This window comes from Oncorhynchus mykiss, chromosome 11 (assembly GCF_013265735.2).
Source record: "Oncorhynchus mykiss isolate Arlee chromosome 11, USDA_OmykA_1.1, whole genome shotgun sequence".
Lineage (NCBI taxonomy): Eukaryota > Metazoa > Chordata > Actinopteri > Salmoniformes > Salmonidae > Oncorhynchus > Oncorhynchus mykiss.
Genome location: NC_048575.1, coordinates 54,380,125 through 54,452,213, shown reverse-complemented (window position 1 = coordinate 54,452,213; position 72,089 = coordinate 54,380,125). Strand labels below are relative to the sequence as shown.

The 72,089-nt window shown below is 40.5% G+C and overlaps 1 protein-coding gene across 1 annotated transcript; it reads left to right on the top strand.

Annotated features, from left to right (window-relative positions):
- Positions 1-46,236: 46,236 nt before the first annotated feature.
- On the top strand, positions 46,237-68,156 carry LOC110535966 (zinc finger and BTB domain-containing protein 34). The gene is made up of 2 exons (XM_021621385.2): positions 46,237-46,379; positions 58,644-68,156. Exon 2 carries the CDS (start codon positions 58,677-58,679, stop codon positions 60,207-60,209), a length of 1,533 nt encoding a protein of 510 aa, XP_021477060.1. The 5' UTR covers positions 46,237-46,379; positions 58,644-58,676; the 3' UTR covers positions 60,210-68,156.
- The last annotated feature ends 3,933 nt before the right edge of the window (positions 68,157-72,089 follow it).

Sequence of the window (72,089 nt, the reverse complement as noted above, 5' to 3'; positions counted from 1 at the left end):
TGACGGCATACAGCGTTTATGGCAGACAGCGTCATTCAGAAACCGGGATTAATCTGTGAAGAGCACACTTCTCCAGCGTGCCAGTGGCCATCGAAGGTGAGCCTTTGCCCACTGAAGTTGGTTACAACGCCGAACTGGTGAGGACGACGAACACGCAGATGAGCTTCCCTGAGACGGTTCTGACAGTTTGTGCAGACATTCATCAGGTGTGAAAACCCACAGTTTAATCAGCTGTCGGGGTCGCTGTTCTCAGACGATCCCACAAGTGAATAAGCCAGATGTGGAGTTCCTGGGCTGGCGTAATTACACGTGGTCTGCTGTTGTGAGGCTGGTTGGACATACTGCCAAATTTTCTAAAATTATGTTAGAGGCGGATTGTGTTAGAGAAATTAACATAAAATTATCTGGCATCAGCTCCGTGGACATTCCTTCAGTTAGCATGCCAATTGCACACTCCTGTGGCATTGAGACAAAAACGGCACATTTTACAGCGGCCTTTTATTGTCGCCAGCGCAAAGTGCACCCGTGTAATGATCATGCTCTTTAAGCAGTTCCTTGATATGCCACATCCGCCAGGTAGAGAAATGCTCATTAACAGGGATGTAAACAAATGTGTGCACAATATTTCAGAGAAGTATGTTTTTTGTGGGTATGGACATTTTCTGGGATCTTTTACTTCAGCCCATGAAACATGAGACCAACAACTTTACGTGTTTATATTTTTGTTCGGTGTAGAAACAACTCATGATACTGGTGCTTTAGGACCCAGTAGGCTACAAATTGCTTAACGATGTCTAAATAGCTATTGGTTTTTCTTTTTCCTCCACGTTGACTGGATGATGAGGAACCACTGATCTAGTATACACATTATGATCACTTCCAATAACCAATAACTGAAGTTAACAGTCGCAGTTGTACTCTTTGCTGATTAATTTGACATAATGGGAAAATAATGCTGTTACCTCTATACATTTTTTACTTGTCTAAACATGTTTTTTCACTGGAAGGCAAGCAAAACAAAAAGCAAGCAGACTCAAGACAAATATAAAGATTAAAGCAGAAATAATCATCAGAAGGTTCTGGCACATTCATAGTTTATTAGTAGGTAGAAGGACCATGAAATGAGGTGTCAGTCATCAGTGTCTCAGTGATGTGCCTTTACTGCCTCTGCCCAAGGACCTGTAACTCTGTCGACAATTATTACAAAACCATTAGCAGTGCTACCCATGTCTGGACATGTGGAGGGAGACTAATGTGTTGCTGTGATGAAAGAGGGATCCTTTTTAAGGGGCATACTAGTAAGGAGTGTCGGCGAGAGGTGATGAAAAATACTAGATGTGAGACAGTGAGTAAAGGTTGTGTGTGTGTGCGTATTTGTGTTATGTGTTGCATGTGTATGTGTGTGTGTGTGTGTGGGGGGGGGGGGGGCAGTATACACTGCCTTCAGAAAGTATTCATACGTCTTGACTTATTCAACATGTTGTGTTGCAGCCTGATTTTTTTTTTATCTCACTCAATCTCCCATAAAGACAAAGTGAAAAGATGTTTTTAGAAATGTATGCACATTTATTGAAAATGAAATACAGAAATATGTCCTTTACATACTGAAATATTAACATCCCTGAGTTAGTGGGCTTTTAGCATGAATGTTTGATTCTAATCATGAACAACTTTAGCATTAACCCTTTAACCTAACTCCTAAATTTAACCCTAATCCCTAGCTTTGCTAACGTTAGCCAGCTAGCTAACATTAGGCACCTAGCTAGAATCCGCTAGAATACATTTTGACATTCGTAACATATAATAAGAATTGTAATTCGTAAGATATCATACGAAATGGGTGATGGACCTCCACAAATTAATACTTACCATGCGAAACATAACATATCATACCAAATGAAATGTCTCGGATTTCCGTACAGAATAACTTGAAATGCTCTGAGACCAGGTTTGTGATACAAGTCAGTATTCAATGTCTGGGGGCATTGGGAGACGATGTGGAAACAAGCCACTAGGGGCAACAGTGAGTGTTGTTACCTTAAAGTAGGTCTCGGTTTTGCTAGGGCATAAACATCTACCTCTGATTCCAAAGAGCTCAAATCCAGCAATAGAAAGTTGTTTTAATATTTTTTTTTTAAGCCTATCCAAAACCTTAACCCTTACCTTAACCATTCAGAGTTAATGCCTAACCTTAAGAATGTGGAGTTGGAGTTAATGCCTGAACTTAACCCTAAGCTTAAAAATGTGATGTTTGAGAAACATAGATGATGTTGGGGTACAGAGATGAGGCAGTCATTCAAAAATCATGTTACACACTAATTTTGCACACAGACTTATCACATGACTTGTTAAAAGCTGATTTTTACTCCTGAACTCATTTAGGCTTGCCATAACAAAGGAGTTGAATACTTATTGACTCAAAACGTTTCAGTTTTATATTTTTATTAATTTGTAAACATTTCTAAAACATAATTCCACTTTTGACATTTTGGGGAATTGTGTGTAGGCCAATGACTATTAATCTCAATTTAATCATTTTAAATTCAGTCTGTAACACAATATACTTTCTGTTCTATGTTATTCTGGTACTAACTCGTTTGAGTAAATGTGAAGCTCCAGTTCATTTGCTTGTATTCAGAGTCTTTCTTATTACATAAATAAGTAGTAAGTGTTAAGACACCACACTTTCTGAAGGCACTGTATGTCTAGGTGTCTTTTGGCTTATCTCTGGGTGCATATAAATGCATAACATCCATGTGATGCTGCTTGGGATGGTGGGTTGTGTTAGCAGTACAGTTGGGGTCCTCTATCATCACAGAACATAGGGAGGAGCTCTTCAATTGATATCCACATAGTGATCCCATGGAGGGTTTGACATGAGTTGTGAATTTAGGTGGACCACACTGCTGAATCAGCCAGCCCTGTGACGGCATGACGGGTGGATGCCCTCTTAGACCATGGTGGACAATGGATTCAGGAAACGCTATTCTAGTTGGATAAGAAGCACTTCATCTTGATTGGGTGGTGGTCATAATAGTTATATTGGCTGACGTCACCAAGAGGGACTAACATAATAAAGTCATTGTTATCATTGAGTTAAATTGCACACATTGTTTGACATTGTTAAGTAGGCTTGTTTGAAAGATTTAAATAGCATTGTAAGAAAATGTTCTGTTGGGATTGTGAACGCCATTTTACTGTATTTAAAAGTTCAAACATCGTAAAGTATACATTCACAGAAATGTTGTATTGGGTTTGACTTATTGAACAAATCTGCCCAAAGGCTGACTTTATTAAGAGAATGCATTAATAGAGCCAACTTTTCATCTAATAAAAACTAGCCGTCTAGACAACTTCATTGTTGCAACTGTTTCTGTCAAGCTAAATGTTGGACTTTCACATCTGTCTTTATTTTCACATGGTTTTTCACTGTCTATCACTGTGTGGTTTCCACATTTGCTGGGTGTTTCTCAATATCCTCACATGAGTCTTTCCAAGACTCTATAATACATTTATTATCATATTTTCTCCATGGTTAACCATATATACTTTATTAATTCCTTCAGATATTGTTCAATAAACAGTCAAAGACATAAACATGTATCAATTTCTTATGGTCAGAATCTTTGCAAAAACCATGAAATGCTCTCAACAGCTAAGCCTTGGCAAAACCATGAAATGCTCTCAACAGCTAAGCCTTGGCAAAACCATGAAATGCTCTCAACAGCTAAGCCTTGGCAAAACCATGAAATGCTCTCAACAGCTAAGCCTTGGCAAAACCATGAAATGCTCTCAACAGCTAAGCCTTGGCAAAACCATGAAATGCTCTCAAAAGCTAAGCCTTGGCAAAACCATGAAATGCTCTCAACAGCTAAGCCTTGGCAAAACCATGAAATGCTCTCAACAGCTAAGCCTTGGCAAAACCATGAAATGCTCTCAACAGCTAAGCCTTGGCAAAACCATGAAATGCTCTCAACAGCTAAGCCTTGGCAAAACCATGAAATGCTCTCAACAGCTAAGCCTTGGCAAAACCATGAAATGCTCTCAACAGCTAAGCCTTGGCAAAACCATGAAATGCTCTCAACAGCTAAGCCTTGGCAAAACCATGAAATGCTCTCAACAGCTAAGCCTCGGCAAAACCATGAAATGCTCTCAACAGCTAAGCCTTGGCAAAACCATGAAATGCTCTCAACAGCTAAGCCTTGGCAAAACCATGAAATGCTCTCAACAGCTAAGCCTTGGCAAAACCATGAAATGTTCTCAACAGCTAAGCCTCGGCAAAACCATGAAATGTTCTCAACAGCTAAGCCTTGGCAAAACCATGAAATGCTCTCAACAGCTAAGCCTTGGCAAAACCATGAAATGCTCTCAACAGCTAAGCCTTGGCAAAACCATGAAATGCTCTCAACAGCTAAGCCTTGGCAAAACCATGAAATGCTCTCAACAGCTAAGCCTTGGCAAAACCATGAAATGCTCTCAACAGCTAAGCCTTGGCAAAACCATGAAATGCTCTCAACAGCTAAGCCTTGGCAAAACCATGAAATGCTCTCAACAGCTAAGCCTTGGCAAAACCATGAAATGTTCTCAACAGCTAAGCCTTGGCAAAACCATGAAATGCTCTCAACAGCTAAGCCTTGGCAAAACCATGAAATGCTCTCAACAGCTAAGCCTTGGCAAAACCATGAAATGCTCTCAACAGCTAAGCCTTGGCAAAACCATGAAATGCTCTCAACAGCTAAGCCTTGGCAAAACCATGAAATGCTCTCAACAGCTAAGCCTTGGCAAAACCATGAAATGCTCTCAACAGCTAAGCCTCGGCAAAACCATGAAATGTTCTCAACAGCTAAGCCTTGGCAAAACCATGAAATGCTCTCAACAGCTAAGCCTTGGCAAAACCATGAAATGCTCTCAACAGCTAAGCCTTGGCAAAACCATGAAATGTTCTCAACAGCTAAGCCTTGGCAAAACCATGAAATGTTCTCAACAGCTAAGCCTTGGCAAAACCATGAAATGCTCTCAACAGCTAAGCCTTGGCAAAACCATGAAATGCTCTCAACAGCTAAGCCTTGGCAAAACCATGAAATGCTCTCAACAGCTAAGCCTTGGCAAAACCATGAAATGTTCTCAACAGCTAAGCCTTGGCAAAACCATGAAATGCTCTCAACAGCTAAGCCTTGGCAAAACCATGAAATGCTCTCAACAGCTAAGCCTTGGCAAAACCATGAAATGCTCTCAACAGCTAAGCCTTGGCAAAACCATGAAATGCTCTCAACAGCTAAGCCTTGGCAAAACCATGAAATGCTCTCAACAGCTAAGCCTTGGCAAAACCATGAAATGCTCTCAACAGCTAACCCTTGGCAAAACCATGAAATGCTCTCAACAGCTAAGCCTTGGCAAAACCATGAAATGCTCTCAACAGCTAAGCCTTGGCAAAACCATGAAATGCTCTCAACAGCTAAGCCTTGGCAAAACCATGAAATGCTCTCAACAGCTAAGCCTTGGCAAAACCATGAAATGCTCTCAACAGCTAAGCCTTGGCAAAACCATGAAATGCTCTCAACAGCTAAGCCTTGGCAAAACCATGAAATGTTCTCAACAGCTAAGCCTTGGCAAAACACACATGGAGTAATACAGCTCTTCTATGAACAAATATATATTTGTTCAAATTGAAATAAAACAAACTACAATACTTACACGGAGAAAGGATAAAAGCCTTTTTTATACAACCATCAAACACAGCTATTGTGCCAAATGTCAAACCATCCACCAGAATACTTAACATAAGATGGCTGAATGATAACTTTTTAGTCTCAACAGACTAAAAATGTTTTCAGCCAAAGTGTGGCAGTGTCCAGTCTTGTAGGCTGTGACCAGTAAGGGTGATGTTTTCTTCTGGGCCTTTTCCACAGGGATAGGTTTGCCCTCATCTTTGATAGTTAACCCAGGGTGATCCCATCCCCAGGGCCCATCCAGTTCCCACCTCCCAGGCCCTGCTTCTCATTACGGCCTGTCCACTGATGTGACCACAGTACATGAACCTCAGTCATGCCTCCACAACCAACACCAAACCAACATGGATTTAACATACAGTATGAAGAGTTTATTTCCAAAATGCTACAGTATATCCACCAATTTTTCACATTTGTGTGAAATGAATGCTTATGGGTTCCTTCATGTGTGTGTGTGTACATTTTTGCTGTTCTCAGATGTGTTATTCATAGATGTTATATGTGTATAATAAAATTTAAAAGAAATTGCAATAGGATGTTTCAAATGTCAAATGCAAATGTTTTACAGACAAATGTCATATTACTGTATTGATACAAATGTATAATTTGTACATATCTATATGAAAAATATAGTCATTTGTCACATTTGATGTGTGTAAAACTTAGCAGTACTACCTACTTATTGTTTGGAGAGTGAGACAGATGGATATATATATAGCATTTTGCAAAAAAACATTATTATTTGTCTCTCTTAAATGAAATTTCTAACAAATACATGTCTATCATTGAATAACCACACCAATCTCTTTCATAAGTTCTTTAAACAATTAAAGCTCCTTTACCAACATTTCTGTAAATGGATATATAGCATTTTGGAATGAAACGTTTCAATATACTGTAAAGTCTATTTTGTAGCTTCACAGCCACAAAAGGAAAAACAAATAGTAGTGGGTTGTTCTGATTCCCTGTTTTGTTTTGAAACTGATATCTGCAGAGGAAAACAAGCAGCGAGAGCCAGTCCCAAGACGTTATATTCTCATGACATCTCTAACTACATTATTACTTGACACTTGAAGCTTTGTATGGGTATATTGCTTCCCAATTGAATTTAAGGCTTCGTGTAAATGAGAAGAATATATTACTGCAATGACAATATCTAGCCTTTGTCTGTTTAATTGTTTACTTGTCAGTTTTGTGTGTGTGTGGGTTTTGAATGGGAGTGAATTGTCCCCACAAGGTCAACTGTACAAGACTGTGTGTGTGTGTGTGTGTGTGTGTGTGTGTGTGTGTGTGTGTGTGTGTGTGTGTGTGTGTGTGTGTGTGTGTGTGCTCTCGCGCTTGTGCATGTGCATGCACGTGCGCGTGTGTGTGTCTGTATGGATGTGTTTAACTATTCCAGAAGTCCACACAAGAATTGTGACCAAACAAACATTTGACCAACTGGGGAAATGTTGTTTGATCCCACAAGGTCAAATGCTATTTCTAGACGGTTTAAGGCTAAGGTTTGAATTAGTTTTAGGGTTAGCATTAGGTTTAAGGTTAAGGTTAGGGTTAGGAGCTATGGTTAGTTTTAGGGTTTAGGATTAGGAGCTAGGGTTAGGATGAGGTTAGGGTTGATGTTGTGTTCTGGGGTAAGGGTTAGGTTTAAGGTTAGGGAAAATAGGATTTTGAATGGGACTGAATTTTGTGTCCCCACAAGGTTAGTTGATAAGACATCAAATCAAAGTTTATTTGTCATGTGCGCCAAATACAACCTTACAGTGAAATGCTTACTTACAGGCTCTAACCAACAGTGCAATTTTTAAGTAAAAAAAAGGTATTAGGTGAACAATAGATAAGTAAATAAATAAAAACAGTAAAAAAGACAGTGAAAAATAACAGTAGCGAGGCTATATACAGTAGCGAGGCTATACACAGGCACCGGTTAGTCAGGCTGATTGAGGTAATATGTGCATGTAGGTATGGTTAAAGTGACTATGTAGATATTATAAACAGAGAGTAGTAGTAGCGTAAAAGAGGGGTTGGCGGATGGTGGGTGGCGGGTGGCGGGATACAATGCAGATAGTCCGGGTAGCCAATGTGCCGGGGCACCGGTTAGTCGGGCTATTTGAAGTAGTATGTACATGAATGTATAGTTAAAGTGACTATGCATATATGATGAACAGAGCGTAGCATCAGCGTAAAAGAGGGGTTGGGGGGTGGCACACAATGCAAATAGTCCAGGTAGCCATTTGATTACCTGTTAAGGAGTCTTATGGCTTGGGGGTAAAAACTGTTGAGAAGCCATTTGGTCCTAGACTAGTAGAGAGAACAGTCTATGACTGGGGTGGCTGGGGTCTTTGACAATTTTTAGGGCCTTCCTCTGACACCGCCTGGTGTAAAGGTCCTGGATGGCAGGCAGCTTAGCCCCGTACTGGCCCGTACGCACTACCCTCTGTAGTGCCTTGCAGTCGGAGGCCGAGCAGTTGCCATACCAGGCAGTGATGCAACCATGCTCTCGATGGTGCAGCTGTAGAACCTTTTAAGGATCGGAGGACCCATGCCAAAACTTTTAGTTTCATGAGGGGGAATGGGCTTTGTTGTGCCCTCTTCATGACTGTCTTGGTGTGTTTGGACCATTCTTGTTTGTTGCTGATGTGGACACCAAGGAACTTCAAGCTCTCAACCTGCTCCACTACATCCCCATCAATGATTTCCTTTTCCTGTAGTCCACAATCATCTCCTTAGTCTTGCTTCCGTTGAGGTCTCGTCGTTGACGGTGATTAGGCCTACCACTGCTGTGTCGTCTGCAAACTTAATGATGGTGTTGGAGTCGTGCCTGGCCACGCAGTCGTGGGTGAGTACAGGAAGGGACTGAGCACGCACCCCTGAGGGGCTCCAGTGTTGAGGATCAGCGTGGCAGATGTGTTGCTACCTACCCGTCAGGAAGTCCAGGATCCAGTTGCAGAGGGAGGTGTTTAGTACCAGGATCCTTAGCTTAGTGATGAGCTTTGAGGGCACTATGGTGTTGAACGCTGAGCTGTAGTCAATGAATAGCATTCTCACGTAGGTGTTCCTTTTGTACAGGTGGGAAAGGGCAGTGTGGAGTGCAATAGAGATTGCATCATCTGTGGATCTGTTTGGGTGGTATGCAACTTGGAGTGGGTCTGGGGTTTCTGGGATAATGGTGTTGATGTGAGCCAATACCAGCCTTTCAAAGCACTTCATGGCTACGGACGTGAGTGCTACGGGTCTGTAGTCATTTAGGACGGTTGACTTAGTGTTCTTAGGCACAGGGACTATGGTGGTCTGCTTGAAACATGTTGGTATTACAGACTCAATCAGGGACATGTTGAAAATGTCAGTGCAGACACCTGCCAGTTGGTCAGCACATGCCCGGAGCACACGTCCTGGTAATCCGTCTGGCCCCGCAGCCTTATGAAGGTTGACCTGTTTAAAGATCTTACTCACATCGTCTATGGAGAGCATGATCACACAGTCGTCCGGAACAGCTGATGCTCTAATGCATGCCTCAGTGTTGCTTGCCTCGAAGCGAGCATAGAAGTGATTTAGCTCGTCTGGTAGGCTCGTGTCACTGGGCAGCTCATGGCTGTGCTTCCCTTTGTAGTCTGTAATAGTTCGCAAGCCCTGCCGCATAAGACGAGCATTGGAGCCGGTGTAGTACAATTCAATCTTAGCCCTGTATTGACTCTTTGCTTGTTTGATGGTTCGTCGGAAGGTACAGCAGGATTTCTTATAAAACTTCCAGCTTAGAGTCCTGCACCTTGAAAGCGGCAGCTCTACCCTTTAGCTCAGTGCGAATTTTGCCTGTAATCCATGGCTTCTGGTTGGGGTATGTATGTACAGTCTCTCTGGGGACGACATCATCGATGCACTTATTGATGAAGCCAGTGACTGATGTGGTGTACTCCCCAATGCCATCAGAATAATCCCGGAACATGTTCCAATCTGTGATAGCAAAACAGTCCTGTAGTTTAGCATCTGCTTCATCTAACCACCTTTTTATAGACCGAGTCACTGGTGCTTCCTGCTTTAGTTTTTGCTTGTAAGTAGGAATCAGGAGGATAGGATTGTGGTCAGATTTACCAAATGGAGGCTGAGGGAGAGCTTTGTACGCATCTCTGTGTGGAGTACAGGTGATCTACATTTTTTCCCCTCTGGTTGCACATTTAACATGTTGATAGAAATGAGGTAGAACTGATTTAAGTTTCCCTGCAATAAAGTCTCCGGCCACTAGGAGTGCCGCCTCTGGGTGAGCGGTTTCCTGTTTGCTTATTTCCTTATACAGCTTACTGAGTGCTTTGTCGGGTGTTAGCATATATCCTGTGCGTTCTGCTTGTTGAAGAAATAATCTTTGTCTAATCCGAGGTGAGTGATCGCCGTCCTGATATCCAGAAGTTATTTTTTTGCAGTAAGATACGGTGGCAGAAACATTACGTACAAAATAAGTTACAAATGACGCAAAAAAACCACATAATAACACAATTGGTTGGGCGCCCGTAAAACTGCTGCTATTTCTTCCTGCGCCATTTTAGCTAATGTGTATGCATTAGTGTGTGTGTATGTGTGTGTGTGTGTGTGTGTGTGTGGGGAAGGGGGGGGGGGGGGGGGGGGGATAGATAAATCCCAAATGGAAACATTTCAAAGAAACACATCCAGATCTGATGTTGATCATAATATATTTGAAATTATAAACTGGATGGTTCGAGCCCTGAAAGCCGTTGTATATCAGATCATATACCATGGGTATGACAAAACAGTTCTTTTTTACTGCTCTAATTATGTTGGAAACCAGTTTATAATAGCATTAAGGCACCTCGGGGGATTGTGATATACCACAGCTAAGGGCTGTGTCCTAGCATTCTGTGTTGCGTTGTGCCTAAGACCAGCACTTAGCCATGGTATCGTGGCAATATACCACACACCCTCGTGCCTTATGGCTTAAATACTGTATATATTGTAACCACTTTTCTCTCAATTACCTGGAGAGGGAAATCAGCAGTGTAGTTTGATCGTACCACTCACTGAAATGTGACCATATGATTTCAACATATTGTTTATGACTGTATATCAAATTCATACAATCAAATATAAAAGTAACCCTTATTTTTCACTACCTTGGCACAGCTAAGAAAGTTCCTCTGTTCCACCCACTGCTCACTGTATTATCAAAGTATAACATTCACATTGTAGTTGTCTAGTTCTGCATCAACCTTATAACATTTCATTGAAGACAATGGTAATCAACACAATACAAACCACTGCATTAACATAAACATGCTATAATATTGTGTCTCATGAAATGACATTTTATGGATATTAGATAGGCCTAGGATATTAGATAGATTTAGAGAACAAGATTTAGAGAACAAACAAACTATGGATGTACTAAAGACATCTGAGTAACAAGTTGCACAGTAAAAAAAAAAACAGCAAGCTCCAAACATACCCAGCTAACAATTGTCCTGGCTTGTCTCGTTGTTGACCACACCATATTGTGATCTCTGAAAAGCAGCTGAAAAGAAGCCAGCACAACAGTGGTTAAAAGCCGGATCACAGCTGAGGCCAAGGCACTCCAGTCACATACAGACTCAGCCGGTGAGATGGACAGATGAGATGCAACGGTTAGATATTAGAGTAGGAGAGAGCAGGATATGGCTGGGCTGCAGATGAGGCTTGGCAGATAGGGGCAGGCAGCTCCAGGGAGAATAGGCCAGCAGTACCATGCAGGTGGCTGGCTGGTGGCCCTCAGATGGGCCTGCCGCCAGCCTTGCCCTGGGCCCCATCCCGGGCTGCCTGCTCTCTATTCAGCCCTTGGTGTTACTGTGGGGCAAGCCAGACAAATCCATGTCTCATCATCATCACACACTGTGATAGCAGTGACTCAGCGTCAATATCCCCTGTCACCTGAATCAATAGTGACGACTGAATCACACAATGCACGTGTGCGCACACACACCCACAAAACACACACTCATCTCACCTATTAAACCCAACTAGGCCCACCTTCTGAAAAGTAAAATAGCTTAATCTGAAATGAGAATAATTCTTATTAGAATAAAGATGAAAATAATTCTTAGAACTACTTTGAAGATGTTTCTTTGAGATCTAGTCATGCTTGTCAAAATAGTAATCATCAAATTAAAGATGAAAGGTAAGTATTACTCAAATGTTTGTAGTTTTCAGTAATGACACTATGACTTATTCTTGTCATACTGTATATTCCAACAATAGTTGACTTAACCTGCCACAAGGAAAGTGAAATAACGACCAATCACATGTCAATGTCACATTTCTGAAGTTGGTAATGCAGTAAGGCAGGAGAATGTAATTCTCTAGCAGGATGCTGCTGATACAGTCTTCATGAAACAGTCAATTTGTGGTGAAGTATTTGTGGTGAAAGTGTCTAAGCTATAGATTAGGGTTTGATTATTTTCTGTCTTGTCTGTCTGTATGTTATTTCTGCGGTCAACCTGCAGTGGGCCAAGTTTATCTCTGCCAGGCCAATACTGCCCCCTGGAACCCACTCACTGTACTGCAATCATGGTCAAAATTGAATTGTAGGTTGACTTGGAAACACTAATAAAGAATGTCCAGAAAGTGTAAATATTTTGTAAGCCTTTTGTAGTAATCTCTCCGAAATCATTTTAGAAATAAGCACACATCTTAAAATGAAACCTGTTAACTTCTTACTGTAACAATTAATGTTGAGCCTCTGACTCATGACTTTGTCTAAGTGCTGGTGATGGTTTTCATGTCTTGATAATGTCATAATCTCCCATTATCTGAAACTATTACTACAGTGTTTCATTTGGCTTTGTTCATCACCATATTATATAATACCAATATGCATGGCTCAGTACGTTGATGTACTGCCATTTGTGTCTAATGTTGAGGCCAATATTGATTTTAAACTAAGAATGGTGATAAATCCCTGAAGGCTACCACATCCCTTCAGCTATCGAGGGTATTGATTCCAAGTAATACTTCAAAATAAAATTATGGTGAAACATATGTGTTTAGTAATAAAGAAATAAGTATTGTTGCATACTTACCTATACATTGCAAGAGACATTTATCCCCAAAAATCATCAGTACAGACTCATTGGCTGCTTCAACCTTACAAACCTGTGTTACATTTATCATTTTTAAATGTCGTAAAGCTGCATTATGTAACTTTTTGGGGCAACCACCAAATTCACGTAGAAATGTGTGTTATAGTTCTGTCATTCTCATTGAAAGCAAGTCTAAGACGCAGTAGATCTATTGTATGTATTTCTATGCTTCCCTTTCTTCAGGTTGGTTTTTGCGTCTTTTACTTTCGGTTTTGTACACCAGCCTCAAACAGATTAAAATACAATACTTTTGGTTATTGAAAATATATTTTAGGTTTAGATGGTACAATGATTCTCTACACGATGCTTGTTTTGTCACATAAACTAAAATTAGGCGATCCTATAGAATTTTAGCAACTAGGACAGGGATTTCTGCATATTTCACCATTCATCTAGTGGAATGATATAAATAACTAGATATTAATTCCATAAAGGGACACCCTGAGAGATGGCCACATCTGAAGTATTAGTTCTGTTTTATGCCCCTCAATTTTCCTGTAATGCTCGGGGCACCTTTATTGGCATTCTGGTGATATTCTAGTCAGACAACGATGTCTTATGACCCCTGAGACCCAACAAACAGTGCATCCAAAAGTGTGATTTAGAGAAAAATAAAGGCAGACCGAGCTCACCGGGATTCACATCCCAGACAATAAGAAGCTGAAACAGAGGAGGAGAGAAATCCCCCTTCAGCTGTAGGCCTGGTCGGATCCCCATGCTAAATTCCTGAGCCGTCTGGAGGAGCCCCCAGGGCTGGCAGGCTGGCAGGGTGCGTTGTGGGAGTCTGTCCTGTTTCTGTAAGCCCAGGCAGGGGGTACAGGGAAGCTTTTGGGGATCATTTGATAACTTGTGCATTTTTGACCCCCTCACGCTCCCACTGTCTCTACTACATGGGAGCTTGTCTGGGTGAGATGGAGCCACCAGCAGGCCTTCAGTCTATCTTAAACATTCATGCCAGTGCTAATTCACTAACCTGTCATGCCTGGGTCTCTAAATAAACACAGAGCCTATAATGTTAGCCATTCTGTGTCAACCTCCAATGTACAGTGAAGACAAAGTTCATGACAAGGTCATGATGGTGTACTTTAATACTGCTCAGGTCTTGATCATCCAAACTTATTTTGAGAGGGGAGGTACACCGAGACCATTAGCCTAGGGCAAAGACAAGGCTGGTACAGATACTTTCTGAGACTGTCCGAGTGCTGCTCGCACTTTCATGTACAGTATAAGACCTGTCTGAACAGGTTTTCAGATCTACGTTTGTACCAAATAAAAAAAGTATTACAAGCCTGAAGGAGAGGGTGTGTGTTTAAAACTAATCTAAAGTTCCATCAAGTTACACACTGAAATGTAGTATAATTTAAAACACAGACTAGAGGCAGATGTGTCTTTTTGTGAGGGGGAGAAATAGTTCTGGCCTGATGGAAACCAAATCCTGTGCATTGCTGTTTCAGCAGATATATCAAACAACTGCAGAGAACCGTTTATATGAGCGGAACTCACCAAACCTTTGGCAATTGTTCCATTTCTTTGATGTTCCAACAGTTTCTGCATTACAATAAATAAACAGTCACGGGAGAGAGATTACAGACCAAAATGGCTGCTACAGGGAGGAAGCTTGTATGAATCTAGTGAATGTTAATGATTCACTTTCACTTGCATGTAGATATAAGACTCAGCAATGTTTGTATTGTACATTGTCCTGTCTGTCATACTACATGTTATCATATGATGTTCCAGGGGGAGAGTTACTGCAGCCGTAGCTCTGACTGGCTCTCTGTGTGTGTGACCAGTTCTGAAAGGGGGCGGCTCTGGCGGCTATCCATTATCAGTAACAGGTCAGAGTTGCACAATGGGGGCACTTGTTAGATCTGTCGGGGATGCACTGCGGTAGGCACAGGGGTCACTTTGATCTCCATGTATATGTTCACCGGAGTGTGCCATGTCAGAAAACTGATCCACTCTAGACATTTCCCTCCCGTAACCATCTCAGAATCAATCTCTCTCAGACAACATTAAAAAAAGGAAAAAAGAAATCTGCTAATTACTAAATGTAGCCTTGAACTGACTATTTCTCCGAGAAGTAGCCTGCAATCAATGTCATGCCACCAACCTTGGGAGATCTAATGTTTTGTATTCTTCTTTGTACAGTATGTCTTAATTAAATCAAAGGAAAGTGAGTTAGATAAAAGGATGTGTGTGTGTGTGTGTGTGTGTGTTTCAGATGGGAGACTGCCCTGCCAATGTTTGTGGGCCTGAGTGCTCATGGTTGGTGTGTTCACTTTAAAGGGCTCAGTGAACTGTGAGGACCTGGGACATGAGAAAGTGCCGCCCAGCTGGTCCCGGGACACGGGTTCACCCAGAGAATGTGAGCCACCGGGGAACAGGGCTGAGCCTGGCTCCCACAACCCTCCAATCCACAAGTCAACAGGTCCTTTTGAACCTCCCTATGTTTTTGCTTGCTTGCCAGTGGGAAACAGAGTTCTGGTATGGTTGCTTTAAGTACACATTACACTCAACCATTCTCCTGCAGTGGTCAGTTTTTGTGCTATTTACAAAAAGTATTTTAGAGAAGATATTAGGAACAAGTAGTGTCATTAATGATCATTGATTGGTTGATTAATTCATTGGCTGATTGATTGGTCATAGTCCTGCCAGTTCATATTGAATCTGCTGTACAATAGTAATTGAATGTTGGAATAAGAGATTTGTTTAGCAAACCATTTCTCAACTTACAGTAAATGTAGTTATCATAATAAGCGTTTAAACTTTTAAAATATATTTTCAGACAAGGTGTTTAAAGTTTGAAGTAACACTATTCCTCCAGGATCATATCAATCCCAAGAGAAGCACTGTACAGACAGTGTTATGTCCCAGTCACTGTCTGACTCAAGCTGAGTATCTGTATCAGGTTATAATGTTTGCTGTTTTAACGTGAGGATCTGTCTTCTTTTCTCTCTTTGTGTCTTTTCTCTTTAGGACAGCAAGGCACACAGAGCCCGAGGGCCAACTTCCAAGCTGGGATCTTTGGAAGTTTCCAGACAACCATCCGCCCCCGAGGACCCTGCCGTTACTCTGGGTGAGGTTTGACGGATGTCAATTAAAGCAGTTTTTAAATATTTAAGCAACAAACTTTACAAGTCCTCCCTTGGGTGCAGTAATAGGGTAATGCATCCGCAGCACTACCCAGAGCAGCTGAATGGCAGGCAGCGTGGATAGTTGTGGGGCATCATGGCTAGGATTACAGTGTGAATTAAAGCTGACACTAAGAAGCGCTCCCCACAATGACCTGCAGAAACCAGTAGACAAAAGGTTTTATTATAGTGCAGGACAAAAGGGAGGTTACTGGAGATACCTGAGCCCACGCCTAGTCAGCGTGTCTGCTAGAGGAGGAATGCCTGGTGCTGCTGGACCACCACACACACACCATCCATTCTGCCAGAGGTTTAAATGATCTGATATCATAACATGTGATCACACAGAAAAGTCAACCATGATCTGTGCCAGTGTCATACTGTAATGACCTAGTGGCCAGTGCCCTGTCTTTTTTAAAACCTTTATTTAACTAGGCAAGTCAGTTAAGAACAAATTCTTATTTTCAATGACGGCCTAGGAACAGTGGGTTAACTGCCTTGTTCAGGGGCAGAACGGCAGAACGGCAGATTTTTATTTGTTGATCTAGCAACCTTTCAGTTACTAGTTCAACACTCTAACCACTAGGCTACCTGCCACCCCAGTGAAGAAGTATGGTGTGAAGAAGTGTGAAAAAGTATGATGCTAATATATGCCTATTTTGGTGTCAAGAGGTTAGAACAATATAAAATATATCTATTATCTCTATTAGAGGTCGACCGATTAATCGGAATGGCCGATTAATTAGGGCCGATCTCAAGTTGTCATAACAATCGGAGATATTATAGTATTTTTGGGCACCGATTTTGCCAATTATTTATTTTTTAAATATATTGTTTTGATACCTTTATTTAACTAGGCAAGTCAGTTAAGAACACATTCTTATTTTCAATGACGGCCCAGGAACGGTGGGTTAACTGCCTTGTTCAGGGGCAGAACGACAGATTTTCACCTTGTCAGCTCGGGGGATCGAATCTTGCAACCTTACAGTTAACTAGTCCAACACTCTAACCACCTGCCTCTCATTGCACTCCACGAGGAGCCTGCCTGTTACGCGAATGCAGTAGAAGCCAAGGTAAGTTGCTAGCTAGCATTAAACTTATCTTATAAAAAACAATCAATCATAATCACTAGTTAGAATTACACATGGTTGATGATATTACTCATTTATCTAGCGTGTCCTGCGTTGCATATAATCGATGCAACGCTGGGGGATGATTTAACAAAAGCGCATTTACGAAAAAAAGCACAATCGTTGGTTGACTGTACCTAACCATAAACACCAATGCCTTTCTTAAAATCAATACACAGAAGTATATGTTTTTAAACCTGCATATTTAGCTAAAAGAAATCCAGGTTGGCAGGCAATATTAACCACGTGAAATTGTGTCATTTCTCTTGCGTTCATTGCACGCAGAGTCAGGGTATATGCAACAGTTTGGGCAACCTGGCTCATTGCGAACTAATTTGCCAGAATTTTACATAATTATGACATAACATTGAAGGTTGTGCAATGTAACAAGAATATTTAGACTTAGGGATGCCACCCATTAGATAAAATACCGAACGGTTCCGTATTTCACTGAAATAATAAACGTTTTGTTTTCGAAATGATAGTTTCCGGATTCGACCATATTAATGACCAAAGGCTCGTATTTCTGTTATGTTATAATTAAGTCTATGATTTGATAGAGAAGTCTGACTGAGCGATGGTAGGCAGCAGCAGGCTCGTAAGCATTCATTCAAACAGCACTTTTGTCCGTTTTACCAGCAGCTCTTTGCAAGCACAGCGCTGTTTATGACTTCAAGCCTATCAGCCTAATGGCTGGTGTAACCGATGTGAAATGGCTAGCTAGTTAGCTGGGTGTGCGCTAATAGCGTTTCAAACGTCACTCGCTCAGAGACTTGGAGTAGTTATTCCCCTTGCTCTGCAAGGGCCGCAGCTTTTGTGGAGCGACAGGTAACGCTGCTTCGAGTGTGGCTGTTGTCGATGTGTTCCTGGTTTGAGCCCAGGTAGGGGCGAGGAGAGGGACGGAAGCTATACTGTTACACTGGCAATACTATAGTGCCTATCAGAACATCCAATAGTCAAAGGTATATGAAATACAAACGGTATAGAGAGAAATAGTCCTATGAATACTATATTAACTACAACCTAAAACCTCTTACCTTGGAATATTGAAGTCTCATGTTAAAAGGAACCAACAACTTTCATATGTTCTCATGTTCTGAGCAAGGAACTCAAACTTTAGCTTTTTTACATGGCATATATTGCACTTTTACTCCTCCAACACTTTGTTTTTGCATTATTTGAACCAAATTGAACATGATTCATTATTTATTTGAGGCAAAATTATTTTTTATTGATGTATTATATTAAGTTAAAATAAGTGTTCATTCAGTATTGTTGTAATTGTCATTATTACAAATAAACAAATAATCGTCCGATTAATCGGTATCGACTTTTTGGTCCTCCAATAATCGGTATCGGCATTGAAAAATCATAATTGGTCGACCTCTACTTTCATATATATATCTATCTATCTATCTATCTATCTATCTATCTCTGCATCTCTCTCCCTTCCTCATGTAGATACCATTTGCAAATTCCAGGAGAGTTTATCCAATCTCTCTCCATCTGCTGTCACCATGGTCCTCAGTAGGCTTTCACTTCCACCCTAATCCTCCACTTCATCTGAGAGTCAGGATGACACGCCTGGTCCTTCTCCTCTCCATTTCTCTGTCTGCCCTGCTGTCCCCACCCTCTCTCTCCCCGGCATCCAGCCAACCTCAGTCCAGGGACGAGGCAGGTGACAAATTGGTCACCTGAGATGCCCACATGACAGAAAATATTATATCATTAGTTTGAATCAAAAGATATCCAAAAGTATTTTTTGAGTTCTTAAAATTAACTCAATTTTACTTAAAGGATTTCCCAAAATGTGATAGGCTGTCACAAGCATAGAATTAGGGATTATAATAATTTAATAGGATCTCTATGGTCACAAGACTATCACAAACACAGAGATCCTACAAATCACAGAGTTCTACATGTAATTGTATGTTCACAAAGACACCATAAATTCAACATTTCACTGCTTGTACTTGATGCTGGCTGTGTCGTCATGCCAAAACCACATTATGAGGACAGCTGGGTGATTTTTAATAGAGCCCTATGGAGGGAGAGGATTACAGGAGTGTAGAGGCCACTGGAGGGATCAACAAACAATAAGTTTAATAATACATAAGGTCTTGCAGTGGTCAGAAAGTGTCAGGTGCCAATACCAATCTTGTCACTTATCCACCTTTACTTAGATTAGAGCTATATACAGCCATTATTTATAGCTATCCCTATTGATTTTGGACAATTGTTCTCATAGATTTTTCCCTTTGTCCCAGTTGAATGGTTATTAATAATTGATATGAACTATTGGCATCCCTGTTCACACATGCAGCTGCATACAGTATGTATTGCCATATTCGATGTAGCCCTATATACTGTAAGCTGGAAATAAAAGTCCAACAAGTCTAAGTCAAATTGTATTAACTTGGTATAGACTTTCTTGTGTCATTGATTCCAACGTAGCTCTGTCTATTTTTCCAATGCTGGCCACTTGCTTACCGAGATATTTTATTGCAAAGTACTGCAGGCGCCCCCAATTTAGGTTCAACCTGATGGTAATGGTACAGACTGAGGGGAACCGACTGTTATTGAAAAGATAAGGGGCTATGAAATCACATCCAGGAAGATACATGGTGCGGAGACAGTGGAATGTGCATCCTATCTTTAAGACATCAGGTCTTACTGACAGAGAGAGGTCTCATACAGTCAAGCAATGCACATCATTCCAGTTTAAGATACACTCCTGTGCAATATACATCACATCAAGACCCCACCTACTATTAAAGCTTGAAGTACATGCTGCCTTTGGGATGTTTCAAAGTCTTCAGTGGGAAGTTGTTACGTTGGGAATAGAAATAACAGGCCAGGGGAAATAACATGCCATCTGTCAAAACAGAAAGGGTTTAGTGTGAGGATGGCTTGCGGCAAAGCGCTAACTAGCATTTTTTTTGTCTCACTAAAGATACATCTAATGTGGAAGCCTTGAAATAAATACAGGCCCAAGAAGTTGTTCATTGGTTTAATATTTTCTGATTTCTTGTTTCATACTCATATATATACACACACACACACGCACATACATACATACAATAATACGTATATATTTATTTTAACCTTTATTTAACTAGGGAAGTAAGTTAAGAAAAAAATATTTTTACAAAGACAGCCTAAGAACATTGGATTAACGGCCTTGTTCAGGGGCAGAACGGCAGATGTTTACCTTGTCAGCTCGGGGATTCAATCTAGCAACCTTCTGGTTGCTGGCCCAATGCTCTAACCACTCTGATACCTGCTGTAACGGTTCTCCTCATCATCTGAGGAAGAGTAGTCAAGATCGGACCAATGCGCAGCGTGGTATGTGTCTATGTTAATATTTAATAAATCAACTGAACACTGAATAACAACAAGAGTGAAACGAAACAGTCCTGTAAGGTGCAAACACACAAAACAGAAAACAACTACCCACAAATCAAGTGGAAAAAACAGGCTACCTAGGTATGATTCTCAATCAGGGACAACGATTGACAGCTGGCTCTGATTGAGAACCATCCCATGCCGAACACAGAGAATCCCAAATTATAGAAAAAAGAACATAGACAACCCACCCAACTCACGCCCTGACCATACTAAAACAAAGACATAATAAAATAACTAAGGTCAGAACGTGACACCTGCTGCCCCATATATACTATATGAATATGTTTTATTTATTTATTTTTTGTGTACTTGTTTGATATTTTACTGCATTGTTAGGAGCTAGTAACATAAGCATTTAGCTGCACCCGCTATAACATCTGCTAAACTGTGTACTTGACCAATAAACTTTGATTTGATTTGATATCAATTAACAACAGGTGCATCAAGCCTCAGAAGCCCACAACACATTTTGGAGTATATTCAGTACTGTAGATGTGACTCAAATTGTATTGCTTGGTTTATCCGTGTTAGATCGGACTCAAGGTAAGACACAGTGTGTCTCTCTGGGTTGGATTGATAGCAGATGGTTATACTGTACATGTGCTTTCCAACAAGGTAAGAGCTACACTGAACAGGGGCCGTTACAATCTACTGATTTATTCATGTCGCTTGGTGCGCTGTCAGCCTCTTTATCCTATGCAATTAATGATATTTTGTGTATAACTTATTTTCGTTTTCTCCTGAACATTTGATCCTGCAGGGCAAAGCAGCTGTGGTTTGTGTCAGGTGAAAACGGCTCTGCTTGAAAATGTTTGTAACAACTGAACTCTAATCAATATTTTGTTCCCTCATCCTGTAGCTTTAAATCCTCATTGTGGTTTGTGTGTGTACACAGGTGATATAACTTCTTGATATTTCTAGCAGAGAGAGTCAATGTCTGTCATTGCCATTGTCAGTCCAGTCTGACCAACCCTGATAGGAAACCAGCGGAGCTCAAACGTCTCCAGTCTCCCACGATGAACATGGAGGTTAACTTTGACCCACAGACAGAGTGGGTAGGGGTCCTTGTCTAATTTAATTACTTTCTTAATCACACTCCCACATTGTAAATATTGTTCTGAACTTCTCCCCCTCAGTGTCTTTAGTTCATCGACTTTATTAAACACAGTACACATGATTTTACCTCAACTTTGACTTTGCAAAATAATAAGATTAATTAATTTAATTTCAGGATATAAAGTATAACTGTATTACACCAGATTAGGCTTTCAAATAACTTCTTAGTTAACTATAAATAACGATTGAATTGGTTCCTTCTTTTTTGGAATAATGGACAAATTATTAGATGTTTAGTTTCAGCTTTCTGGCATCGCCACCTGATGGTATAGAAAAATATAACATAGACTGAATAGAAGGGAGGGGCTGTGAGTCAGTATGTCTGAACATGGGGCAGAGTAAAGGCTTCGGTCTACAGTACAAAACACTTGCTGTTTTGGGGCCTGGGATATATTCTATGTTGAGAAGGCCTAAGGATATGTATCCAATTATGGAGACCCTGTGAGGGCATACAGTTAATCAGTACAGTGTAATCTATAGAAATGATCTAGGTTAGATATGAAATGTGGAGATGTATTCAAATTATGTAGACAACACTACGATCATTTACAAAGAAAAATCATAAACGTTTGTTGTCTGTCACGAATGGATACAATTGAATAAATGAATAAAATTATATTTAAACTTCCTCAATACTTTCCAGTGGATATTTTGTCTCAAATTTTAAGCAGCGAAGGATCAACACCACATGCAATCGGCAGAGTAAAGTCAATATCATTTTTTATTCAACATACTTAGATTAGATTATTTGATTGTTATGTTTGGGACTGATACTTCAACATCTCCTGGACCTCATTCGGATACTTAGATTATTATTATTATTAGCTATGTGATTGCCATGGTGCCTTGAGGTCACCTAGGCAGAGAGCTGCTGTGCATTTTGTAAATATTTGTAATAATTAATTGTTTTATAGCATTTTCCATTACATACTTTTTGTTTTAGGAATGAACTATTAGCTTATTATTAGAGTCTAAATAGTTTGAATCCAGCATTTTCAAGACTGAAGTTAGCAGTTGATTTTTGGCTAGCTAGCTAGCTAATGTTGGTTGGCTAGAAGGCAATGTTTTGATTGGATTACACCAACTACTATGTTGAGGATGGAAAGAAGCCAGAAGGCGGAGGTTGTAAATAGATTATAGATGACCATTAATTATTATTTATTTGTTTTACCCTTATTTTACCAGGTAAGTTGACAGAGATCACATTCTCATGTACAGCAACGACCTGGGGAATAGTTACAGGGGAGAGGAGGGGGGATGAATGAGCCAATTGTAAGCTGGGGATGATTAGGTGGCCATGATGGTATGAAGGCCAGATTGGGAATTTAGCCAGGACACCGGGTTAACACCCCTACTCTTACAATAAGTGCCATGGGATCTTTAATGACCACAGAGAGCCAGGACACCCATTTAATGTCCCATCCGAAAAACCCACTCTGCGCAGAGCAATGTCCCCAATCCCTGCCCTTAGGCATTGTGATATTTTTTTTAGACCAGAGGAAAGGGTGCTGTAGTGTGCTTTCTGGCCCTTGTGACTGCATTAGCATCACTCAGGTGGGTGCTGCATTTTGGTAGTAGTGAAGACTAACTAGCTAATTTAGTGGCTAGTGTGGAACTTTATCGTCATCTGAGTCTTACTACGAAGCCACAGACGGCGTGAATGGCAAGACACCATAATTACAAAGCGTGTTGACTGCTGCTCCCAGCTCTCCCCTTGACTACCTCCTTCCTCCACTAACCTAACTCAAGCTATGAACTTTCTCAACCATCAGTCTCTTGACCGTCAATCAACTCATGATGATTAATGACGTTGTTTTTAAATTGCTTGTTTTGTTGTTGTTGTTGCTTTAGAGCACTTTGAGATGTCTTTATGTAAGGAATAGCACTATATATGTTGAATAAATTACGATGATAATTATTATTATTACATTCAAAATATTTCAATCACCTTTCATGGCAGAGTATCTTAATTTACATTATCCTTGTAGAGGGTAGTATGAGCATAATACGATCAAGGCAAATGTTTTTGTATACCTTCAGAGCATACTGTATTCCTTCAGTCCACGGCTGATTCCAATCTGGAGTTTCAAAAAATTTATGGCCACCATTGACCCTCATTGCTTTGCTGGCTTCTTCGAGAGAACCTGCCTTAGGGTGTGTGCCAAACGCTTACACATTTAAAGAGGTGATGAGGAAACTACCCAGAGGAGTCAAGAAACACATCAGTTCTAGCACAATACGTCTTCTTTCTTTATTCCATTCAACCTCACCATTTGAACCAATCCTCTTCCCCTTGAGCACTCACTGCCAGACATTTTAACCTGTTCTTGTGTTGGGGGACTTATGTAGTCATGAGTCAGTGGCCACTTAAAGTGATGCTCCAGAACTTTTGTTTAATTTCAGCCAATAGTTTTGAAAGTGGTGCTTGCGAGCCAAAATGTGTCCCCATTTTTTGTGTACTACATCATCGAATTGTGTACTACGTCTTCCAGTTTGTACAATATGTTACACATTTGTTGTGCTTAAGATCCCGGACTGCATATTTAACTAATGGCGAGGATAATGTTTATGGAAGGACTGGGGGAAATGATTTCAGTGAGAACTGGGCATTCTGTCTAAAATTTCACTAAAGCCTCCACTTACGAATGGAAATCACAAATTTGTCAAAGCAAGCTGCATATAATGAGGTGAAACAGAACAAATCCTCCAGGGTGGCAGTCAACAGATTGTCCTGCGGTTCTATGAGGTGTGAACGACTAGCAGCCTGTTCTTGGCAGAAGAGTTGAATCACAGTATATGAGAATGATACCTTGTTGGAAACTGCATCATGGATATCATGTTTGCCATGTGAGCGTGAAGCATACTGTAGCTCTGCTTATGGCTGCTAGAGAGAGCCTGGGGTGGGGGTGGGGGGTGGGGGTGGGGGGTGAATTTTCTGGCAGGGATTTTGCTGCAAGCAGAACACCTGCATGCTTGGTGGGCTCTTTTGATGGCTCTGAACTTGGGGTGAGGGTAAGTACAACACTGTATCTCCTTCGTCAAATCTGTCTGAATGTCACATAACTCTATCGCACCTGACATGCACTTTCAGGGAGGGAGGAGAGAACAGACATGCCTCTGTGGGATCAATCACTAGCTCATTACAACCCATTACAAGCCTTTAAAAAGAAATGGACTGACAGAGGAAGCAAAAACCATAGATAGCGCTATAGTGTTGTGTAGCCTATATTGTAAAAGTTCAACAAGTGCTCTGTATGAGGACTTATGAACCAGGCGAAGAGAAGAACTGCAATGTTATAGATGGCCCAGGCCTCTAGATATAATGTCAAATAGGAACTACAACAAAAATAACTGTGCTGATAAACATTACATGTGTGACATTGTAATTATGAATGCCTTTCTCTACCATTCTGTTGAAAGTGTCCTTTTCATTTTCTGTCTGATAATGTTTAGCTTTTTGCTGTCTCAGAATCTGGCGAGTGAGAGATCACCCTCCCATGATCCATCACCCACTCCCTCTCTCATTCCGATAACATGACAACACCTCCACATTGAAGTCATAGGTCAGGGGTCAATGCAATAAAGTGGTCACCCTGGTTCACACACTATGGAGAGTGGATGGAATGCTACCCTGCAGAGGCTCCCTCTGTGTTAGCATTGACCAGCACAACATGACTCCTAGCATGGCTTTCTTTCTGAACGTCTGTAGGTTAACACAGCCTACTGGCTGGACCATCTACAGGAGGCCATGCTCCCCTGTAAGGGGGAGATGATTTTCTCTGCCTGCAGGTACTAGAGAGAGAGAGCACTGTCTGGTCCTCCCTCGGCTGACTTTCTACAGCTCCAATATTACTGCCCCGGACCTCTGCATGGCCCCTGGTCTGTAAATCCCTCCTCTGAGTCTGCAGGCCGGTGCCAGATTGGGTTCCAGGCCCCCTCTCTCTCCCTGTACTGACCCAGCCCATAAACAGGGGGCTTTCATGAGAGATCACAGGTGCTTATTTACAAAATGGCAATTTTCTTCTTCCATAATTCCATGTTACTGCATTACCAGATCTTATCACTAGGCAAGTATCATATTCCTGAGGTTTTAGACTTTAATGAAAGATGCTTTGCCTCCGGCTGTTGGAGGCTAAAGCAACAAGCCCAGGATTCCCGCTGGTCTTTGTCAGGGAATACCAGAGGCAGACAGAAGGCAGGTCTGGGGTCAGGGACAAGTATAGAGATTTAAGAGGGAATGCTGTGTAGCAAAACATTTAAGGTGATGTGTCCATAGCCAACCAATCATGTATCTCTATTTCAATTTCAGCCCATTAATGTTTAATTTACACTTGTTGTTTTACTTGTAAGATCGATGACATTGTTTGCCAGTTTCACTAAATTGTCCATACTATAGTGTCTATAATTTGTTAACTATCTGATGGATATTTGTATTTTATGTTACTTTTAGTGTTAATTGTAATACAATATTGTAACAGAAAATGTTGTTATGGAACATTATTTTAAACATTTATAATTTCCTTAAGACTTTGGTAACAAAGAGGAAGCCTGTCATTTCTGTAAATCTGGAACACTCCAATTAGTATGATATGTTCCGTTTCTTATATAATGTATAAGGAACATGAAGCCGATTGAGAGAATGCCAAGAGTGTGCAAAGCTGTCATTGAGGCAAAGGGTGGCTATTTGAAGAATCTCAAATATAAAATATATTTTGATTTATTTATCACTTTTTTGATTACTACATGAGTCCATATGTGGTATTTCATAGTTTTGACGTCGTCAGTATTATTCTACAATGTAGAAAACAGCATAAATAAAGAAAACCCTTGAATGAGTAGGCATTCTAAAACTTTTGACCAGTAGTGTATATAAAGTCGAAGTCGGACGTTTACATACACCTTAGCCAAATACATTTAAAGTCCGTTTTCACAATTCCTGACATTTAATCTTAGTAAAAAGTCCCTGTCTTAGGTCAGTTAGGATCACAACTTGATTTTAAGAATGTGAAATGTCAGAATAATAGTAGAGAGAATTATTTATTTCAGCTTTTATTTCTTTCATCACATTCCCAGTGGCTCAGAAGTTTGCAAAAACTCAATTAGTATTTGTAGCATTGCCTTAAAATTATTTAAATTGGGTCAAACGTTTCAGGTAGCCTTCCACAAGCTTCCCACAATAAGTTGGGTGAATTTTGGCCCATTCCTCCTGACAGAGCTGGTGTAACTGAGTCAGGTTTGTAGGCCTCCTTGCTCGCATACGCTTTTTCAGTCTGCCCACAAATTTTCTGTCGGATTGAGGTCAGGGCTTTGTGATGGCCACTCCAATACCTTGACTTTGTTGTCCTTAAGCCATTTTGCCATAACTTTGGAAGTATGCTTGGGGTCATGGTCCATTTGGAAGACCCATTTGCGACCAAGCTTTAACTTCCTGACTGATGCCTTGAGATGTTGCTTCAATATATTCACATAATTTTCCTGCCTCATTATGCCATCTATTTTGTGAAGTGCACATGATGCTGCCACCCCGTGCTTCACGGTTGGGATGGTGTTCTTCGGCTTGTAAGCCTAAACCTTTTTCCTCCAAAACATAACGATGGTCATTATGGTCAAAAAGTTATATTTTTGTTTCATCAGACAAGAGGACATTTTTCCAAAAAGTACGACCTTTGTCCCCATGTGCAGTTGCAAACCGGTTTTGGAGCAGTGGCTTCTTCCTTGCTGAGCGGCCTTTCAGGTTTTGTCGATATCGGACTCATTTTACTGTGGCTATAGATACTTTTGTACCTGTTCCTCCAGCATCTTCACAAGGTCCTTTGCTGTGGTTCTGGGATTGATTTGCACTTTTCACACCAAAGTACATTAATCTATAGGAGACAGAACGCATCTCATTCCTGAGTGGTATGACGGCTGCGTGGTCCCATAGTGTTTATACTGCGTGCTACTGTTTGTACAGATGAACGTGGTACCTTCAGGCATTTGGAAATTGCTCCCAAGGATGAACCAGCCTTGTGGAGGTTTACCATTTTCTTCTGAGGTCTTGGCTGATATCTTTTAATTTTCCCATGATGTCAAGCAAAGAGGCACTGAGTTTGAAGGTTGGCCTTGAAATACATCCACAGGAACACCTCCAATTGACTCAAATTATGTCAATTAGCCTATCAGAAGCTTCTAAAGCCATGACATAATTTTCTGGAATTTTCCAAGCTTTTTAAAGGCACAGTCAACTTATTGTATGTAAACCACTGGAATTTTGATACAGTGAATTATAAGTGAAATAATCTGTCTGTAAACAATTGATGGACAAATGACTTGTGTCATGCACAAAGTAGATGTCTTAACCGACTTTCCAAAACTATAGTTTGTTATCAAGAAATTTGTGGAGTGGTTGAAAAACGAGTTTTAATGACTCCAACCAAAGTGTATGTAAACTTCCCACTTCAACTGTATTTTCCTTTATTATTTTCCATTAACCCTACCAGCCCTAAGTCCTAATTGGAGAAAACTGATTGACAACAACACTTAGGCTTCTACTTCCAGCTTATTCATACTGTATACATATTACGGACACAAAGTATTTTACAATAGTTATTTTTAGTTTGTTTTAATCCCACCCTTGAGCTACACTCAACCCTCCCATCCGTTTTGGATTTCTATTTGCCAAATATTTTTGTATGAGCTGTGATTTTTCACAAATGTTCTGAACCTTTCTAATCTTTTTACAGATTGTAAATTAAAGACACAACTTTTAGCTAAAAGCAATATAATATTATTGATCCATTGACTATGACTTTTCAAATCACAGAACAGTGTTATTAGCAGAGTTAGCTCCAGGTAAATGTTGCAATTCTTCAGCAATTCCTGGACCTGCGACCAAAAACAAGCTACATATGGACAGTACCAAAACAATTGATCTGATGATTCCGTCTGTTCACAGCAAAATCTGCAGAGCTGGGATGGTTGTATCCCCTATATATATATATATATATATATATATAATATTATATTGGTTGCAAGACATTTGTATAATAATTACAACTTAAAAAGTCTAGAATCCAGTGTTGTTTTGCATATCAGTTCATAAAGCATGTGCCTTGGAATCGGTACATTGAAAATCTCTTCCAAACTATTTTGCAATCTATATGGCACAGCTGTCCATTTTATGGTCCTTAAATGAAATTGGTATCCTTTTTATTTATCACAATTTCCTTTAACCAATTTTTTCTTTAATGCAGGGCCGACAGACAAGTCCCCTACTTTCCCCCCTTTCCACTTTCCTCTTCCATTTTTGTGGTAATGCTGCAATTAGTTGGTTGTAATTTTGAGTAGAGCAGGCATTTCCATATGTTTTTGTTAGCTGCATGTGTGACAACTCCATCAGTCCTATTTATGATATAATTTACAGACTATACTTATTTTCATACTGTGTATATATATATAATGTTTTTTTAATCAATAATTATATTTCAATTTAAACATACTATTTGTTGTATAATTGTTTCAGTCTTTTCTGGTGGATTAAGCTAAAATCACAACCAATTTTCCATGGCTTGTTTTAAAAATAGAGATATTTGAGGGATTATTTCATTTTCAAATAACCGAAAGTGAGAGGTTGAAATCTGAATAAAAGGGAAAAAGGCTGTTCTTGAACACGGGGTGCGACATTCTTACTAATCTACTAGAGAACCCGTTCGGATTTAAGTATAACTTTTGTTTGACTGAAGCCTTTAGTGAGAGGTCAAATGCTTTAATATTTAATCATTTCTGCCCTACTAATTCATATTTATTATATAAATAGGCCTGTAAAAAAAATGTCTGGCTTGCCATTCCAAATAAAATGTAGTATTTTTTTATCTCGTAATAATAATAAAAAACAGATCGCTAGGTGTAGACAAGGCCATAAGCAAATAGGTGAACTGGGATATGTCTACAGAGTTAATCATGGTGATTTTCCTTTCCATGGTAGAAATGTGTATTTCGGGATATGAATACAGAATATGTACACATCACAGTCCGACCATTTCATTGGTAAACTACACGGTAGTGATAAAGTTGTATTTTTTTGTGATCCAGTATGTAATATACTGTAGTACACTTATCATCATTTGGTTGTAATCCAGAGAGGGTAGGAAAAGTATCTAGATCCTCATTGAGGATGTGGAGGGATCCAAATTGTGTATTTAAAAGAAAACATGACTCATCAGTGTACAATGACATATTTGTTTTTAAGCCCTGGATTTCTAGCACTTTGATATTATTGTTGGATCTGATTTTAATAGCTAACATTTCGATGGCCATAATAGATAGATATGCCGATAGTTGACAACCTTGTTTTACTCCTCTTGACAGTTGAATACTTTCTGAGAAGTAGCCATTATTTAGTATTTTACACCTAGGGTAACTATACGTAACTTTAACGCATTGTATAAGAGATTCTGCAAAATGTAATTTTTCCAGGCATTAATATACACATTTCAGTCATACTTTATCAAAAGCCTTTAAACTTTACACTTTATACGTAATGCTTTCTCAAAAGATTTTTCACAGTGTCCTATTTTCCAGTACTTGCCTTAAATTATCTCCAATGCATCATCCATGTAAAAAATATGGTATGATTAGGATGAATAATAGTCAACAATACCTTTTTAATTCTATGTGTGATGCATTTTGCTACAATCTTTTGCATCACAACACTGAAGTGTAAGGGGTTTCCATTTTTTTCAAAGAACAGGATCTTTATATTTACCACTTGGGTCCTGTTTCAGTAATAATGAAATCAGATCTTCTTGTTGAGTATCTGATAATTGACAATTTTTATAAGAGTGGTTAAAACATGCTAATAATGCTCCTCTGTGTACATCAAAAAAGGTTTGTTATACCTCAACTGTTATGCTATCCAGCCCTGGAGTTTCCCAAGGCTTAAAGGCTTTAATTGCATCAACAAGTTCCTCCTCTGTAATTTGGCCTTCACATGAGTCTTCATGTACAGCTGTTAATTTTAAATTATTAATATAAAAAAAATCCATACAATTAGTTTTGGTTAGTGGAGACGGAGGAGACTGAAATGAAAACATATGCTGAGAGTACTTTGCTTCCTCTTTCAAAATATATTTTGGTGAGTCATGGGTGGTCACCAACATTTGTAATAAGTTTCAGTAAATTATTTTTGTTAGTATTTCTATGTTGAAGATTAAAATTAATTTGTTGCATTTTACCCATATTGCATCCAGCTCGCTTTATTTTTTATAATATATTACACTTGATCTTGAATAAGTTCCTCCATTTATTTTTGTTTTTCCTCTAACTTATTCTGAGTCTCTATGGGACAGTTTTTTACTGCTATCTATCTGTACTGTTAGTCCTTTTCCTTTGTTAAAATTGACTCTTTTGACCCAAATTGCTTTTGTTTTAGAAGTGACTATTGAATTGCATAGCCTCTAAAGGTACATTTAAAAGTGTTCCACATAATACAGGGATCTGCTGTACCTATGTCGGAAAAAGTAAGTTCTTCTGTCCCAGTTCAAAACCAATTATTATCCAATAGGCTTTGATACATTTCCAACATCCTTGCCCACGTGAAATGTCTGTAAGAGTAATGTATGTGCCTAATTATTTGATGGTCCGGTCGTATTCCGTCCCCAATCAATACTTTAAAAATGTTTTGGTGCCAGCGAGAGTGAAATAAAAAAAAAACAGTCAATACGACTAGCTTGATTGAGCCACCGACATGTACAACGTATTCGCAAAGTATTCAGACTCCTTGACTTTTTCCACATTTTGTTACGTTAGGTTATCCCATGTGGAGATGGGAGAACCTTCCAGAAGGACAACAATCTCTACAGCACTCCACCAATCAGACCTTTATGGTAAAGTGGCCAGGCGGAAGCCACTCCTCAATAAAAGGCACATGACAGACTGCTTGGAGTTTGCCAAAAGGCACCTAAAGGACTCTCAGACCATGAGAAACAAGATTCTCTGGTCTGATGAAACCAAGATTGAAATCTTTGGCCTGAATGCCAATTGTCACATCTGGAGGAAACCTGGCACCATCCCTACGGTAAAGCATGGTGGTGGCAGCATCATGCTGTGGGGATGTTTTTCTGCGGGAGGGACTGGGAGACTAGTCAGAATCGAGGGAAAGAGGAACAGAGCAAAGTACAGAGAGATCCTTGATGAAAACCTGCTCCAGAGCGCTCAGGACCCCTTAAAACCCATTTTTGCTTTGTCATAATGGGATATAGTGTGTAAATTGATGAGGGGAAAAAATTATTTAATCCTTTTTAGAATAAGGCGGTAACGTAACAAAATGTGGAAAAAGTGAAGGGGTCTGAATACTTTCCGAATGCACTGTATACTGTATCTCACTCGGTCAGGATATATAAGCCTCCATGTATCCACTAGTTCCAATATATGCATGATATTCGTGATTTCGAATGGTAAGTTACAAATTAGAATTTTACTAATTGCAGTTTGTACGATATGTTAAGAATTTACAAAACCTATATAATATGTTGCGAATTCCAATTTGTTTTGGCTAACATTAGCTAGGTGGCTAACGGTAATATTAGCTAGGTGGTTAACGTTAGCTAGGCTAGGGGTTAGGTTTAAAGGTTAAGGTTAGGTTTAAGGTTAGGTTCGGGAGTAAGGTTAAAGGGCTAAGGTTAGGGTTATGGTTGGGGGAAGGTTTAGCTACAGTGGCGGTCAGTGCAGTTTATGATGAGGGAGGACAATATTTTTTTCATGAGCAATACCTTATTTCTATTACAGCATGTTGGACGACTGTCATTCATATTCCATTCACCCAGTGCAATTTAACACCGATAGGTTTAGGCTACTACATGATACTTTATACCCATCATGAGGTTGCTACAACCTAGCCTATGAATGAAAGTTTACAACGTAGGTACACGCAGGTCGACAGAAAATTTTTAGATAACAGACAGTGACACATTCAATACTGCCTTGCACGCTCTTGCCTGCATCTAGCTTATTAGTCCAACAGTTGCAAACGAGAGTTTCTATTAGACAAATTCAGATGTTTTAATCGTATCGTTTGCTTCCAATTAAGAAATGTTTTTCAACAGAATAGGCATAATGAATACACCCCTGATCACGCATAAACACAGTTCACTGTCATAGCAGCTATGTTGTATTCCCTCTCACCTTTTCCCTTTGTTTGTGGACTTCAACGAACAACACAGCAGCTGTATGAGACCAGGTGAAAAAACCTTTCCAAGCCAAACCATGTCATAACTGCTACTGTACACACAGCCTACATTGTTGTCCCCATGTTAGCTAAAGTAATGTCCTAGTCAACATAGCTAATAGAGCTAATGTGCTAGTAAACCCGCCACAATCATGCAGTAACGTTACAGTGTAAAGTTAGTTAGCGGTTACACCAGCAGTCCCCGGTAGCAATAAATGAATAAATCCAAAAGCTTACCTTGACTTGGAAGAGTTCCAGTGTTGTTGGATAGTCATAGCCAGCTCCCTCTGTTTGAGCTGGGTGTTTGAGTAACTTAACTAGTCAGCTGCATTTGCTAGCTAAGTAAGTGAAACTGAAATAAAGAAATTATGAAATCTCTCTTTCTCTTGCTTCTCCTTCATTTTTGAATAAATTAATTTGTTGAAAACTTTTCAACTATTGTCTTTCTCTCTGAGTCAACTACTCACCACATTTTATGCACTGCAGTGCTAGCTACCTGTAGCTTATTATTTCAGTACTAGATTAATTCTAGATTAATTCTCTGATCCTTTGATTGGGTGGACAACATTGGAGGACGTCCTCTGGAAATTGTCATGATTGCTGTGTAAGTCTATGGAAGGGGGTGAGAACCAAAAACCTCCTAGGTTTTGTATTGAAGTCAAAGCACCAAGAGGAGGAAGGAAGCTCGCTGTCCTCCGGCTACACCATGGTGCTACCCTACAGAATGCTGTTGAGGCTATTGTAGACCTTCATTGCAAACAGTGTATTGTAATCAATTATTTGGTGATGTGAATATATTTAGCATAGTTTTATCTAAAAAGATAACCTCTTTAATGTTTTACAATTTTTATATTTATTACAATTCACTGAGGAGGATGGTCCTCCTCTTCCTCCTCTGAGGAGCCTCCACTGGTTAGCTAACATGTTAAGTAGTTGCAAAGCAGCTAAAAAGTAGTAAGTAGTTGCTAAGTTGCTAATTAGCTAACCTTTGGGTTGTTAGACATTCACATTATACACCCACCCATCCACCTTCTGTCTTATATAACAATACCAAACGTAACATATCATACTAATTTGAGTGTTTTACGTTTACTATGTTACGTCTTATCTATGAGACCAGACTGGTCATTTTTCCTACTTACAAGTTTTGGGGGAGATGTAATTTCAGCCACTTAAGGATCATTAAAAAGAGATCATATTAAATATCACTTCTAGAGAGGGAGAGGGAAAGCGAGAGAGAAATAAAGAGGAGATTTCTTTGTCAGTCAATTCTGACTGACCCAATCCCCACAGCTCTGTGAAAGAGGGGGGAGTGAGGGTCGGGGTCAGCTTTCTGTAAATCTGCCGATGAAATGTTGACAAAACAGCCAATTTTCTGTAATTTCATCACAGCCTTCTTTCAACAGCCCAGTCACTCAGAACCCCTTCATTTTAAATAGCGACCTTTGACATGTATCTCATCCCTGACTTCTTTGGCCTGGCAGAAAGACGTAACAGTTGTGCCTTTCAGGTCAGGTGGATGCCGTTTAAGGCCCTGAATTCATAAAGGTTGCCTTTGTCTCTCTAGCCTGCTCTCCTGGGCTCTAGTAAGGATAAGAAATGTAGTTAATAGCTCAGGAGTGGCCTAATCATCAGCTGTCATTACTGCTCCAATATCAGCAGGGATGACAGACTTATCAATAACAAAGGCCCAGCTGAACCCTCCACCGGTCCGTCATCTTGATCTCTGCTCCACTAAGCAGGGCTTTCATTTGGGCTAAGCACCGGGCAGCACACCTCTCCTTCTCTTCATGGTGTGCCAGATATCACTCATCCCCACAGGTCTCTCTGTGTTCCCTTAAAACCCAGGCCATTATTTCCACAATGTGCCTTAATTTCTTAGGCAAATGCGATATGATACATCTGAAGAAGAAGCATTTAGAGTTTCATTATCATTTATATCCATCTAGTTACACTGAGGCTAGTGTGCTGTATGTTTGTTCATCATTGGTAACTCAGAATTTCTGAACAAATTAAGATATCTAAGCTATTCACTTTCGTCAAAGGCACTTAAATATTTGATGGAACAGATAAAGCACAAAACAAAAGATGCAAATGCATGGTTTGTGGTTTTTGAATCATCATAATAATTTACCTATGTTATGAATCTTTAGTCTTGCCCAATGACAGGGAAAATGTACTGTGTGCTCTCTCACAACCTTTTACTTTCTGATATCAGCTACATCCTCCCCCAAAGCCTCAACATATTCAAGGAGTAAGCTGAGAGGGCCCGAGAGGTGCTCCCACACCTGGCCGAGCTGGCCCTTTCATTGACAGTCATGGTGAGGACCAGGCACTGACAGACTCAAACACCTGCTATTTGGAAATATGTTCTCCATCAGTGAGCTATAGCTTCTCTCTAGACTGAAGAACTAGGAGGCCATTGTTTCCCCCGAGTACTGACAGCCAAGGTATTTATGGACTCCTGTTACACGTAGAGAGCAATGTGTTTTTCATGTTATATTTACAAGGAGACAAATATAATGTCCTCCATTGATATTCAATCTTTTTAACCTGTCAAATTGTTCAAGTGTCAACAGTTTTCAATATGTTGTAGTTCAATCATGTTTGACATTGAAAATTAAAGTGACAGCCGTAAGACAACAATGATTTCCTTGTTCAGGGATTTTTATTTTTGTCCTGAAACAAAGACAAGAACTGTGACATATGTTAATCTATGTTCTTTAGTCTGCACAGCAGAACAGTAGAGCTCCCTATTCCTTCACACTGTTACCTGAGATCTGGACTTTGAACAGATCCTAGCAAACTTTGCTCTCCAAAGCTTTAAGACGAGGGGGGTCATTGAGGAATTTGCTAAGTCACCTGAATAAAAAAACTAGTGAGTCACCTCAAAGATCCAAGCCACCCCACCTGGAGCCCCCTCCTGATTCTTGCCCTGCACGTCTCAAACCCAGTCCCATTAGCTTACTTACTTATTGGTCAAGTAAATGGCACTGCCCCTAACAAAGCCTGTTTCAAGAAAGATTACAACTTCAACAGAAAACCCCTTGATTAGGAGGATGTTTGAAATGTTATCAATACCATGATCACCCCTGCAGGTCAACAAAACCATTTGTCATCACCATACCTTGGCTGCACCTTCAGCTGTGTGTCAAGCTCTTGAAAAAGCAAATGACTGTTGAGAATAGAGGAGCATCTTGTTTAACAAGGAGCACGTGCAATGACAAAGCCATTCTGCTCCTTATGTCAATCACCCACCTGCAACCAGATTATGTCAGAAATTCACTAGAGCTGCCAAGCTGTAACTCACACAGAATGAGATAAAATACACACAGGATCACATTCAGCCCTCTCGTCCATAAATACAGCAGGCTAAGAAGCCCAGAGTCTACCGTAGTCTAAAAGAGTCATAAAGACAATACCTTTTCCATTTTTGCTTCATGGGAAGGATATACAGCTGAATATTGAAATATTATGATAATTACAAACGCAGGTTTGTGAACTATAGTTTGTTTATCATCAAAATCAAAAAGTGACAAACCTTGACAACAACATTCGATATGTTCCAAATTCAAGCATATAGTGCATAGCACACAAAGTGTATTTATGTTTTGAAAGATGTTAATTATGTGGTGGTAGGACACGTTTCTGAGTCCAAACTGACTCCAAATTGATGTCTTTATGTCTCTTTGATAAATTCCCATTGTGAGGCAAACCTGTGGGAGTTCTTACAGAAATATTTACTTTTGACAAATTAACATTTTATATACATAGATCCATACATATGCAAGATTTCAAACTCACCTCTTTGCATACATTCGTCCATATCCAAGTAGAGAAAAAATAAATGTAGTTTCTGTTTTTTGGATGAATGTATTTATTTTGTATTATGGTTCATATGTAAAAATGTATTTATTTTAGTGGAACACCATCTTAACCTGCAATATTGCTATATTGGATAATATCTGAAACACTATGCAATGCAGTAACTGTAATTGTAATTAATACTGGAAATTACTTTTGCATTTCAACATCAAATCTGGAGGGAGCTCCTCATCAATAATATTTCATACTATTGCATCGCTCTGAGATGCAGTGTCCTACTGTAAATCACAAAATAACCTTACACTCAACATCTACAAAACAAAGGGGATGATCGTGGACTTCAGGAAACAGCCGAGGGAGCACCCCCCCTATCCACATAGACGGGACAGTAGTGGAGAGGGTAGTATGTTTTAAGTTCCTCGGCATACACATCACGGACAAACTGAATTGGTCCACCCACACAGACAGCGTGGTGAAGAAGGCACAGCAGCGCCTCTTCAACCTCAGGAGGCTGAAGAAATTTGGCTTGTCACCAAAAGCACTCACAAACTTTTACAGATGCACAATCGAGAGCATCCTGTCGGGCTGTAATACCGCCTGGTACGGCAACTGCTACTTGCCCTCCAGGACACCTACATCACCCGATGTCACAGGAAGGCCATTAAGATCATCAAGGACAACAACCACTCGAGCCACTGCCTGTTCACCCCGCTATCATCCAGAAGGCGAGGTCAGTACAGGTGTATCAAAGCAGGGACCGAGAGACTGAAAAACAGCTTCTATCTCAAGGCCATCAGACTGTTAAAACCACTAACATTGAGTGGCTGCTGCCAACATACTGACTCAACTCCAGCCACTTTAATAATGGAAAAATGGATGTAAAAAATGAATCACTAGCCACTTTAAACAATGCCAATTAATATAATGTTTACATACCCTACATTACTCATCTCATATGTATATACTGTACTCTATACTGCATCTTGCCATCTTTATGTAATACATGTATCACTAGCCACTTTAAACAATGGCACTTTTATATGTTTACATACCCTACATTCCTCATCTCATATGTATATACTGTACTCGATACCATCTACTGCATCTTGCCTATGTCGTTCTGTACCATCAATCATTCATATATTTTTATGTACATATTCTTCATCCCTTTACACTTGTGTGTATAAGGTAGTTGTTGTGAAATTGTTAGTTTAGATTACTCGTTGGTTATTACTGCATTGTCGGAACTAGAAGCACAAGCATTTCGCTACACTGACATTAATATCTGCTAACCATGTGTATGTGACAAATACAATTTGATTTGATTTGATTTGAGATTGTGGCAAAGTTCTACCGCAGACATATTATTGCATTACACATTCAATATCAACAACTGCTTTTCTATAACATTTTTAATCAGGACAACAGTTTTCAGCTGTGCTAAATTAGGGTTTTCTAATGATCAATTAGCCTTTTAAAATTATAAACTTGGATTAGCTAACATAATGTGTTTCCAGCTACAATAGTAATTTACAACATTAACAATGTCTACACTGTATTTCAGATCAATTTGATGTTATTTTAATGGACAAAAAATGTTGCTTTTCTTTCAAAAACAAGGACATTTTTAAGTGACCCCAAACTTTTGAACGGGAGTGTATATTGAAAGCAGGTGCATCCACATACGTTTTTGATCCTCTGCTGATGTTGTACATTTGCCCTCTGACATAGAAATAATCAGTTTATAATTTTAATGGTAGGTTTATTTGAACAGTGAGAGACAGAATCACAACAACAAAAAATCCAGAAAAACGCATGGCAAAAATGTTATAAATTGATTTGCATTTTAATGAGGGAAATAAGTATTTGACCCCTCTGCAAAACATGACTTAGTACTTGGTGGCAAAATCCTTGTTGGCAATCACAGAGGTCAGACGTTTCTTGTAGTTGGCCACCAGGTTTGCACACATCTCAGGAGGGATTTTGTCCCACTCCTCTTTGCAGAACTTCTCCAAGTCATTAAGTTTCGAGGCTGACGTTTAGCAACTCGAACCTTCAGCTCCCTCCACAGATTTTCTATGGGATTAAGGTCTGGAGACTGGTTTGGCCACTCCAGGACCTTAATGTGCTTCTTCTTGAGCCACTCCTTTGTTGCCTTGGCCGTGTGTTTTGGGTCATTGTCATGCTGAAGTACCCACCCACCCTCAACCCATTTTCAATGCCCTGGCTGAGGGAAGGAGGTTCTCACCCAAGATTTGACGATACATGGCCCCGTCCATCGTCCCTTTGATGCGGTGAAGTTGTCCTGTCCCCTTAGCAGAAAAACACCCCCAAAGCATAATGTTTCCACCTGAATGTTTGACGGTGGGGATGGTGTTCTTGGGGTCGTAGGCAGCATTCCTCCTCCTCCAAACACGGCGAGTTGAGTTGATGCCAAAGAGCTCCAATTTGGTCTCATCTGACCACAACACTTTCACCCAGTTGTCCTCTGAATCATTCAGATGTTCATTGGCAAACTTCAGACGGGCATGTATATGTGCTTTCTTGAGCAGGGGGACCTTGCGGGTGCTGCAGGATTTCAGTCCTTCATGGCGTAGTGTGTTACCAATTGTTTTCTTGGTGACTATGGTCCCAGCTGCCTTGAGATCATTGACAAGATCTTCCCGTGTAGTTCTGGGCTGATTCCTCACCATTCTCATGATCATTGCAACTCCACAAGGTGAGATCTTGCATGGAGCCCCAGGCCGAGGGAGATTGACAGTTCTTTTGTCTTTTTCCCATTTGCGAATAATCGCACCAACTGTTGTCACCTTCTCACCAAGCTGCTTGGAGATGGTCTTGTAGCCCATTCCAGCCTTGTGTAGGTCTACAATCTTGTCCCTGACATCCTTGGAGAGCTCTTTGGTCTTGGCCATGGTGGAAAGTTTGGAATCTGATTGATTGATTGCTTCTGTGGACAGGTGTCTTTTATACAGGTAACAAACTGGGATAAGGAGCACTCCCTTTAAGAGTGTGCTCCTAATCTCAGCTCGTTACCTGTATAAAAGACACCTGGGAGCCAGAAATAGTTCTGATTGAGAGGTGGTCAAATACTTATTTCCCTCAATAAAATGCAAATCAACATATAACAGTTTTGACATGTGTTTTTCTGGATTATTTTGTTGTTATTCTGTCTCTCACTGTTCAAATAAACCTACCATTAAAACTATAGACGGATCATTTCTTTGTCAGTGGTTAAACGTACAAAATCAGCAGGGGATCAAATACTTTTTTCCCTCACTGTAAGTGTGGTTCTTGAGAGTTAAATGTGTGTGTGTCTGTGTGTCTGTGTGTCTGTGTGTCTGTCTGTCTGTCTGTCTGTCTGTCTGTCTGTCTGTCTGTCTGTCTGTCTGTCTGTCTGTCTGTCTGTCTGTCTGTCTGTCTGTCTGTCTGTCTGTCTGTCTGTCTGTCTGTCTGTCTGTCTGTCTGTCTGTCTGTGTGTGTGTGTGTGTGTGTGTGTGTGTGTGTGTGTGTGTGTGTGTGTGTGTGTGTGTGTGTGTGTGTGTGTGTGTGTGTGTGTGTGTGTGTGTGTCTCAGTCACCAAATCTCAACCCAATTGAACCCTTATGGGAGATTCTGGAGCAGTGCCTGAGAAAGCGTTTTCCACCACCATCAACAAAACACCAAATTATGGAATTTCTTTGGGGAAAAAGGGGTCTCATCCCTCCAGTACAGTTCCAGACACTTGTAGAATTTATGCCAAGGCACATTGCAGTTGTTTTGGCTGCTCGGTGGCCCAACTCCCTATTAAAACACTTGATGTTGGTGTTTCCTTTAAATCAAATAAATGTTATTGGTTGTGTACACTGTTTAGCAGATGTTATAGTGAGTGCAGCGAAATGCTTATATTACTAACTCCTGACAATGCAGTAAAATGTTAAACAAATAAACAACTAGCAAAAAAATAAACACAAGAAATTTCAAAACAAAGTCAATTAACACTGTCATTTTGACTGTTACCTGTACAACACCACTCTCCAGTTGTTTCACACAATGTATGAATACCCTCCACCATTGATACATTTTTTTAACTAGGCAGGTCAGTTAAGAACAAATTCTTATTTTCAATGAAGCCCTAGGGACAGAATGACTGATTTTACCTTGTCAGCTCAGGGATTCAATCTTGCAACCTATCAGTTACAAGTCCAATGCTCTAACCACTAGGCTACCTGCCACCCCATTAAAGGGGGAAAAACTATTCATAATGTACACAAGCATTTCAGATACATTTTGTGCATGTACATTCAATTAAATATTTCAGTGTTGAGTTATTAACTAGTAATGTATTTTTTCTCACAGTTAATTTTAGAATAAAATGTACAGTAATTTTTTAGAATTAAAGTTATTGAGTGAGGCTATGAGTAATTGGCAGTAAAGGAAATAGTAAGGATAAATAGAGATAGTTGTTTTACTCAGCTTGATATTAAAACAAATGATAGGAAAGGTCACAAAACATATATTGTGGCATTACTGTAAGTTATATGTTTCTCTTTAACAAAAACATGCAAGTTCTTTGTTTCTGGCCATTTTGGGCCTGTAATCGAACCCACAAATGCTGATGCTCCAGATACTTAACTAGTCTAAAGAAGGCCAATTTTACTTATTTTTTTAATCAGGACAACAGTTTTCAGCTGTGCTAAATTAGGGTTTTCTAATGATCAATTAGCCTTTTAAAATTATAAACTTGGATTAGCTAACACAATGTGCCAGTGGAACTCAGGAGTGATGGTTGCTGATAATGGACCTCTGTACGTCGACGTAGATATTCCATAAAAAATGTCTACACTATATTTATAATCAATCCACCTGACAGGTGTGGCATATCAAGAAGCTGATTAAACAGCATGGTAATTACACACCTGCACCTTGTGCTGGTGACAAAAAAAGTCCACTCTAAAGTGTACAGTTTCGTCACAATGCCACATATGTGTCACGTTTTGAGGGAGCTTGCAATTGGCATAATGACTGCAGGAATGTCCACCAGAGCTGTTGCCAGAGAATGTAATGTTAATTTCTCACCATAAGCCACCTCCAATGTCGTTTTAGGGAATTTGGCAGTACGTCCAACCGGCCTTACAACCGTAGACCATGTGTAACCACACCAGTTCAGGACCTCCACATCTTAAACTGTGGGATCGTCTGAGACCAGCCACCCGGACAGCTGATGAAACTGTGGGTTTGCACAAGCAAAGAATTTCTACACAAACTGTCAGAAACTGTCTCAAACTTTCTCAGGGAAGCTCATCTGAGTGCTTGTTGTCCTCACCAGGGTCTTGACCTGACTCCAGTTTGGTGTTGTAACCGATGCGTGGGCAAATGCTCGACTTTGATGGCCACTGGCACACTGGAGAAGTGTGCTCTTCAATGATTAATCCTGGCAGACAGCTGTACCATGCCCCATGGTGGCGGTGGATTTATGGTATGAGCAGACATAAATTACGGACAACAAACACAATTACATTTTATCATTAGCAAATTTTAATGCACAGAGATACCGTGACGAGACCTTGAGGTCCATTGTCATGCCATTCACCCGCGGCCATCACCTCATGTTTCAGCATGATAGTGCATGGCCCCATGTCGCAAGGATCTCTACACAATTCCTGAAAAATGAACATTTCCCAGTTCTTCCATGGCCTGCATACTCACCAGGCATGTCACCCAATGAGCATGTTTGGGATGCTCTGAATCAACGTGTAGGACAGGGTGTTCCAGTTCCTGCCAATATCCAGCAACTTTGCGCAGCCATGGAAGAGGAGCGGGACCAGTGGCCATTTTCGCATGTGCATCTTGGTGAGACAAACTCCCCCCCAATTGTTTTGATGCATTCCAGCAAAGCCACTACACAACACAACACTAAACAATGCATTATAATGGTGACAAACGGTGCACACAAACTGTTAGAACCTACATAAAGCTGTCCCAACAGCAGAACTTTATTTCCAGCACCATGAGGTGAATACTTACCACTATTACACCTGGCTATCAGCAGAGCCTTGTCTGGCATTCGAAACAGTTCATTCAGCCTCATTTACTGCCTTTAAAAAAAACATAACTGATATGGATAACTTGCTTAAACAAATGTGGTTTCTAATGACAATTGAGATGTACAAACTATGGCATAAGGGGACGACGAGCGGATAAGAGGCAATCCGTAATTTTGATCAAGACATTAATGAGCGAGCTGGGACGGACGTAATAATATAACAACTTGTTAAGCACTTTTGAAATGTACAGCGACAGAATTCCGAACATGGGCCGTTCTTACAGTATTTTCCCTGTACACCAAGTCAGAAACGTAGGATAAATAAAGTTATGAGGGAGAAAGGGACCAAATTATTAGGGTGAGGCACATCGGCTACTAAGAGCTTACCACACAACATACACTAAGTATAACTTTCTTAGCTACAGTCCACATATCTCCCTGGCATATTACATAATTTATGCAGCAACGTACAATACATTTTTGGACACATCTTGTTGTGTTGTGCTCACTTGAACAGGAAGGTGGCACGACGGTCCTTGTGGGAAAATGTTGTCTTCAAACTTTGTCATCCAAGTCTGGCATTCTATGGATGTATGGTGCTTTCAAGACAACTGGGAACTCAAAAAACAAAAAAAACAAGGTAGAATCATGACGTCAGTGATCTTCAGATTGGAGTTCTAGTAAGAGGCCCAAGTTCCCAACTTGGAATTCTGAGTTGGGTGACCGTCCAAAACATATTATCCCAGTTGGAGCTAGTTTTTTTCCGAGTTCCCAGTTGTTTTGAACGCGACAGAAGCCCTGATGAATGACAGCATGAATGTTTATAATTTAAGCTTGGAAAAGAGACCCATAAACCCAGACTTGGACCACACATCCGCTCCACTGAATACCAGGCTAGTGATTGCTTTGCAATGATTGCAGTTAGAATTTGCGATTTCCAACTTGTTGTGTAATGTTTATGTCCAATGGCCGATGAGCACCTATACGTTTTATCTATAATTTATTTTCATTTGACATGAATTGAAAAGGATTTGCCAGAAGATTGTCAACGTGATTCATGATGATGACTGCTTGTCTAGCTTGCTAGTTAAGATTTTGAAAGAATGTGTTGCCATGATCAGTCCAATCAAAACCACGGTAAATATAATGTGATTTGAAGTAATTTTATCTGTGGCCAATGACCTTGAGCCTTCTTGGATGGGCACTTCTAATGTAACTCTATGGCAGCATCCAAAGAGCTTGAATTTTCGAGCTCACCCCATAGATTTTGCGGTGAGTGACAGAACACTGAGCCAATCACGGTACAACTAGAGAACATTACCAACCCTTATAATCTGTATTTTCCACTGGCTTTCCCACCACCATAGAAAGCACTGAGATGGGCTGAAACATCTGCGTTTTGGAGCTGCCTTACTCAAAAATGCAAAAAAGAGACCATGTTTGTATGCGGCTTTATTAATTCAAATATATTTTTTGCATTGATAGCAAACTGATATGTGACACGTATTACTGCCAAAATAGCATGCAAAACAGGCTAAAAAAACCAAACAGGTGGGGCTCCGTCCCATCTGCCCCGAATGATGGGTCGCCACTGAGTGGGACAACATTCCACAGGCCACAATCAACAGCCTGATCCACTCTTTGTGAAGGAGATGTGTCGTGCTGCATGAGTCAAATGGTTGTTACACCAGATACTTACGGACTGGTTTACACCTCTACCTATTTTTTTAAGGTATCGGTGATGGGGCCAAGCTTCCTGCCATCCAGGACCTCTATACCAAGCGGTGTCAGAGGAAGGCCCTATGAATTGTCAAAGACTCCAGCCACCTTAGTCATATAATGTTCTCTCTGCTACTGCATGGCATGCAGTACCAGAGCACCAAGTCTAGGTCTAAAAGGCTTCTTAAGAGCTTCTCCCCCCAATCCTTAAGACTCCTGAACAGCTCTTCAAATGGCTACCCACCCACTACATATTTTACACTGCTGCTACTCTCTGTTTATTATCTATGCATAGTCACTATACCTTTACCTACATGTACATATTACCTCAACTATATAGCCTCGATACTGTTATTTTGCTGCTGCTCTTTAATTATTTGTTATTTTTCTATATATTCTTAATTTTTTAAATTTGTACTTATCTCTTTTTTTTTACTTAACACTTATTTTTCTTCAAACTGCATTGTTGGTTAAGGGCTTGTAAGTAAGCATTTCACTGTATGGTATACAGTACCTGTTGTTTTCGGCACATGTGACAAATAACGTTTGATTTGGTTTGATTTGATCTCTGACCAACAGATCTGTATTCCCAGTCATGTGAAATCCATAGATTAGGGCCCAGTGGATTTATTTAAATAGACTGATTTCCTTGAATGAACTGTAATTCAGTAAAATCTTTGAAATTGTTGCATGTTGCATTCATATTTTTTTTTCAGTGTACTTTGTATCCCTAAGTTACTCAAGTGATTGTAAATAAGATGTTTTTATTTAACCGACTTGCCTAGTTAAATGATGGTAAAATAAAAAATGGTTTATTTTATTTTGGAAGTAGCCTTTAGAGTGCAGTTGTTTCACAGCACTGTCTTTATTTAGTCTGTGGCACCCCATGCTGGAGAGACTACAGAACTACATGCAGCACCTTTATGACCTGTTCATAAAGGGTGGTTCATTGAGTTTGCATTACATAAATCCCCAGACAGTATGATATAGCCCATTTCATGTCATTACACTCAGGACATCTGCTTGACATTGTGTTTTGAAATGACGGTTAACGATTTCTTGGCAGGAATAGATCAGCACATATGTGGTATGATAGAAGAGGTGTGCCGAAGATAGGGGCCTTGGCCTTGACCTCTTGTCCAAATGCAGCCACTGACCCCCACTTTCAAACAGTTTTGCACTCCTGCGCAACCTGTATTTCTCTGAAAAAACTAATTAACTGTGAGAGGATTCTCTTTACGAATCCCAAATGTTATTTTTCTTGGAGTTGTATGTTGTGATATGCTGTAGGTAAGCGTTATTAATATTGTAGCGAATGGTGGGGCAGGGACGCAAACTCAGGTTGCTGGCACAAAGCGCAAACACCCCAGGAATCGCGCCAATAGGGTTAATCCGCTTGGTGGAAATTGTAATGTGGCTCATATAGCGAAGATTGCTACACTGTAATTTCAAGGGTCTTCCATGTATGAAGGCTATTTGGTAGGGCAGGCCATATATGCTATCTGCTTTCTATAAGGATAGAATCTAAAAAGCAACACAGAAATGCGTTTTGTGGTCCCACACCCCACAAATAAAGGTCTTAAATACTGTTATTAAAAACTTTGATCGTACCTCAAACAGAGGTGCATATAGTTTGTAACGTTAATTTAGTATATAGATTGAATAATAGGATATGCTACAAATGTGTTACTTTAAATAATTTATCACTTATATACAGTGGCGCAACTTTCATTGGAGACGTGGTATATAATATATCAGAAATTGTTGGGGACATGGTATATCAGAAATTGTCTTTTTGTGCAAACCCTATATGGTGCAAACGCAGTAGACCCAGCAGGTCGGGCACGGAAACGTATAGCTACACTTCCGGTTGCAGTTTTTTTTTGCAGTGACTGACACAGCTGGAGTGGGGGGAGGCCTGGCTCAAGTGAAAGCGAGCTACTGGGGGAAATGGGCGACGTTTGATTGGGAAAAGGTGAGTTCGACAGACTTCAACATTGATTTGGACACAAACGGAAGATAATCTCATAATCAAAACGTTGTTTCTGCTTGTGTCATTTTCTGAAAAGGTTGCCCGCTAGCGGCTCGCGCTAGGTTGCTGTCCAACGGTAACATTAGCTTGCTGACGCACACGCTTAGCTAATTTTGGGGGAATTTGCCTGTAAAGCAAGGCTTCCAAGTAAGCTAGTCATCTTCGATATACGTCAACAGCCATGATCTCCGCGCATCCCGCACTGTTTTATTTGTTCTGCATCACCGTTCTAGCTAGCATACTTGCTAACGTTAGTCAAATAACGTACATTAGCTAGCTCGCTAACCAATAACTTGTTTTGGTAGCCTTAACTGTCAGCCTGGTGTTTTATGCCGTTTGATGTAGCCACCTATAGTACCTAGCTAACTAACTAGCCTGTCAGAATTTGTAGCAGGCTAAGTGGCTAATGTCAGATCGGGCGGCAGCAAGCTTGTCTCTAGAGACAGACACAGTAAGGTTATACAGAAGTTATACTAATTAACGTTACAACTTTTCGACGCCAATTAGTCCGCCTTGTTATCCCCCACTAGAAGGAAAAGTCGAATCTAACTTTCTGAACATGACTATCTTGTCAGATAGTGTATCAAGAAAAGGAATAGCCTAGCTAGTTCGTGTAGATAACGTTAGGCTAAAACAATGTTCCATTTCATTTTGCTAGGACCCAAAGTGGCACCATAAAACGCTCGTGTTGTGGAAATGGAATGGTTGCTTTAGTTGGGTAACATTTGTTCAAACCGCTGTAAAATAATTAACTATAGTAGCTAGCTAGTTAATTATCTAGTTAGTTATTGTTGCAACTTGTAAGTAAAGTTGACATTATGTTGGGACTAGCTAGCTCGTCTCCTGTATTCAGTCAATTGATAAATAACATGCGAATTAGCTGCACTGATTGAAAACAAACCTTAAAACTGAAATATATAAAATGTAGGCAAACGTTATTGGATTACACATAAATGATAGGTCTTTTTTTAATCTTTATGTTGCTCATTTGGCTTTGATAAAAGGCCAGATAAAACTACTGGTAGTCTGGTTGTATGTTGTGGACACAGCAGTACAAAGTGCAGTTTCATCTAGGGTCATCCAGGTGTCCTTGAATTCCAGGATTTTCCAAAGCTTTGTTACATTAACTTGTTAGATAGTACCTTTGTTTTTCACTAGGTAATGCATACTGTATTAATAACATGGACTTGGTTGAGCAATACCACAAACATAAAGGGAAGCACAATGTAACAGTTGTTTTTCAAATAAAAGGGAAGACAGAACAACACCCTAGGACCCTGAAATTCAAATCTGGACCTAGAAGACGACAGCTTTTTTCAATCTACCCCTCTAGTCAGGGAGTGATTTTATACCCAGAACACCAGGTGTGTGTAATTAATTATCAGGAAGAACAGAACAGTACTCCGGTCCTCTTGGGCTAGGGTTTACTGTGGGCGAAAACCCCTTGTTGAGATGGTCGAAAGAGAATCGTGCAAGCTAACAGGTGAGCCACAAACAGGCAAATAACAGCGCAGAACGGCATTTGGGAATGCACAACTTGCTGGCCTTTGCAACAGACGACTACACCGGGTTCCACTCCTATCAACTAAAAACAACAAGGAAGCGGCTCCAGTGGGCACGCAATCACCAACACTGGACAATTGAGTGGAAAAACATTGCCTGGTCTGATGACTCCTGATTCTTGTTGCGTCATGCTGATGGCAGAGTCACAATTTGCTGTAAGCACCATGATTCCATGGCCCCATCCTGCCTGGTGTCAACGGTGCAGGCTGGTTGTGTAATGGTATGGGGAATGTTTTCCTGGCATACGTTAAGTCCCTTGATACCAATTGAGCGATGTTTGAACTCCACAGCGTATCTGAACATTGTTGCTGACCAGGTGCATCCCTTCATGGCTATGGGGGTCTGACCCGGCACTAGATGGGTGTACCGAATAAACTGACTACTGAATGTATTAACTGCATTGGGAGGAAGGATGTTTGTCATACTTTTTACATGTGTATATTTTTTTGTTGTGTATTTAAAATCATAAGTCTTAATTTTCGTCCCTTTCTGAACCTAGGCCTTTACATGCCTCCTGTAAGACCTTATGGTCTGAGAACTGTACATGATGGACATCTTGGGTGTCCTTATACTTCTTACAGTGTGCTCTTAAATATGCACTGTCTAGATTCTGAAACACATTTTTTCACAATTTATTTTTACATACAGTGCCTTGCGAAAGTATTCGGCCCCCTTGAACTTTGCGACCTTTTGCCACATTTCAGGCTTCAAACATAAAGATATAAAACTGTATTTTTTTGTGAAGAATCGACAACAAGTGGGACACAATCATGAAGTGGAACAACATTTATTGGATATTTCTAACTTTTTTAACAAATCAAAAACTGAAAAATTGGGCGTGCAAAATTATTCAGCCCCTTTACTTTCAGTGCAGCAAACTCTCCAGAAGTTCAGTGAGGATCTCTGAATGATCCAATGTGGACCTAAATGACTAATGATAATAAATACTATCCACCTGTGTGTAATCAAGTCTCCGTATAAATGCACCTGCACTGTGATAGTCTCAGAGGTCCGTTAAAAGCGCAGAGCATCATGAAGAACAAGGAACACACCAGGCAGGTCCGAGATACTGTTGTGAAGAAGTTTAAAGCCGGATTTGGATACAAAAAGATTTCCCAAGCTTTAAACATCCCAAGGAGCACTGTGCAAGCGATTAATATTGAAATGGAAGGAGTATCAGACCACTGCAAATCTACCAAGACCTGGCCGTCCCTCTAAACTTTCAGCTCATACAAGGAGAAGACTGATCAGAGATGCAGCCAAGAGGCCCATGATCACTCTGGATGAACTGCAGAGATCTACAGCTGAGGTGGGAGACTCTGTCCATAGGACAACAATCAGTCGTATATTGCACAAATCTGGCCTTTATGGAAGGGTGGCAAGAAGAAAGCCATTTCTTAAAGATATCCATAAAAAGTGTCGTTTAAAGTTTGCCACAAGCCACCTGGGAGACACACCAAACATGTGGAAGAAGGTGCTCTGGTCAGATGAAACCAAAATTGAACTTTTTGGCAACAATGCAAAACGTTATGTTTGGCGTAAAAGCAACAGCTCATCACCCTGAACACACCATCCCCACTGTCAAACATGGTGGTGGCAGCATCATGGTTTGGGCCTGCTTTTCTTCAGCAGGGACAGGGAAGATGGTTAAAATTGATGGGAAGATGGATGGAGCCAAATACAGGACCATTCTGGAAGAAAACCTGATGGAGTCTGCAAACGACCTGAGACTGGGACGGAGATTTGTCTTCCAACAAGACAATGATCCAAAACATAAAGCTAAATCTACAATGGAATGGTTCAAAAATAAACATATCCAGGTGTTAGAATGGCCAAGTCAAAGTCCAGAACTGAATCCAATCGAGAATCTGTGGAAAGAACTGAAAACTGCTGTTCACAAATGCTCTCCATCCAACCTCACTGAGCTCGAGCTGTATTGCAAGGAGGAATTGGAAAAAATGTCAGTCTCTCGATGTGCAAAACTGATAGAGACATACCCCAAGCAACTTACAGCTGTAATCGCAGCAAAAGGTGGCGCTACAAAGTATTAACTTAAGGGGGCTGAATAATTTTGCACGCCCAATTTTTCAGTTTTTGATTTGTTAAAAAAGTTTGAAATATCCAATAAATGTCGTTCCACTTCATGATTGTGTCCCACTTGTTGTTGATTCTTAAAAAAAAAATACAGTTTTATATCTTTATGTTTGAAGCCTGAAATGTGGCAAAAGGTCGCAAAGTTCAAGGGGGCCGAATACTTTCGCAAGGCACTGTAAATATCTCAAGCACCCTTTTTTAAAAATGTTGCTTTTTTTTTAGACCATATTTGTCAATATATTACATGTCACATTTCCAGAGGGGATTCTCTGGTACTTAAAAAAAAGATGACACGTTTTATACATCAAAATGTACATTAAAGGTCACTAACCAATCACAGCCCTCCTTTAGGATTGTACATTCCGCCAATCACCAGCAGAGGGAGTTCCCTTTGAAGCCATTTTCCCATTCACTGTGTTAGTGGTGCTAGTGCTTTGACGGTCATGGAATTTTGGATGATGGTAATTGGCCATGACTGCGGTCCTAATAATACATATATTTTTTATTATAAATAAATAAATAAAATATTTTATCCTCTTCTCTGCATGTGCTGCCATTAGGGCTGTCACAGACAACCCCACCCAAAATCTTATTTCAAACTAACCTATTATATATGTAGTTTACTGAGCTTGTCTGATGCTATAAGCACATTGTGATTTTTAAATAATTAAGACACACAAATGATTCGAGGCAGCCAGACAGAGCCTAACCAGAAGGAAAAAAACCATGTTCCCCAACCACTACCTCCCGCTGCTGCTGGCTTTTGCAGATTCTGCCATTACGCTCCTGAAGTTGCCGGTCATAGGCTACTCCAGGCATCGGCAAATATTTCCATTAGGAGTGCCAATTTATCTTACCATTTTTACCGATCTGCATGCCAGTTATGATTTTCATATGCCCATTTTCGTAGGAACAGTTTAATTTATTTTATAATAATCTTCGTATCTCAAAATCATTGTCATGTGATTGAATACTTCTCAATCTAAATAAATGTATACAAATCTACATTTCTGTTGCCTATATAATTGCAGCCTGACTATATAAATATAGCCTACAAAAATTGCAGCCTGCATGTAAAATATCCTGATAAAAAAAAAAAAGCTTTTCTGCAAGAAACTTTAAATATTGTATCAGCTTGGTTCAGCCCAAAACTTGTGCTAACAAACTTGCAACTTGAATAAAATATTCTTGTTCCTCAGTTTCTTGCACCAGTGAGCTCCTGACAGACACCGCTGTATTTGTGCAAGGGATAAGAAGTAATCAGGTTTTAAAACGTTTCCAAAAAAAAAAAAACGCTTTTGGTTTGATTTTGGCTTCACACACAACTTATGACAGTTATTTTATTTTCATGACCGTCTTCATCCATGGCTGTCGGTTATATGGTAATTGTGCCAGCCCTAGGTATGGTGGTGCTCATAAAATGTATCATAATGTCACAATTAGCAGGGAACCCACTGAGGAAATGTGGTGTACTTCTAGAATATATTGTTCCAGACAATGTCTAAAAATAAATAAAATAAAATAAACAAAATCAAAAAGGGTGCTTTTTTTAAAAGGTGTTTTAATATTTAAGGTGAATAAATTAATGATTGTATTTCAGAATTTAGACACTCCATATGTTAGCGCACACTATAAGGAGTATCATGACACCAGGATGTCTGTCATATAGGTTCACGGATCATGAGTTCTTATAGGAAACAAGTAAAGGTCTAAAAATAGCCTCATTTTCTCAAATGATTTGTGATGCAAATGTAAAAAGCATATCAAACAGCCTTCCTCCCATTTAAATTTGTTCTGGCAATTCTCACATATAATCTGAGATTGCCCCAAAAATATTTTGGCGTTGATTCGCCCCACTAGGTTGCGAATTGCCGGTATTTCCTTTTTAAAGCAGCTGAGCCAGTCACATGTTTGTTTACAAGTAGTATCTAACTTAGTAACTAGTTAAGCTTGATTTTGCAAGAAGCTAACCATATCTTGATAACAGTGGAAAAATCCAACCTTACTGTCTACTTTGTTTTGTGTGTGTTCAGAAAAGTTGGAAGAGCATGGCGCTTGCAACGCGAGGGTTGTGGGTTTGATTCCCACGGGGGACCGTTATGAAAATTTATGCAATCACTACTGTAAGGCATCCTGGATAAGAGCGTCTGCTAAATGACTAAAATGTAAATAACTATAAGCTGGGATGTCTGACCTGCAAATAGTTTGTCAGAGGCTGTATAAATTGTTTGTATTCACTAGTTAGCATTTAGCTAGCATTGGCTATGGGATTTGACATGTACTTGTTAGCATTGCTAACCTTTGGCTTACTGATGATGCTCAGTGGGTTTTTTTTGTGTTTGAAAATAGCAGCCCTTGTGTTCAGGGTTGGTGATGCCATACAGTGGGGCAAAAAAGTATTTAGTCAGCCACCAATTGTGCAAGTTCTCCCACTTAAAAAGATGAGAGGCCTGTAATTGTCATCATAGGTACACTTCAACTATGACAGACAAAATGAGAAAAGAAATCCAGAAAATCACATTGTAGGATTTTTAATGAATTTATTTGCAAATTATGCTGGAAAATAAGTATTTTGTCAACTTTTGTTATTGACAAAACACATTGCTCACTATATGTGATCGGTCAGGATAAGAAATGCTGCAAGCATGTTGGCTCACTATTTAAAAAGGTGGAGAACGAGCTATAGGATGAAAAATACTGGGTTTTGGCGCAGGTACAACCGACTAACACCACCTACAGTAGCAACCGGTAGTTAGCATAGTGATTTACTCAGCTCAGCACTCAGTTTGGCTGAGTATAAAAGAGACCGATTTGACTTCTCTGCCCAGCGACTTACAAGCAACAGGGAAGTATTTTTATCTGTACTGATTAGGCTATGCCCAGCGAATATGCAAAGCCTTATTTCCCTTGCTAGTTTTGTAATGTCCATTATTTTTAATTAGTCCTGTACTTCTTGTAATTGTGCTGCAGTAACTCCACGGTAGCTTGGTTATCAGTTTCTCTGGTCATTGAAATGTTCTTTACCCAAAGGGATTGGCCAGAACAGAAATGATTGAATGGCAGGAATAGCAGCCCATGTCAGTAATTGACAGTAAAAAGAGGTTGGTGATGACCTGTCAATGGAATGAAGCTGACATTACATCCCGACTGTATTGTTATTTTCATTGTGTTGGTCACATTTTGATTAGGTTAGTAGCGAAAGGATTGCGTTGTCTTCCAGTGCTTTTTCTTCAATGCCTGGGGAATTCTAATACAACATGGATGATAGGAGTCAGAATATAGGCTAATGGATAATGTCTTAATCAACCCAGAAACCCAATTTCCTGTGGGTCAATGATAAATGTATTAATTCCCTGTTATTTCCATTGCTCAAATTCCGTGTGCTTGCAAGTTATTCTGCTCACACCAGGGCAAATAAGATAACCCCCCCCCCCATGTACTCCCCCCTCCAATTTCACAAGATCCATTTTCTCAGAAGTCTCCCACTCCCGCCCATTTTGTATTGCTTTGCCATGTCTTGCTTGTTTTGCAATTTTGGCTTGGTTCGGGCTGCATGCTGTTTTGCAAAGTAGGCAAAACACTGCTTATCTTGAAGTAAGCATTCATTGCTTGTTGTTTGCCAGTGCTGACATTCCTGTTTTTACAATATGCTTTTTTAAATTGAGTGATGGGCAAGTTTTGTAGTGCAGTCTTTTGTTAAGTTACAGGCCCACATTCCGACTAGTCATAGGCCTACCTACAGCAGAGGAAACACCAGAGTTCCACTTACCTGGTCTCAGGTCACTTCCTGGTACCTCAGTTTGTTCTGTACTCAGACAAAGCAATATGACTAGAAAATGGGTGTTACACTAGTCAAAGTTAATTTCACTTTTAGACTTCAGATTTTTATTTTTTATTTTGGGCTTAATCAAACCTGCTAAATAGGGATGTGTACGGTTATTCAAATGTCAGAATATCCGAACGGACGTTAGAATTCGAGAACTTGTGAGTACACTAATGCAATGTAAGATGCAATAAAATGACAGAATTAAAAGTTAGCAAAAGGAGTAGGCTACAACAGCCTACCTATTGGTTGCTCATTTTAATTGAATGGGTAGCTGGCTACTCTAATCAAGACAGGCCCTGTTATATGAGATGATTTAACATTGTGGCAGCTACAAGTTAGATTGTCTTGGCTGTAGCCGAGTTGCCTTGGCTAACATTACTTAGTCCCCCTCTCCCTTGCCTGCTCGGCTCGGTCCCATCTCACACCGGCCCCTCTGCAGCTGCAGCGATAGAGTGTCAGTGTCTCCTTCACGCAGCAATGCTCAGGTTAAAAACGTACATCTAAAAAAGACGCATGTATTTCAAACATCTGGATATCCAACAGGAATTCATGATACTATTCGAGTAGTGAAACTATTTCAAACCCCCATTCCTACTGCTGAACTTAAGTGAGTTTGTGTTTCCAATCCAGTCCGTTTTGACCCTTGCTTCTGTGACCCTTGCCGCTTTGGGTTCAGCTCAGCCACTCGGCATACGTTCTTTGGCTGCCCTTCAACTTGGCTCTCAGTTTAGTTTGCAATGCATGATGTTGGGAGTGGGACAGGCCACTGACACGTTTTAATATGCATGCTATATTTGAAAGCCTCATGATGGCAGAGGGGAAATAATGCTCTTCCATTTTCTCTTTCTGTCTTTTTGCCCTCAGTCTCCTGTGCCAACCAGGATGAGAACATATGGGTAGTGGCACAGGTGTCTTGGCAAGCCTAGGCAATCAGAGAAAGTGTTTACGTTCTCAAACTGCTGACACTCAATGCGCAGAAGATCATACTGAATTTCCAGGGAGAGGCAGGCAGGGTGAGAGAAAGGTAGGAGGAGAGATTGAAGTGGGGGGAGTAGAGGGCAGAACTGTAGAACGGACTGAGACGGACACGTTTTTGTAAAATAGCTCAGGCCTAAAAACCGGATACATTTGTACCTCGTGCACTACATGACCAAAAGTATGTGGACAACTTCTCGTCGAACATCTCATTCAAAATCATGGGCATTAATATGGAGTTTGTTACCACTTTTTTTTTTTTTTTTTTCTGTAACAGCCTCCATTCTTCTGCGAATGCTGTTGGAACATTGCTACAGGGTCTTACTTCCATTCAGCCACACGCATTATTGAGGTTGGCCACTGATGTTGGGCGATTCAGGCCTGGCTCGCAGTCAGCGTTCCAATTCATCCCAAAGGTGTTCGATGGGGTTGAGGTCATGGCTCTGTGCAGGCCAGTCAAGTTCTTCCACACGAGCTTGACTACCATTTCTGTATGGACCTCGCTTTGTGCACGAGGGAATTGTCATGCTGAAACAGGAAAGGTCGTTCCCCAAACTGTTGCCACAAAGTTAGAAGCATAGAATCGTCTAGAATGTCATTGTATTCTGTAGCATTAAGATTTCCCTTCACTGGAAGTAAGGGGCCTAGCCCGAACCATGAAAAACAGCCCCAGACCATTATTCCTCCTCCACCAAACATTACTGTAGGCTCTATGCATTCGGGCAGGTAGCATTTTCATGGCATCCACCAAACCGAGATTCGTCAGTCAGACTGCCAGTTGGTGAAGCGTGATTCATCATTCCAGAGAATGCATTTTCACTGCTCCGGAGTCCAATGGCGGTGAGCTTTACACCACTCCAACCAACGCTTGGCTTTGCACGTGGTAATCTTGTGTGCGGCTGCACGGCCATTGAAACCCATTTCATGAAGCTGCCGACGATCAGTTCTTGTGCTGCCTTTGCTTCGAGGCAGTTTGGAACTCGGTAGTGAGTGTTGCAACCAAGGACAGATGATTTTTACACGCTACGGTTTTCAGTACTCGACAGTCCAGTTCTGTGAGCTTGGGGTGGTTTTGGTAGTTCATTCTGTGTTGGTGTCTGTCACAAAATTTTCCTTTGAATGGATGTTACTTTTTTAGAGTTCTTTTATATTTTTTGAATTAGTCCACAGTTTCAACTAGAGGTCGACCGATTAATCGGAATGGCCGATTAATTAGGGCCGATTTCAAGTTTCGGAAATCGGTATTTTTGGGTGCCGATTTGCCTTTTATTTATTTATTTTTTTACACCTTTATTTAATCTTTATTAACTAGGAAAGTCAGTTAAGAATACATTATTATTTTCTATGACAGCCTAGAAACAGTGGGTTAACTGCCTCGTTCAGGGGCAGAAAAACAGATTTTCACCTTGTCTGCTCGGGGGAACCAATCTTGCCACCTTACAGTTAACTAGTCCAACGCAATAACGACCTGCCTCTCTCTCGTTGCACTCACTAGTTAACTACACATGGTTGATATTACTAGATATTATCTAGCGTGTCCTGTGTTGCATATAATCTGACTGAGCATACAAGTATCTAAGTATCTGACTGAGTGGTGGTAGGCAGAAGCAGGTGCGTAAACATTCATTCAAACAGCACTTTAGTGCGTTTTGCCAGCAGCTCTTCGTTGTGCGTCAAGCATTGCGCTGTTTATGACTTCAAACCTATCAACTCCCGAGATGAGGCTGGTGTGACCGAAGTGAAATGGCTGGCTAGTTAGTGCGCGCAATAGCGTTTCAAACTTCACTCGCTCTGAGCCTTGGTGGTTGTTTCCCTTGCTCTGCATGGCTAACGCTGCTTCGATCTGGTGGCTGTTGTCGTTGTGTTGCTGGTTCGAGCCCAGGGAGGAGCGAGGAGAGGGATGGAGGCTATACTGTTACACTGGCAATACTAAAGTGCCTATAAGAACATCCAATAGTCAAAGGTATATGAAATACAAATGGTATAGAGGGAAATAGTCCTATAAAAACTACAACCTAAAACTTCTTACCTGGAAATATTGAAGACTCATGTTAAAAGGAACCACCAGCTTTCATATGTTCTCATGTTCTGAGCAAGGAACTGAAGCGTTAGCTTTCTTACATAGCACATATTGCGCTTTTACGTTCTTCTCCAACACTTTGTTTTTGCATTATTTAAACCAAATTGAACATGTTTCATTATCTACTTGAGGCTAAATTGATTTTATTGATGTATTATATTAAGTTAAAATAGGTGTTAATTCAGTATTGTTGTAATTGTCATTATTACAAATACATTTTTTATAAAAATCGGTATCGGCTTTTTTGGTCCCCCAAATTATCGGTATCGGCGTTGAAAATCATAATTGGCCGACCTCTAGTCCCAACATACCTCACCTTTTTTGGGGCTGCAGGTAGCCTAGTGGTTAGAGCGCTGGACTAGTAACCAAAAGGTTGCAAGATTGAATCCCCGAGCTGACAAGATAAACATCTGTCATTCTGCCCCTGAACAAGGCAGTTAACCCAATGTTCCTAGGCCGTCATTGAAAATAAGAATTTGTTCTTAACTGACTTGCCTGGTAAAAAAAAAATATATAGGATTTTCAAGAAGCAAAGTCTCACTTGCCACATCATAATGAAGCAGTGTTCAGTCCTGCTCTGGGTGTGACCAAGTGACTTGACATTTACAGCTAGCCTGGGCCGGCTACCACTTTGTTGCCAAATAACCAGATTTTTCTTTTTTCTTTGCCTGAACAGATTTTTAAAATGATTAAAATGTAGAACTGCTTTTAGAACACATTCTGCTTCACATGGAGGACTACTGTTCTTGTCATATTCCTACTGAATAATTCAGTAATTTGATGATTCTTTTCAATTTGCTTCAGAGTGCTGTCATGGTAGCCTATCTTGTTATGACCGTTCAAGGGCCTGCAATGTTAGTGCAGTGAGGATTTTCACTCCAGATCTGCTAGTATGTTTTGTTGTTTTTGCTCGCTGGCTGTTTTTGCTGTGGTGCAGGCTACTTGTTTTCTGAGTGCTTTTGTATTTTGATCTTGTGCACTCCCAACAATAAAGATGGCCTGAATCCTGAAATGGGTGGAATGACTATGCTCTTGCACGCCATCTCCAAACTTGGATGAGGCTGCAGTTATCCCTACAGTCATTCCTTTGCTAGATTACTGTGAAATTGCCCAGATGCTGGATCTTATTTCAAGTCAAGATTGTTCTCTTATGAGTCAGTAAGGTCAACCTTAACTTGGCTACAACACTCAACGCTTTTTGCTACAAGAGGTCAAATGCACACGATTATTTTTGTCCAGGCATTTCTTGTATGAATATACTCAACACATATTTGTTGAAGCACCAGGGAAGTGTACAGTACTGTTTTTTCATAAAAAATTGACATCCTTTTATGCTGTTGCTGCTAAAGATTGAGGGTATCTTGTTGAAGCATTGTTTTTTTCCCCCAGGCCAGTGTGAATGTGAAATGCTGTAGTCTAGGTTGCTCAGTGTTGGCATATTTCTGGCACAGACAGCCAACGTTTGCTCATATAGCGTGCTTGTTTTTATTTGGCTGTTGTGGCACACCATTATTGTACTTGTAAAATAAAATTAACCTCACCTTTAACTGTCAATGGATATATATTTTGTATGTGAAAATGCCACTGATTCAGTGGATGACTGGTGTTTTAAGATGTGTCCTGATTCTTATTCATAATGATTTTTTTGTTTTCTCCGTTTCTGTCACAGGCAGCCTACAAACTGGAAAGACCTATCCAAGAGATGGACGACGGCAGTGCCTACATAGAGTTTGACGTGCCAGAGTTCAGCAACACCGTTCTCAACCAACTCAATGAGTTGCGACTGCAGGGGAAACTATGTGACATAATCGTTCACATCCAGGGCCAGCCTTTCCGTGCCCACAAGGCCGTGCTGGCGGCCAGCTCACCGTACTTCCGCGACCACTCGGCCCTGGGCACCATGAGCGGCCTGTCCATCTCCGTCATCAAGAACCCTGAGGTGTTTGAGCAGCTGCTGGCCTTCTGCTACACTGGCCGCATGTCCCTGCAGCTCAAGGATGTTGTCAGCTTCCTCACAGCAGCCAGCTTCCTGCAGATGCAGGCCGTCATCGACAAGTGTACCCAGATCCTGGAGGGCATCCACTCCAAGATAAGCATCCCCTCCAGCGCCACAAGCCCAGACAAGGAGGGCTCCCAGGCCAGCCGCAATGGTGTCAAAGACAGCAGCCTTTTCATCAACCCCACACAGATCTCCCCCCCATACTACTCCAGGCACAGCATAGAGGCCCGCTCTGAGCTGGCTGCAGGGAAAGGCCATGGCAGGGCGCGGTACCAGGAGGAGGGCCAGTCAGATCGTGGCAGCAGTGACGGTGTGTCAGAGCAGGAGGCAGCCATGGAGGGAGAGACAGAGCAGGTGGAGCTGATTGGGAAGGACGGCCAGGTGACAGACGTGCACGTGAAGCTGGAGAAGGCAGATAGGCCCAGCTACTCAGACAGCTCCTCGGCAGGCGACGATGGCTACCACACAGAGCTGGTGGATGGAGAGCAGGTGCTGGCTGTCAGTGTTGGCTCCTATGGTCCCGTCATCCAGCCAGCCGGCTACACTTACTCAGGCCTGTCATCCCCCTGCTTTGTGAGCCTCAGCAGCTCCAGCCCCTCCCGCTCCATGCTCAGTGGCTTCAGGGGCGGCAGAGCCAGAGCCAAGCGCCCCCCAGTGACCGTCCCAGCAGAGGTCCTGGGTCATATCAAACCGGGAAACACTGAGGACAGCAGCGAGGTGGTGTTGGGCCAAGTAGGTTTTGAGAATGATGTGCGAGAGCGGAGCCTGCGCAGCCAGTGGTACCCCTACAACGAGAGGCTCATCTGCATCTACTGCGGCAAGTCCTTCAATCAGAAGGGCAGCCTGGACCGCCACATGCGCCTGCACATGGGAATCACACCCTTCGTCTGCAAGTTCTGCGGCAAGAAGTACACGCGCAAAGACCAGCTGGAGTACCACATCCGCGGCCACACGGACAACAAGCCCTTCCACTGCCAAATTTGTGGCAAGTGCTTCCCCTTCCAGGGGACCCTCAACCAACACCTGAGAAAGAAGCACTTGGGGGCCTCAGAGGGCCCCAACCACATGGACTCTCCAGAGAGGACGGAGGGCATCTCTGGTCAGAAAGACCCAGAGGATTCCTCAGAGGGGATGGCCTTTGAGACGCAGTATGCTGAGGAGGCTCCGGCCAACGACATGGAGGAGAGCTCAAAGTGCAGCCCTGAGGAAGCCCAGGCGTCCAGATGTGATTTTTAGGCCCTGGCTCTGGTTGAGGAAGCTTTAAGATATGTTCTTTAAACGTTTAGGATTTGTTTTGGAACCGGCTCCTTTCAATGTTGAACCTACTTTGTGCATCCGTTTTCTGCCTGTCCATCCATTTTTGTGAAAGTCAACTGTTGCTTAATGTAGAAGAAGAGGAGAAAGGGGTACTTTTTAAAAATAGATTTCAAAGGGAAGGGGTATCAACTTGCTATTGATAAGGTGCCCTCAATAATCAAGGCCTTTTGTTTTCGCTTTAAAAAATATATATGTTTTTAAAACATATTTACAGAGTAATATAGGCATGTTGCAATAATTGATAATGTGAAAGCTCTGATAAGATGCTTATCATATCATGTTTTTACCTGACCTGTTTTTGCACATGTGGCCAACTAAGGTCACTTTACTCACAAGGAATTATTTTTCTGCCAAGTGCAAAGCTTTGTGTGAAATATCCGTTCAATACCTCATGATACAACTACATACTCATAACAGACAGTATTTTAGCTTTTATGAAACTCCACCGGGTTCTACCTCATATCCAAGAACCTACCAAGAACAGAAGTGTTCACCGTTTTAAAAACAAACCGTTTTGCTTTAGGGTCTCTGTTTCATTTGCCAAACTCTAGGCAGAACATCCTCAGTCCCAATGCTAAGCCTTGATACTTTAGACTAATATTCCTTGCTGATTGTATGAACGCTGGACCGTGTCCTTGTCCGTTGTTTCATGGTCAGACAGGATGTAATGTGGGCAAAGAACGAAGGTGCTATATTGATGTGTTTTAAGAAATATTAAGTGTGTTTGCCTTGAGCATGTGCAAGGAGGACAGTGGATAGAATACAATAATATAGGATAATACATGACATATATGATTTCCACTGTCTCTACAGCCAAGATCTATTTAAGCAATAAGGCCTGAGGTGGTGTGGTATATGGTCAATATACCATGGCTAGGGGCTGTTCTTACGCATGATGCTCCGCGGAGTGCCTGGACACAGCCATTAGCCATGGTATGTTGACCATATATCACAAACCCCGAGGAGCCGTATTGCTATTATAAACTCGTTAGCAACGTAATTGGAGCAGTAAATTTTTTTATTTTTTTTCATACCCGTGGTATACGGTCTGTAATACCATGGCTTTCAGCCAATGAGAATTCAGGGCTTGAACCACCCAGTTTATAATTGTTTTTAGAACACACAGGACAAATTCCTCTTGTCTGTCTCTTTTCACCACTGAAGGTCACATGCAGTTGGTCAGTTCTTTTTTCTATATTCTCTTCTTAAGCAATAAGGCCCAAGGGTGGTGTGGTTTATAGCCAATATTCCAACGCAAATGGCATGTTCTTATGCACGACGCAAAACAGAGTGCCTGCATACTGCCCTTAGCCATGGTATGTTGACCATATATCACAAACCCCCGAAGTGCCTTATTGCTATTATAAACTGGTTATCAATGTACTTTGATCAGTAAAAATACATATTTTGTCATACCTGTGGTATACGGTCTGATATACCACGGCTATCAGCCAATCAGCATTCAGGGCTTGAACTACCCAGTTTATAATATAGTTTAATCATACATGGAATCAATGATTTGATCCTCATACACAGTGAAGTCATTTGGAGTGTCTTCCATTCTCTTGATGTTTTAGTTTGTTAATTCTCAACCTGTTTATGTGAAACTCTTAGTTTATTTGTGTGAAGATTATGCTCAGTGCAGAGTCCCAATCATTAGCTTGGTACAGCAAGGGCAGTACTGCCCTGAATCTGCATAGAATCAATATGCAAATAACAACTAAGGAATATCAGCCATCTTGTCATGGCATTTCTTTATTCACTCTCCATTTCATTAGGACTCATGTTCTGCTCTCGTCCTCTCATTCACTGTTTCTGCCCTTCCCTGATCCGACATCACTGTTGAGATGAGGGAATCAAATGGGAAACTCATTGATGCCTCATTATAAAATAAGCGCTTGATGGTATTTTGAGAGAAGCTTGTGATCCAAAGTAATGGTGCACTTTTTGTGTTTCAAATAGAATTGTCTGAATGGAGACTTGGTGATAGTTTTGTTAATTTTTTATGTCTTGAAGATCAATGGTGACCATAAATGTATTCGGCACTATGCTACTGCTTTTTAATAGTCAGGAATCAAATTGGAATTGGAATTGCTTCGGTCAGTGTAAGCCCTTTTGACAACTGATGTTGATAGCTAGCTATTTCAGTGTTAATAGGTAAATAATCATTGAAGGCACTGTTGGTCTTGATCTGCTTGTTTCGAGATTAGCTGGGCTGGCAGGGCCTAGCAGTTGGACGAATGTCATTGACCACATTTCAAAATGTTAATTTCGTTATTCATATCGTCATAACTCACAAATGCACATATGGTGGTGATGGGTATGTTTGTTAGACTTATATTGCATTTCATGACTAAGCATTGCAATGCAGAATGCCATGGCATAGTACAGGCCCAGGGATTAGCTGAACTGGCTTTCGACTTATTGTATGTCGAAATGCTTCTAACTACGGTAGTTTTGACAAATACAGGAATAAATTATTGCGCCAACATGCTAGTCCAGAGTAAGCTCTTTTTAAAGGCCCCGTGCAGTCAGTGATTTTCCATACCTCTTTGCCAATAACATAGTTTTCCCTTCCCATTCAGACCACTCCCAGACATTCCTAGCAAAATACTTGCTTGAAAGTTTGTTTGCTAAAAAGCCATTTTTGTCAATTTTTATACAAATCTATTACAGTAAGGTACTTAATTGTTACCCATAAATGATTTGATATTGATATAAAAACAGTTGCATTGGGCCTTTTAAGATCAGGTGGAAAGCTGATCCTTAAAGAGCACTTTTTGACAAGTCATTTTGCCCCCTTATCCCTCTTCTTGCTGATTTGCTATTTCAGCAGTGTGATGCTTTCCTTGTATCCTATGTACCTTTTTTTAGTTTTTACACATGATCACATAACTACAGTAAGCCTTCCAAGGTGATAGAAGGCTCAAATAAAATGTTAATTGTCACATGGTTCACTGTTTAAAAGTGTCCTGAAAACACCAGAGGCCCAGGTGGGTGTGAAAGAGCATTTCCTCTTCATTTAATGTAGCACCACCATTTATGATACCTGTTATTTTTTCGGTTGTTAGTGCCCTTTAAAAAAAAAAAAAACGTTTATTTTGCAGTGATTTTTGTTTTCATATTGGAATTGAGCAGTTTTGCATGCATGTCCAGTGTTTTACCCTATTTATTTAGCAGTGTCGGCCACTTCAAAATAATAGTTTATATTATGACACTTCCACTGTGGGGCTCTATTTGTCTCTGCAGTTTGAAGGAAGTAGAAGGTAGTTTTGCAAACCATTGCTAACTAGTGTTAGCACAATGACAGGCATGCTAGCTGTTGAGCTATTGCTAGTTAGGAATCTTCCTTTAAACAGCAGCGCGTCTTCGCAGAAATACGTGTGTTTCTGCCCAGACATGCTTTTAAAGTGATGGTGCGAGATTTTGCCAAATAAGCACTTTTTCTACATACCCAGTCAGATGAACTCATGGATACTAGTTTTGTTTCTGCATGCAGTTTATTGAAGGAAGTTTCTAACTAGTGTTGGCGCAATTGCTACCTAGCGTAAGCGCAATGACTGGAAGTCTATGGGAACAGCTAGTATGCCTGTCATTGTGCTAACACTAGTTGGCGATGGCTTGCAAAAACACCTTCTACTTCCTTCAAACTGCACGCAGATAAATAAATATAGCCCCACAGTGGAGGTGTCATAATAACCATAAAACCTAGCTGTCAAAAGAGGGAAATGGTTCCAATAGTTTTTCCATCATTCGTTTTTCCCATAGGGAATTTTAGAAACACTTAATATAAGGGCTGTTTCTCGTGTAGGCTTACCCTGGTGTTTTGACCATGTAAATCTCTCTCTCGGACAAGGAGACTTTTATCAATATATTAGGCTCTATTTACTCCTTTTCAAAAATTTGAATTTGCTTCAAAGTAGACATCATGCAAAACTACATCTCTGCAAGCTCCTGCACTTCATTTCTAGCTGATACCTTTGCGAACAGGTATAGTGAATTTAAATCTTGCGTAGTCTTGAGACGGTTAACATAATTGTCCATTTAAAGAAATGTAGCTGTTTTATTGATTACATTTAACTAACTTTAGATTGTTAATCCAGAGATTCTTACCTTTGCCTCGATTTGGCAGTCTTGTCCAGATCATCATGGCATTTAGTTCTTTATGATAGCCACATTAGCATCTATTTAGCATTTCATTTTTGTGGGGTAAATACAGACAGATATATTGATTAAGTCGCCTTGTCCTAGAGAGATTTACACTTGGTGAAAAATGATTGGAACAATTTCCCTGTTTGATCTCTAGGTTTTATGGTTATTATGACTCATACTGTGGTACTCTATTGTATGCACGAATTCATCTGCCTGGGTAAGTAGAAGGGCTTAGTTGCCAAAATCTTATCCCTTTAAGATCAGTGTGACAAATTCAAGCTGATATTTGTAGTGAACAGAGCGAGCACAGCCACCACATGCTCCTTATCTCCCTACAGTGCTGTAGTGGCGCTCATCAGTTCTATTTCCGATGGTGTCAACATAATTACATTTTCATGTGTTTTGGAGTAGAATGTCTTGAAGTCATCAAATTAGGTTCTCACAGCCAGCAAAGAAAACCAGCCCACCCCCCTGCTTCCTTTGCCACTGGTGTTGACAAAAAAATACTAGGGGAAACACTACTGTTCATATCATTAGGTCACCAATAGTCTCTCTATGCCCACAACACAATGGGTTCATTGTTTTGATGTCCATCGTCTTGTTTCACCAGATGCCATGGAAACCAAAAGGGTCCTTCTCAGATTTAGTGAATTCTGATTTGCTATCGTCTTGTTGCTTGTCTGTTTTTGAAGATCAGTGACGGGCCCTTTCCCTTTGTTTTTCCCTGTTTTTATTTTTTATTTTCTCCCACATAACATGCTTGACAGTGTGGTGGCCAAAAGTCAGCCACAATCTATTTTCCACTGTCTGAATGCCTACTAGGCAGAAGTCTAGAATGTCATGTTCTGTGTGGTAACCGTCTTTGTAAAGTCTTTTAACCCTGCTCATATCGAATCTGTCCCCCTACCGATTTAAGAGGGAATTGACCTCGTCATATAATTTAATACTTCTCATGACGTCTCGTGTTATTAGAACAGGAGCAGACTACTATAGGTTATTGTGCCAGGAGTCCAACAGACGATAGCATGACGGATAATCCTCCATAGAAAACAAATACTGAAAGACAAAGGTCTGTCTATACATTTGGCCAACAAGAGGCAAGATGAGTTTCCTACATAAGATGTAGCCTGGTTCCTATTTTCCAATTCCTTTCTATTTCCATCTGAGTCCCACAGTCTTGAGCATGTTGCCAGATATATTTAATATCATGAAAGAAATTGTACAGAAATTGAGTTTGTTTATTTATAGAATTGTAAGATGCCAACCATATCAATCCTAGTAATATTTTGAAAAACAAAGGCTTTTGAATCGTGATCTGTGCCTTGCCACACAAACTATATCCCTGACTCTATGGCACTTACAGTGGACTTCTGTTTTGTGCCTGCCTTCAATGTAAAGAATGAAATGTGTCAAGGGGAAGGTATATCTATTGATAACATACTGTTGATTTCACTTTAATTTGGAAAAATCTTTCCTGTGATTTAGTTTATGCAACAATTAAATGTCTTAAAGGGAATGGGCACATAATTGAGAATAGTTCAGCAGTGAGGAGAATCATGTCTTAGATATATGCCCAAGTTGATCTCTTAAATTATGTTTACATGCCACCTCATTTTTTTTCAGCCGTTCTTATTTAGCCCTACAATTTCCTTGTCGTCAGACCCCATTTGATATCCATTAATAATGTGATGAATTGTGTTTATGGTAATATGGTGACTTGCATGGCATCTAATCACAGTCGTGAGCTGTTTTGTTCCTCTCTCCAGAGGCTGTTTTGTATGTTTACTCTAGCCTTTCTGTTAGCACTGAGGACAATCGAAGGCATCGCCTTCAGTCTCGGAGAGCGCGAGAGAGGAGAGAGTACAGCTAGACTCTTCCCCTCTCAAGATTCCTTTTCTAACATCTGACCAGGGGGGACAGCTGCTTGAGAATGAGCAGATTTTAAAAACATGACATTTGTAGAGTGAAAAATTGAAAGATTTCCCTGTTGTATTGCACGTCACTCACCCACAAAATAGTTTTTGAAATGCCGATGGCTGTTTTTGGAACTCAACATTAGTTATTGTTTTTGTCTCATCTGGCATGCACTTAGAAATAACCTGTCTTTGATACATTCATATTCCAGAGAGGATCTACTCATAATTTGTCTCCTCCTCAAGGGACTCTATTACTTTATCTTAAGGGACCTTTTTACCCTTAAATGGTGCTTATAGACTGGTCTGTTTATAGATTTTGATATACAAAATACTATACACTTGCATATTTACATTATAGGGAGGGGGGGGGGGGGGCAATTTGTGTAAATGCTTTTATCAACTTTGGTTACTAATGTCACACCACTCACCAACCAACTGAATCTGACACTTATTTGCGTTCACTCTGTTTGTTCAAAACTATTCACAGAAAAGGTAGGAGGGAGATGCTTGCGGGCCAGAAGTAATCAGAAGGAAGTGTTTACAGGGAAGGCTGTTTGACTACTTTTTGAATTTTTGAACAGACTAACTTCAGGTAGTTTATGAACACTGATATAGACTTTAACAAAATCTGAAAGTCTTCCATAGCTTCTCTCAGCCTTTCTCCACTGTGTAATATACAAAAGCAATAACCTTTTTAAAGGGGATGTATTGTTATCAGTGAGCCTAATCTAATTCTGGGCCTGTCACATCTCAACTAAACATTGAATGTCAGGGAGCTATCGAATTGAAGTAGGACAAGGACAATTTGATATTGATATTTTTTATATATTTTGTGAGTCTTTGGACAGGTTGAGTGAAAATGCTCATTAGGTGAGACTGGTATTGCTGGTCTTCTAAGTACGCATCCAAAGCCTATGACTGTCAATTAACTGCAATGCAAAAGCTTAGCATGTGATTCAGTCAAACTCAATGGCACTGGTTTTAAAGTTGCACTTCCGTCTGTATCAAATACTGAAAGGGATTGTGGGCTGCAAAGCCACATTGGGAGTGGCGACCTGTGTTCATGCTAAAATGTAAAGGTCTCCCCTTTCCCCTCGTGTATTGAGACTGAGGTTTCAGCTGGTCAGAGTGGAATTGGTCAGTGCTGCTTTAACTACATGTTAAGACTGGCCTGTTTCCTTTGATGTGAAACTCCTTGGTCTCTGACATTTGGTGGTGTCTGGATATCATGTATTTTTGTTGATATGGCACAAAAAAATAAGTAGAACTCAGGGTTTATACTAGTGTTATAAAGTGGTCACTGGGCATACAGCTCATATGCGTAGAATTCAATGTGCACTTCTCTTCAGGTGGGGAAATAAATCCTCAGTCAGTGGTTCCCAAACATTCTGCCTCAAGGGTCTCACTGAACCCATGTTTTCCGTTCCCCCTCTGCATGCGTGTGACAAGCACAGAGGTTCAATGTTGAGGAACAGGGGAGACCTTTTAGTTTGGCCAGGTGTCAGTCCACCTCCCTCTAATCCACTCTACATACAACCCAACTGTGAACCTCAGAACTCTACTGTTATGTACAACTATGAAGTAAATTAAGCTAGCTAGAGCTGAACTATTAACTTGCCATTTATGAATTTATTTTATAGCATGAAATATATTATATATTTATTCAAATTATATTTTACTCATAATCATTCTGTGCTGCTTTTTGGGGGTTCTTACGCTTGTAAATTGCTTTTTTATGATACAAAGAAATGTCAATAGAAAATGCGTTTGTTTGTAAAATAAAGATGCTGATTTGGCACTCCTGTCCAGTGATTTTTCTTGCAGTGGTGGCAGAGGCGAGCAAACTGTTTACAGGTTAGTAATTACATTCTTTGGGTGCAAATAGGACCTGGCCTGCAGAGGGATATGTGGCACATAATCAGGATAAAAAGCAAAGTTAGTACAGTAGCTAGCTAGTAGCCTACAACTTCAATGACAACGTTGAAGTCGAGCAGTCACTGACTAACCATGTTTGTTTGTTTGTTTGTTTATTTTATCCACAGCCATAGAGCTCGTCAGCTTGTAGCCCTAAATAAACGGAAGTCGGTTAGGAATCCAGAAGTAGAAAATTCTATCAGGTAAATTAATGGGGAAAAAATCGGATAAACGCCAAACAAGATCTAAAGTTAATAAAGGCTTTGGAGAAATGCATTCTATGAGATGTCAGTCGGTTAATATGACCTTTTATGGCTTGTTTTGATTACATAAATACTTAATTCACAAAAAGTGACGTTAGCAGATTAAGATTAACTCATCGAACAAAACATAACATCTCAAGCATGTTTACCACACAGCTTATTTTCTGCTTTGGCCAACGAGTCATGGCCAAGTTGGCCTCTTAGTGTCTACAAAAATATGCAATTTCTATTGCGGTATATGATTACTCGTGCAAAACAAAAAGGTAAGTACATCATGCAACACGATCATCATGGGGAATTCTCTGTACAATTTGCATGCTGTGGTCATTCATAGGCGGGCCGGCTGTAAAATAAATGGGACACCAATTTATATTAATACATATTTATTAAATTGAGTTATTTGACCACTTGACATGAATTACTGATGTTTCAATTGCTTAGATAGCCTGTAACATGGTCAGTTGGGTTTTGAGTCGAGCTCTGCTGACACTTTTTCCATCTTCTCCAATTCATGGCCAACATGTAGAACTGCTCTCGTGGACAGCAGTGTCAGTGTTTGCTTATCCTCCCATGCTGTGTCTCCTCTGCACCACCAGTGTGCAGTCACCACCAGGCAGCTTGTACTCCAGCCTCCTGGCCCTTGTCCAGCTGCTATAGCGCTGGAGCCCAGCCAGCTCCAGGAATGCTTCCATGGCCACAGTGTTACTGCAGCCAGGTGCTGGCTGATGGAACTGTGGCCAGTCAGCTCCCTGTACTGGAGAGCAGGGGGACAGGTCTGGTCCTGGATCTGTCTGACCTTTTGGACCAGAAAGGGGTTCAGCCTCACAGCCCTTTGGCCCTTCTGTGTCATCTCGATCCATACAGCTTCTCTCCCCAGACTGTAGAGGGATATCCAGAGTCAGCAGCCTGACTAGCTGGCTTTGGTGGCATATTGATGGAAGAGTTTGGATTCTGACCTATGATCTGTCTCTGCCGACTGCCCTTTTTGCTTAGCCAGGTCTGCTGAGAAGCCAGGTGGAAGCTCCCTGTGTGGTAATGCTCTCTAATGGTGACCTCAAAACACCAAACCCCCTTTTCCTGCAGCCGTGCCTCTGTCTTCTCTCCCAGCTGATGCTGCAGCTTGACATCCACCCTAATGGCCCTTGGGGCACCTCTTCACCTGTCCCTGCTAGTGGTCTGTCTAGCAACATCTGTAGCAATGCAAGAGCCACACAGAGGTTCTGATGAGGGCAATCTGTAAGTTCATCTCAGAATAGCCTACAGCACAATTCACACACCACTTTTAAGAAGACTGCATATGTTACATTTAGATTTGTACAAATGGAAATAAAAATGATGGCATGATAATTTGAAGGTTTACTCTTACTAAATTGTCTGTGTTTCTGGGTTGATATTATTACAGGAGATGTTACTTGTACAGCAGAGATCCTCAGCTCACAGTGGACCTGTGCGTTCCTCCACTCTCACACAGTATGAAGGTACTGTAAACTTGTTTAAACCATTTTACCCGCTGACTGTAGAATCTGACAAGTGAGCTAATATTAGTCGTAGCATTATTAGAGTTTATAAATTGTGTCCAAGCCACTGCCTTTGGGTGTTAAGTGTTTATGGATATTGCTTTGTTTTTCATGGAGAGTTTAGTTTACCTGCATTATCCTTCACCGTGATATCAGCTTTATAACTCATGCAAGTCTCCTCCACTCTGTGTCTACTAGGGCTCCTCCCCTCCTAATGAACAGTGATCAGTAACATGGAAGTGTTTGTCTGAAGTACTGTATGCCTGTCCTTTTTAGCTGATTTATTGACAATGCCACCAGAGGGGGCTAGAGGTTAAACATAAATGGCAGTGCCCTGTTGATGCAGAATTGCAGAATACAAAGACGTAGTTGTAGTAGGCTGTATGTCAGTAGTGTATGCGACCTTTCTTACTATGCATTGATTGAGGAGAGCAACGGGAAATAATGAATTGTTATTCTCCCCTTTTTGATTGTGACGCTAGACAAGGCTGTGATCATAAAGCGGGTCGGTCCCGAAAAACTCCTGGCTGTATAGGCTTCTCTTCCTCTTTTGGTTTAATTAAAGCGGTCACCCTGCCTGTGTTTTGGTAAAGCTGAGGGATGAACCTGAAGAAATGTAACCACTCTCAAATTCAAAGTGACAGTTACGTATGCAAGGGCTGACCATACATCATGTCAACATTATAGTTTTAACCATGTTTTGAGGCTATGTGTAACAAGCTTGTATTTTGTGTTCAGATGGGGTATGACAGTTGAACTAAGCTCATGAGGCATTTATAAAGTATATTCATCAATGGGTATATCATTCATATGTCCAAAAATGTATGTAGAAACTAAGGATTCTAACTTTAACCCTACTTAGATAACAAACTTCAAAGACAGTATGACAAGATGAGAATGTCTATATTGACGTCATTGAGTAGCCTATTTGGAGGACGATAATGAGGTTACACCGGATACTATGCTTGATTTTTAAGTGGTTGCATGTGGATTGACTTACAGCTCTATTTTCTGTTTTGGTCCAGAGGAAGAGGGGGTGGCTCTGATTGAGGTACTGAAGATCAGAGAATAGTGAGATGACCTCATTTACTAATATTTAGTAAACCAATAGGCCTATTTGCTTTGTACTCTGCTTGCTTTGTTAAGCTTTAGAAAATAAATGGATGCTTACGATGAAATTCAGTTTCAATTTCTTTCCTAAATAACATGATAACATAACCTGAGGCAGCTGAAACCTGAGTTTGTGGAATCCCAGTCACTGAGCTTTTGGTTGTGAAGCCTAGTTGGCAGTGAGCTGTCCCACATTACTTTGACTGATGAGGCTTAATGTTAGAGTGTAACATAAAGTACATTTACTACCAGAAGCCCCTTTTATTCTTCTCAGTCTCCAGTTGAATGTTCTGTTTAATGTTCTGCATTGTTATTTCTGCTGTCCCCATAGTGTTAAAATATGGGAAGTTACAGTAGATTCATCAAGTTGCACAGCTGTGCAACAGCTAGGTCCCATGCAGACAGTGTTAGTGTGCTTTGAGTTTGGGTCCAAATCATTCGATCTGGGAATGAATTGGACTAAAATGGAGTAAATGTCAGGGAGACCTTCACACACCTGTCATCTGCCATGGGTTTAAATGGTTTTCGATCACCTTTACAGAGTGGATTTCACAGTTGTCATGTCCCAATGTTTAATTGCACCAAAATTGGTTTCTACTAAGTAGTTGTCTTCGGAGTTCATTATTTTTAAGTGGATAAAGATATGTATGTTAATTTACTCCTACTACTGTACTAGTCTATTTGATTAGGGACGTCCTGCTTTTGCATTCCTCATACCACAAGGTCACATATTATGTGAAATTGTATTCAATATTGATAATATGTCCATGTTGAGTTCAGGAACCGGGGGAAATATATTCTCATCTGCGAGTGCTGACTCCACTCTACATAATTGTATAGGCTAGCCTAGGCATATAACCTGGACAACTCTCACATGTTTTGCAATAAAAGAGTTTTTGTTGGTGCAGATTGTTTCCCCACAACTGC

What these genes read in the sequence shown, in the direction of transcription:
- LOC110535966 (XM_021621385.2), top strand. Translation starts at nt 58,677, where the DNA reads ATGGACGACGGCAGTGCCTACATAGAGTTTGACGTGCCAGAGTTCAGC.